The sequence below is a fragment of the Scomber japonicus genome, chromosome 9 (genome assembly GCF_027409825.1).
Source record: "Scomber japonicus isolate fScoJap1 chromosome 9, fScoJap1.pri, whole genome shotgun sequence".
In the NCBI taxonomy this organism is placed as follows: domain Eukaryota; kingdom Metazoa; phylum Chordata; class Actinopteri; order Scombriformes; family Scombridae; genus Scomber; species Scomber japonicus.
In genome coordinates this window covers 33,005,980-33,078,068 of record NC_070586.1, presented here as the reverse complement: position 1 = coordinate 33,078,068, position 72,089 = coordinate 33,005,980, and the positions used below count along the sequence as shown (strand labels likewise).

Sequence of the window (72,089 nt, the reverse complement as noted above, 5' to 3'; positions counted from 1 at the left end):
GTTTGTTGTTGTCATAAACCTTTGACTCTGTGCTGCCCCCTGGTGGACATATTGGTTAACATCCATGCCAACGTAAAGGACGCATGGAAGTATGTGAGCAGTGACAGTGACATTGTTTGAAAAGGATGTATACATTTTCGTACGTATGTTGAGCATAAATGTGCCTTAAGGCTGCATCAGACTGCAATCAGCCCTGTGTTAATAATGTGGTGAGGGTGTATTGTTGAAGTTAAAGGTGAGACAATGAAATACAATCCAGCAAGTCAACTTGGAGCTACAGATGAATGCATTTAAAGGTTAGATGGGGCTAGATGGCAAAATACCAAACAGTGGTTTGTAATAGCCTGACTCTGTCCAAAGTCACCTCACCCACTACACTTTGTTCCAACCTTTATGCTAAGCTGTAGCTTCATATTTAACAATATCTCATCTAACTCTTGGCAAGAAAGCAACTATTCTCAATATGTCAAACATTTCGTCTCTGAGATTCTTTTCATATTTTCAAATGCATGTTGATTTTTTTCCCCCATGCTGTGTATTCATTTCTTTAGAGTATAAAAATCAATTAACAGACCTTGAAAAAAAATAGCAGATTCAACTTGCTTGAGCTGTGTGATTCATCACAGTGCACTTCAAGGCTGCATTAATTCTATAATTTCATTATCATTGTGTAATGATTGATTTACCTCCTTATTATTACATAAATGAATGCAGACTTGATGTTTTACAGCTCAAGCCAGATGGATCTGCCAATATATTTTTCACACCATGGACAGAAAAAAATACATTAATATTTCAAATCAGCAGTGAAGTTTACAAACGTCTTAGTGTTTCAATATTTGAAATAATTTTGGCCATTTTAATCATCCAAGTAATTCATGTTTCATCAAGAATAATGTAATCAGTATAGAACAACTCTTACAACTGATTTCAAACCACCTTGGGACTATAAATGTCTTCACTGAAGCTCATTAAAGCATGATGAGGGACTGCAGTTTTACAGATGGACATGGAAATAATACCCAGTCACTGGCTGTGGTCAGTGAGTAGCTCCAACCAACCTGTAAAGGAGATGGGCCTCAGCCAATGTAAAATTTTTAATAAAAAGGTCATAATAATCATGTCTGCTGTCAGCCTTGAGGAAGCTCAGCCCTGCACTGCATCTGCTTCCTGTCATTTTCCAAACCAGCGGAGAGAGAAAACTTCAGAACTCTGACAGAGGACCCATAATCTCCAGGTTGCACCATCTGTGCTTCTTTTCATGTCTGTTGTCCACTTTATCCATATATTAAACACACAGAAGGTGGAGATTATGAAGAGAACAAGTTTGGAAACCATCCAGGTACACACTGCTTTATATCATAGTAAAGTAAAATGTGTGTGGTAGAACTGGGCAACAGGTAAGTAACATCTCAGTCAGTGACCAGTATTCTTTGAAACTGGAGTGTTTATTGGACCTTCTGACAAATAATTATAATAAAAATCATAGCATTTTTTAAACAAATAACATATTGAATACAACACCTTTTAAGCCCTTAGCATAAAGCTCATATCACCATCTATAAAATGTTTGTATTTTTGTATCGCTCAAGACACGTTTTTCTTCTTTTCTAACAATAACATGAAGAACATTTTTAAGCCCTTAAAAGGTCTTGCGTGAGCTCATATCAGCCACAACATAAAATTCAATAAAATGACAGTTGACAGATTAACAGATACATGACCTTCTATACCTGCTGTATCTAATCTGATACACAACAGGAATTTACCATAAAATACACTGAAAAATATTTAGTAACTCAACATTGCATCAATCCAATAACTATTCCTATTGAAGTATCAGTAACTATTTGAATGCTTTTCTTACTTTTTTCTAAATTGGCATAAATATCCAGGCTTCAATTGTGGGTCACTGATCGACCATGTCCATCTGGGATGTCTTAAATTAAAGGTCCCCTGGTGCATGTGTTTTGCCCCCTGGTGGTTTATCAGTGCACTGCATGTATCTGATTGTATACATCAAGTTTGTCAGGGGAAAAAAGATGACACTGATGATGTAGAGGCCTGTAAACTCATGTATCAAATATGATTCACTTGGTGTTGCAGGGGTTAATAAATATCATTAGAGTCAAAACTAACAACTAACATTTTCATATAGGCTCAAGCATGCAGAAATCAGTGGTCTCCACAACTATGAGCATTGAGTCCAGCATGTAAAGAAGGGGCTGTCATACAGAGATCACTAGTTCAGTTGCTAAGTCATCAACCTTCTTCTGCCTTGTCTTGACCACAACTTCCTGCAATCTAATCCCCAGAGTGTCTGTGCCTGCAGCAAAGAGAAACTGAATCAACAGTACATTTTCCCCATATCCACAGCATCAAACAGACCAGTGACAGTCAGGCATTTTCCATCACACTGTCAACATAGAATTTTTAGGAAATATGCATAAAATGATGCAGGAGACATGTAGAATATTTTCATTTGATGGAATGGTGCAGCCATAAAAAATGAATTCACTAGCAAGGACCACCCAACTGCATAATATGATTAAATATTGGATGTTGGGGATGGATAGACGTAAAGGGGGGCGAGTGGGTGGAAGAAAGATTTCATCAGTTAAGCTGGTCTTGGAGTGATGTAATGAAGGTCGGGCAGAGGGAGACTCAGTGTGGAGGTTCCATCTCAGGCCTGATTACAGGCCCCAGGGTCAGGAGGTAAAGCAGAGTTGAGGATCAGCGGTTTGATCCCAGGTTCCTCTTGTCAAAGTGGACAAGTTACTGAACCCCAATTTGTTCCTGATGGCTGCAGAGTGTGTGAGTGAGTGAGTGTGTGAGTGATTGTGATGAGCAGGCTGTGAATGGGTGAATGTTGACATGTAAAGAGCTTTGAGTGGTTGGAAGACTAGAATGGTACTATATAAATGCAGAACAATGACCATTTACACAGGAGAGGTATGCACCTGGTTGAATCAGAAGGAAGGCAGCGAGGATAAAGGGATGTGGGCAGGGATGAGGTAGGAGGATAAATGGAAGAAAGGAAGGGAAAGACGGGGTCGGTCAACAAATCTAAGACAAACAGACCAGGGTGGGAGGACCTGGTATAAGTAGGATTGACAGGTGTTTAGAGGTGTGTTTGAGGCGTGGAGCTGCTCCCGAACCTCAGTTAATTAATTCACTTCATATCTTGGGTTTGAATATTTCAGTCAGCTAGAACAAGAAGATACAGAATAATAGCTACAACCGCATATGATACTGTCACAACATGTAGAATGAGCTACTTAAGGGAGTGGTAGGGGTGGTACGGTGTGTTAAAGGATGGTGATATCTTCTCTGCTGATGATATTCTGATAAAGACAAAAAACCCAATTACTTTAAACCTTAAAGATCATAAATATATATATGGTTTGATTTTCTTAAATAGTTGGGCCATGTAGTCTTTTTCCATTAGTTACTCAAACCAGAGTTAAAGATGCATTTGTTTAGATACTACTTTTAGCTATGGATTGAAACTACAGACATTAAACTCTTAATCAGCATCTAGACAGTAATTAGATGTATGTGTCTGGCTTTATCTGGAGGACTGTTGAAGAAGACAGAATATAAAATAGAGAGAAGTGCAGCGAAACAAGATAAAAGCAGAAGAATAAACAGAGATCCAAACTATTAGTGACAAACATGAAATTGTAACAGATAAAGAAGATTGAAAAACCGGGAGGGTAGAGGACAAAAAAGAGGGCCAAATAGAGAATTGCCAAAAGAAGGGGAAGAAGGAAAAGGAATTGAGGGGAAATAGGAAAAGCTGGAAAGAGGAGTGATGTAGTTAGAAAAAGACACAATCAAGTGGGAAGTGGACATAAGGGACAAATAAAGTTTCCATCTTCTCTTATTACTATTCTTTATTTTGTGTGTTCTATGTTATTAATACTGTAGTACTTTGAGTTCCACTATGAATGAAAAGTGTGCTACAAATTAAAACCATTATTATACTTTATTATTAAATACTGTGGGGAGCTGGAGAGAAAAGAGCGGCAAAAGACAGAATGAGAGTGTAGAGAGTGAGAGAGGCAAGTAAAAAGAAGGAGAGAGAGAAAGGTGTTGGGAAAACAAGGGAGGAGGAAGGAGGGGAATAGGGAATGAGCCAGGGGAGCTTTCAGCGAGGCTGATTATCACATCTTTGGTGCTCCATCAGTCCCTGGGCACCTGCAGCTCTGCAGCTCATGATAATACATCCTGAGACTCCACAACCAGCCCTCCTCCAAATTTGGTGAAGTGTGTCAGAGTGGGGGTGGATTTGGCAGAAACAGCCAAAAAAAAAAAAACCCCGAAAAAACTGCTGTCTGATCACATGAAAAATGGATGAGTTTTGCCTTGAATCGCTCAAGTGTGTGTGTGTGGGAGAGATTTGCTGCACATCTATGAGGACCATAAGGATGGAAACACAAGGAAAGAAAAGCCATTTCAAAGGAAGAAAGGTAACCAGCCTCAAAACTGACAGTTATCTTTTACTTACCAATGCAAAGGTTTCCAAAATCACTCCCTCATTCAATCATTCATTAGATAAGATAAGAAACATATTAGTCCCACATTAGGGAAATGGACACTTTTACATGCTATGGACAATATTTTTTCTGTTTTATTGTCGGAATTTATGACAGCTATAGTCACAGTAAAGTTCACACAAAAACAGAATTCAGAAAGCAGAGAGTAAATAGAATGCACTACATGGTAAATAGGTAACGATTTCAGACACAATCAATGACTCCATAATGAGCTTGCTGAATGTCAGTTAGCAAGGCAGTTAGCAAACATATCTGCACCATCGACTCTTGTCTCATAATTGTTAATGAACCATTTCTAATGTGTGGAACAGTTTATTCTACAGATGAGGGACCAAGTTAAATGACTGTACCGTTCCTCTTTTATTTTACATTTACTTGCTTCCATTATGACAAATTAAAACAAACAGCTATTATAATTATGCAGATGGCACCTGAGTTTACCTTGCTCTATCACCATGTGGTTATAGTCCTCCAGATTCTCTCAGCAAGGGTTTCTTTTAAAGAGAAATCACTGTTTGGATTTGAAAGAACTTTCTTTTGTTAAATGCAAGCAAAACTGACATACTCTGTCTTCCATGCAAAATAAGCAGGGTGAAAATTAGCACTCATGTTGACTCTCTGTTTCTGAAAATCAAAAGCCAAGTTAGAAATGTTTGTGAAATCTTGGAAACTTGGAGGTTTTACAAATCTGCTTCGTAAATGTACAAAGACAAGAGGAAATAGAAAGAGAGACTGGAGGAAAAAAGCATAGAATTTAATCTGGAGTTTCTGGTGAGTTCTGAGTTTCCATTACTAGCTAGCTTACAACTAATGTACACTTGGTACATTGGCTGCTTGGGGGCAAACAAACCCGAACTGGTATGAATGCTTTGGGTCTTGTCTGAACACTACACACAAAAACTAGAGATAAGCTGTAACGTCTCAGTGGCTTAGGACCAAAAGGTACAAGACTCCTAACTGAGATTGCAAACTACATTAAAGAAGCCACATTCAGTTCATGTACTGTGCACCACAGATAGAAGATATTAGGCTTTTTCCAACTAAATCCACCTTATATTTGATGTTCTACTCTGCCTTTGACTGAAGCTTAAGTACTGTATTACACACATATCTATCCTGTTTAGATGTGTTTGTTCTTAACTTTTTAATTTTCCATTGGACAAATGTTTCTTTTCTTTTAATTAGCATGTTAATGTTGTCACTGCTTTTTTCCTTTTCTTTTTTTTCTTTTTAGATTTAATGTTTTTAATGTGTTATATGAAGAACTTTGAATTACCAAGGTATATTAAATGTACCACTAAAATAAACTTGGCTTGACTATGATAGCTTTGTTGATTCCAGACACTTATCTCTCAGCTCCCTTAAAGTTCAGCATTGTCAAGATGCTTGATATTGAGCAATGGCACAAATACATGTGTCAAATTTCACCAAAGTTGAACTCATGGTGAAAAACACAAGCAGATATTGTTATATCTTAAAGTTTTAAATTACTGTGCAAGGTTACATGAAAAATGGCACCTGTGAGATTATTAAGTGTGTCTGTGCATTAATGCTGTACTTGTACAGCATTAAGTGTAATAATATCCGTGAGGAAGTGAATGTGTCCTCTCTCTCCAGTAAAGAGTGTGTGTGATTGGAGTGTGTGTGTGTGAGAGCTGAGGCAGGTGGTGGAGAGCTCAGTGTCTGTCTTTGGTCCTGGGAGGCGTCTCTCCAGAGGCTAACTGAAGGACTATAATTCCGCTTCACTGTCAGCAGCATTGCTGCCTGGTACATAGAGGACATAATCACATACCATCCAGGAGCCCCGCCACCCCCCGCTTTCCTTTATACGCACACGCACATTGACACACACAATGGTTCCACTGCGGAGGCTCAGGCTGATATTGATATTTTTATTAGATATCAGTCATAAGCCAGTCAGTGCTGTCTACCTCTGACATGATGGGGTTTCCTCCCTTAACAGAGAGCAAACCTCTTCAGCCTGGTGTGGGAAGATTGCCATTTAAAACCTGAGAAAGCTACAGTGTAAACTGCTCAACTTTTAATTAAGTGTGGAGGCTGTAAAGTGCTAGTATTATTCTCATGGCTTCCTGTAAGTCTGCTTATCTAATAAGCACATGGTTTATCAGTGGAATTAATATATAAATATCAATTAAAAAGGGCAATGTTTAATTTCATCAGCTATTATTATTCCATGTTTGTTCAGAAGCACTGTAATTGATTTGTTGAATGTTATCTTTTAATTATTAGCATGTTTTCCTATTCATTGTGACCAGTGGGACTTATTATCAGGATTCTTTGTTTGAATTACCACTTAGCTCTGACTCATTAGACCATGTGTTACCAATCATCCAATCCTGAGTCAGATACATTCACTAAGACTTTGACTCATCTTCATGTTGCATTTGCTGAAGGCAAAATGAATCCAGTTGCTGAGGATGAATCTACAATCTTCAATGTCATTGAATAAAGAGTTGAATGAATAATAATAATATTAATCTGGTTTTAAGACTAGTCCATAAACATTGCAGGCTTGACAGTTTGGAAAAGGGCTTTAACTTTAATATATATATATATATATATATATATATATATATATATATATATTATAATATTACCTTGTAGTTAATATGCTGAATATTCAATGAAGTCTAACTAATGAAGACCCTAAATCATCTGATACTTTTCTGTCTGTTTTTCCCCCTGCAGCAAGACTGAAAAGCAGAATCATCCATTAACTGTCTATCACTAAACTGAGTGTGGCATAATGTGTATAACATTTATGAAAGTGATAAAGAATAAAACCCTGTGGGGTGTCTGTGGACAAACAGTTTCTCAGAGGTAATCATTAACATCATCAACATATCAAATTCTAATCACATTCCACTCTTATTATGTCCACATTTGAGACCTAACAACTTCTTGATATGCAAGAGTGTATAGCCATGCAGCTCTCTGAGGCTGGGCATTGAGCCTAATGCTAATGCAGGCAAAGTAATAATTTGCCTATTTGCAGTGGAGGGAATAGATGTGCAGGTATTGTCATAAACCAAAGTAATGGATGGTAAATACAAAATTTGACCTGATGGTGGGTGGAATATAAATCATGGGATCGCCAAAGGGATGTGAATTTCTGTATCAAATTATTGTCACTCAAAACCACAAATATTAACCCTTACATGCTGTTCATATTTGGGCATTTCACCATATAATTAGTCTCTTTCAGAATCACAAATCATTCATGAACATCTCATCAGTCATTAATTCATTGGTGATGAATCCTTAACGAGGCTTTCAGAGAGCAGAGAGAGTTTAATCTTTAGTTTTTAGGCTTTTTGTTGAATGATGGTTTCTGATTTTTTGAGTCCAGCACTCAACAAAAATATGAACCAGCTGTAATAAATTATTTTTAGAAAGTAAAAATATTTCCTTTTTTATATATTCTGGATCGCATGGGGATAAGTTATCAAATTTCTGGCCAAAAGAAAAGTTTTAAGGTGTTCTTTCCCCCTCTCAAATAACAAAAAATGGGGTCAAATTAGACCCTGAACAGTATGTAATGGTTAAGCTCATAGTGGAGCTAGTGGAAAAGTCAGAGGATGATCAAAGTCAGTAGATGTCATCCTCTGGGAACTGTGGATGTGTGTATAAAATGTCACAATGCATTTAAGAATTGATGATGGACAAGAGTTAGATTTTTGGCATGGTTAGTGGCTCACAATACTACAATACCCCTGAGCCTCAGCTGTCATCGCTATGAAGAAAAAACTAATCAGAGGCGTGTGTCAAGGCAATAGCACATTCAAAACATTTCATCCTTGCAGTTAAGCTGAAAATATGTCAACATGGTTTCTGAATTGCCCCCAAATTTTAAAGTGAATTGATTCAAACTACAGATTGTGTTTTCAGTTTTCTCTACATAGTAATCTTTAGTTCCAAACAGCATTCACAGCACTTGTACATCAAAATCTTTACGTAAAAAAAGTCTTGTACCTTCAACTTTTGATCAAAGAACCAGCATTTTACACATAGCTGTTCATCTTCTTCTTTAAATTGAGAGTTTCATCATGTAACATTGCCTGTGGGAAAACTGAATTGGATTTTTACTTACAGAACCAACGCTCGTCCCACATAGCGTCTCTACTACATAATGTCTCTACTACATAGCTTGTAGCTGTAGGATCTTGTACTCCTCCAAATCGGTATATAATATGTGGGTTGTGATGTGGGTTTTGGGTGTATGTTGTATGTCAGGAGTTTTTTAAAGTCTGACACTGTGATCAAGGGTTAACCCTAACCCTAACCCTAACTCTACTCGGTTAACCCTAATCCTAACCCTAACCGGTTAACCCTAACCCTAACCCTACCCGGTTAACCCTAATCCTAACCCTAACCGGTTAACCCTAACCCTACCCGGTTAACTCTAACCCTAACCTTTTACTATCTCTACTAACCAAATCACACACTTTTAGGCTATTCTATGTGATTTCCTTTTGATAACTAATATAATAACTTATGTTTTTCAATTCCATTCACTAAACCTCCCCTGAAGGTATTTGGAGCCTTCCCTTGGGACGCCCACGTCCTACTTCCTAAATCTCTGTTATAGGTTATAAAATGTAAGTTTTATCACTTTAGGAATCAATTCCAACTGAGTGTATTTCTTCAGCACAGCATTAACCTTGGTGGCAAATATTTCTGAGAGATAGAAATTGCCAGTAGATGAAGCCAATTTTTATCCAAGAGTAAAAAAATAGCAGTGCACTAAAGCATTAGCACAGTGCCTTCTCACATGTCACGGTGCTACCAATTTTTTACTTGAGTGACTATTTTTACTGCTATTTCAAGGCTCGCTTTTATTCGACTGGATGAAGATGTCAGGAACAGGAAGTGATGAATCAGAATTTACACCGCACACACCTTTCCTACTTTTCAACATGACATCTCACTACCACCTGGAGATATTGTGTGAGATTTCCTTGGTCTGTAATTTGGCCGTCATTGGGATGAGATTAGAGTCAGTGCAAAAAGAAACAACACACACACACACACACACACACACACACTCACACAGACACACACATACACACACACACACACAACAATCAGTGCACATCATCATTACTGTCAGTTAATTTGTGACACTCAGATCAGCCTTTGCATGAACATCGCTGCATTAGTCCTGACCTTCATCTGTCACAATAGAGGCTCCTCAATCAAAAGTAACAGCTGGGCAGCAGATCACACCCCCTCAAACACAAACACACACACACACACACACACACACACACACACACACACACACACTTCCTCCTCACTAATAAGATATATATAATATACCAAAGGCCCAGTGTCTTTTCACGCTGTGAAGGGCAAACAGCATACTGTCACTGTTAACTTTATAGGGAAATTTAAGGAAGACAATTTGCTGTTTGATAATGACAGAAAACTTTACTGGCAGAAGTTTAGGCATTGATTTTCGCTCAGTGTACAAAAGTAGTGACAAATAACAGAGGGAATTCCCCCGAGGGATGAAAGGGCTGAGAGAGAATAGAGCTAAATGTCAGGAAGACAAACCAGCATGCACTGAGTGAATCTGCTGAAGCATCTATATGATTAACATGGTGACATCGCAAATGTCATCCCTGTTGGGCAAAAAAAAACCAACAACAACTTTGTATTTTATTTACTTGACCAAAATAAATCACTACTACTGCCACTGCCTTAGGTTTTGCTTTGGTGTCAAAATCATGTTTCAAGCTATAGAATTGCATTTCATCGCTCAGTTCAAGGCAAAAAGGTTTCTCACAGCAACATGTAAGCAGGCTGTGGTTCCCTTGTTCATAATTCATCTTTTAGCCTGTATTTTCATGTCTCATCCTATTGTACTTCAAAATGATCAATTGTTTATTCCACTGGAAAACCATTAAATATCTAATTACAGAGAACATACTGTATACATTAAATCATCCATGATAAACGCTGTTAAAGGAATAACTGTAGGCAAAAGGCAGCTGTACCCTTCACACAATTATAAATTCATAAAAGTGCAGTGTCTGAAGCCAAGCTAATTATATTAATCAAAAGCTTTCAGTGGATTTATGAAAATGCATCATGCCTGCTGACAGTTAACACTATGACTAATGTAACAAACACTTAACTCTACAGAAACTGCCTGAGAGGAAGCCATTTCCTGCTGCTGTCAGTTGAAGCCTGCTGGTCTCATATTGTGGTTCTTTTGTTCATTTGCATTGTAATTGGAGGGATTACATGGTGCTTGATGGGAAGGGAAAAAACGCACAGGCCTGGGTTTATGAAGCCGTTGTAGATATTAGGTGCTCAGCAGGAGCACCTCTTAAAGAGTCAGGCTCTGTGTTCTTATTGGCGTGTTCACTTGTGTGTAATGCTTTTTACTATTCTGAGTGCTCAGGGGAATTTTGAAATGAGAGGAAGACTGCATGCTGCTCCAGTATGGTCAAATCTGGTGCATCATTTGGGAGAAGTAAATGAAAAAAAATCTCTGTGACTGTCTAATCGCCCACAAAATAAATTAAAGATTTTATTTGGACTGTCAGCAGAGGAAGAAGTACTTAGATCCTTTAGTGAGAGTACCAGAACATCCATGTAAAATTACTACTTTAAAAGCCCTTCATTCAAAATTCTATTTAAAGGTACCCTGTGGAGTTTTTAAACAGTAGTAGTGACATGGAGCATTAATGTTATTAGTGGATCCCCGTTGGGTTTATATCATGCAAATGCTCGAAGACACACACACACACACACACACACACGTGAGAGAGGACGTAGTTTCACTGATGGACAGCAGGTGTTGGGAAATCAAATTATTATAGCTTCAAATTCTTTTAAAGTATTTGTCACTTAAAACCCTTAACACCCCCCCCCCCCATCCCCCCAAATACACACACACACACACACAAGTACCCTGAAATTGTAGGTAAGAATAATACAACTTACTGCGCTGTTACTTTTCACTGCAGAAGATTTTCTCTAACAACAATGATTAACCGGAAATTAGCACTCAAGTACTTGACTTGAGTGAAGTACAGGTCAAGTACAGAATGGATGGTAAATGGACTGCATTCATATAGCGTTTCTCTACCTGCTAACAGATCATTCACTCACTCACACACACACACACATACACACACACACACACACACACACACACACACACACACACATACACACACACTCAAAGTCTGATGGCACTGGAGCCAACCCTGTGATTAGTGGACAACCTCCAATCCCGTTCTAACCTCAGACTTGATCCAGTCTTGCTGATAATGATTTTTAAATAATAAGGTTGTAAGGCTTTGTGGTTCATTTTCACTTGAAATAAGCAGGTTTGATTTTATACAACCTTTCCTCATTTTTTAACACATCACGCACATCAGCACACTGCATTGTCCATGCATAATGTTGAATCAATACACACAATATGCTGGTCTCAGCATGGTATACGTGAGAAATCCTTTTTACATTGGAGACTTTACATTCTTTGCACAGCACCTGTAGGCTACACTGAATTAATGTACAGAATGTGGAAAATAAAAGAAACCTTTTGACCTACAACCAGTTACATAAAGATACTGAAAATATACAGATCCACACAGGTCTGTGTTTAGCAAATAACAGCCTTTAGCTATTATTACTGCTGTGTTTGCTGTACATGCGTGTTAACTCCATTTAATGTTTATCTTTAGTTTTTTAATCCTAATGGCAACCCTTAGTTATTTATTTAATGGGTGGCATTTGCTAACATTCCATTTAATTGCATTGTTGTTTTGTATGATGGGGATAATAGGCTGAGCAAGAAAATATGTTATTCACCAATCTGAAAGCTGTAAATATTTCAAACTGATTTCACACTATGTCTAATATTTTTATCCTTTGTGCATCAATGTTTCTACATTTATCAAGTTCAAAGAAAGCAACAAACAACAGCCAGAGAACATGAAAAGTACGCTTTTACCTCAAACTTATAGAATAATTGTGGCTTCCATCTCATTTTGACATATGTATTATCTATATGACATATGTACTTTTAATTCATGATATATATGCTCAACAAGCATAAACTTGAAATATTTTTAACTGTTATGCTCACAGACACAGACATAGCATGGTTGTTAGGGTAAAACAAAGGTTCAGTATAAGTAGCTTATCTAACAGCAGGTCTTCTTCCTTCAACTAACCCTACCTGTCCAGCAGTAATCCACATTAGCAGTAAGGGCTAAGGTTGCTACTGCAAAGCTTTACTTTAATACTTTTTACATGCATCTACATATGTTGGATATTAATCAATAAGAATTAGTATTTTTTTATCAACACATCTTTTTCCCACAGCTGGTTAAGAGGGCATGAGCTATGTAAAGCACAAGAGGAGCTGAAACTCCCTCAGCACTCCTTCATGGTGATCAGAAAAGTGTAACTAATAACTAATAAATAAGTAATATCGGCATTGGTGATGCCTGATGATGCTTGACAGCCACCGCCAATGGACAATGGTGTCATTCAACAACAATTTTTTTTTAAAGTACCTATAAGAGTAACAGTATTAGTAAAGTCCTAACTCTCACAACTACACAGGGGGGAAATCACTGGCTGAGTTAGTCACAGTTGGTCTTTGAAGCAGCTGGTTGTCTTCCTTTTTTGAAATTCTGACCTGAAGGAGTCAGCTGTTGTTTGGCTCACCTGCTCACCTGCCAGCACAGCCGTCAAAAGCAACTTGGGTTAGTGCAACAACAAAGCAGTTGTCACAGTTACTACAACTTTTTTATTCTAACATAACTGACATTCTCATTGTGTGGCAGACACTACTTTCTGTGTGTATCTGGGTTGTCACCAGTCCTTTTTTTGCCAGTCATTCATAGCTCAATACAGCCAACTGTGATGGGCCATTCTCTCTGACAGCTGTGGCAGACAGCTGGACTGTGTCAGTATCACTGTGTCAGTATCACACTAATGAGAAAGAAGATTGATGCAGTGACTCAATATGACTCTTGGAAACCTGACAGTCAGTGACAAACAGAAAGGGGTGCTGACACCCTGATGTCCACTTTCGAAATGACAACCCTGACAAAAAAAATTGTTAAAACCTAACCATGAAGAAACTTCAGAGGTTCCAATCCAAGGTCTGTGGATGACTGTATGTAGGCAAACAAAAGTCTGAGTAGAGGACTGAGCAGCCCGAGTGGCACAAAGTGGGCAAAAGATCGAGCTGAAGATGGGTGTCAAGTGATCAACACATTGGAGTGCAGAGGAGGTGAAGGCCCTTATCTTGATCATAAGAGGCACCTTGGAAAGTAGCTCTGACTGTGATGTTTCAAACTGGCAGTATTTTCTCCTTATCAGTATGATTTTACACTGTGAGCAAGTCATCAGACAAAGAGCAGCTTCAGAGCTGCATTGCTACATTTCTGCAACCCAGGAGTAGATGATGCTTACTTCTAAATCTCTTTTTAAGAAAAGTTGGCCACAGCTTTTTCACTATAACCAAGACCACTATCACACAGTCAAAGGACTGTGTGATGTGAAAGGTGTCAAGCCCGCAGAGAATCATCAACCAGTCACAGTTCTTAGCTCTGTGGAGTGTTTTAGTCTCTTTCTTGTCATTGTTATGGTTTTACAGCATCAAACCTTAAAGTGTAGTCACAAATGTGCTTTTCTTCTTGTTCTTTCAGTTGGATGTTCAAGTTTCACTGTGCAGAATGATGTATGTGCAGAGTTAGAGTGACACTAAAAGGCTGTTTTCACATTCATCAGCTGAAGTGGGAAAGTTTCGTCTAATTACAAGCATGATTTGTGACACCACGACTCGTCTGGAAGCCAACCCTGGTCTAATAAGCAACTTTTCCAAGTGTGATGTCGGAAAAAAGACAAATATTTGCATTTTTGGTGTCTTGTCTTCTCTGCTTTGCCTCTCCAAAGCTGAACAGACTGGGTTGAGAGGAATAGGCCAAAATAAATATAGGCATCTCACAAATTTTGAGCCGTTTTTGTGAAACTAATACACTTTACGCTTTGTACAAATGTGGCTACGTTTTGATGTGAGAATGGGTTGCAACCCTTTACACAGTGGGTTTCATGAGTTACTTCTCTTCAGTAAATTAGAGCAAATTAGAGAAAATAACATTTTCTTTAAGGGTCCATGAATGAAAAAACTATAAATGATGCAATCCTTTCCTGGTTCACATTAGAAAGAAAATGCAGCTTCCGCCACTCCTTAAACTGTTATTACATACCCCGCCCCCTGCTGGGCCAATTTTGCATGACATTCCATTTATATGTGGTGTATTTCTCTCCACATGATTCAGACTGATTGTCGCAGGACATATAAAGAGGGGAGAAACCTGGATCATACTCTCTCTTCCACTTCCAGCAGCAGCTTATGTGCCATGATTTTTGAGTTTTTGCCTTTGTTAGTTTTTGTTTGTTTGATCGGACCGGCAGTCCTGTTTTCACGGCTTTTGGCCTGTTAGGTTTAGTTGTTATGTGTTTTTAGGTTAGAGGCCATATCCTACAGCCCTTTGTGGGCTGGTCTGGGTGTCATCTCTTGTTTTTGTTCATTTTGGCCGACCTATCAACTTTAGTTGGAGATTGTTGCTTTGTGTGTGGCCCTCTTGGAGGTGAGCCATTTCAGAGGATCATAACATAATTTGGGGGCTTGTCTGAGATGTAACACTGTCTAAACAGTCTTTTATATTCTTTCACCCACTGTATATGTAAGAATTATCACCTGTTAGGCCCTTTTTACTATGAGTCTCATTGCATTATGTGAGAGGGAGAGGAAGATATCAGCAGTGTAGACTTAAAACATGTCTGTGGTAGATGTTCATGGTTTCAAATCACTTCCATTGCTCTTATCATCCGATTTTCCTGCCACAGCTGCTTTCAGCAAAAAAAAAAGCTCTGTTAAGCCCACTCTGCTGAACATGGTCGAACATTTAGCAGCTAAGGAGTCAGGTAATGCCCTCAGGGGTTTGTCAAGACCAGAAGATAAAAGCAGCATAGTGAATATTGTACTTGAATTCCCATTAGATGACCATAAACACCATGCTAATGTTCCTCCATATCTGCTGAATGTGAAAATGGGCAATCAGTATGAATGTTTTAATTGGGCATAATTGTTAAGACACAGGTTTGTGTTTGGTACAAAACAATCAGGCTGGTTCATAAAGGTCTGAATTGTTTCACATTTTGAAGTTCAATGTTTGGAGCTTGTTTTACTCCTCTGCCTATGTGTGATGAAACCTTTTTTTTTGTCAGGCTCCACAGAAATTTGACACACGTCTTGACTGATTCTCTTGATGTTGATAATTATGGTCATTTACAGAAACCAAGTATGTCCAAAATAAAATATTGAGTTACCACAAGGTTTCCACCTGACACTGACGTTATCCAATTGGAGTAAAATAAAAGTTGTTTAGAGGACATGAGCTTCAGTGCTCAGTGGCCCCTGGGGGTACCAATCCAGTCTTGACAAGACCTACTTGCCAACCTGCAAATCTTGACTCCATTATGCACAAACCAAGGAGGGAGAAGTTGACTTCTGGCCACTTCTAGCTGAGGGGGGTGGCGGAGCTTGAAGGCAGTGAGAAGGGGGTGGAGCCTCGCCAAGGCTTCATCCTTCATTTCAAAGTGCGTTGCTCATAAAAACATTTCTCTCATTGTTTTTGAATTACACGGCCAAAACTGAAAATTTGCCAGCCAGGCTTTAATGTCACACAAACAGAATACTGTTAATCTCCTGTTATAAATATTGTTATGTTGGCCATTCAAGCAGTTAGCTGAAAATATTGAGAACTGGGAGTAATCCAACTGTAAATATCCAGGCCTACATCACTAAATATTTAAAAACCTCTTCTTTTCTGTTTTTCTTTTATATCTGGCAAGTGCTAAATATGTGAGATTTTCCACCAACTGTACAGAGGGAGAATGAGAATGAATCCGCTTAGCTTTAATAATAAAATACATACTCATTATCTCAAGAGTTTTTTAAAGCCTTTACACAAATAAAAACTCAAGAGCATAAGTACAAGAATGGATTCACCTGCTAGTATTAGCAGCTAAGTAGTGTGCTTCAGTACAATTACTTGTATTTTACTTGAGTATTTCCATGTGATGCTACTTTATATTTCCACTACACTATACATTTCAGAGGGAAATATTGTCCTTTCTTCTCGACACATTTGACAGCTTTAGTTACATTTCAGTTGATTTGTCACAGTGTCAAGTTTTTAAAATACAACGCATTGTTAAATATGAAATCAGTGGTTTCCTACCTAAATATCTGAATACTTCTTCCACCACTGCCATAAATTGCTACGGTTAACATGTCCAGCTAACTAGCATGTTACCCACACCATATCATCTCTTCCAAAGGCAAGGGGCCTGTCATTAATCAATATTATTTTGTGGGGTTACAAGTTCAAGCTGTAAGATACCTTTTCAGGACAGGAAGATCCACTCTGTGAAAACAAAAATGCTATAATATCAAAGTTTAGAGTAAACATTGCGGCTCTGTCCTCTTTATTTAGTTTGGGGAAGTTTACATTCCAGCAACTCAAGAGAAAGCCAGAAACATAAGCACTGTGTTGCTTGTCCATGTCCATTTCCATGGACTGTACTTTAATTAAAAACCACAGTCTTTTAGCATGATATCCAGTAGCGTGCGGTGGTGTTTCAGTCAGGGCCAGCACCAAAATCCAACTCCCCTCTGCCCCCGCCCCAAAAGAAAATACTGTATGCCGATACAGCCAACAGAGCAGCCACACACATATAGGCCTATGTCCTACAATACATACACATTGCGAATCCAATGTAAGGACACTATTATGCAACAGTACTTAATCGACACCAACATGACAGCTGATCAACATCCACAACGCATCAAGACACCACTGTGCAGCATCGCCATCAGATCATCTTCCCTTAGGTCACTGCCCACTTTACAATGCACATACCATGTGACACAACATCAAAAACATCTAAATCACTCCAAAAACGGTTCTAAACTTACTTCACAAAGAGAGAGAGAGGGAGAGAGAGAGATATATTAGCCCAACAGCAGCGCCAATCTGGTCCTGACTCACCGATTACTTGTAGATGAAATCCATCCTGCGATCCTTCATGATGAATCTGACTGCACACCATTGATGATATCATGTATGTAGACGCCACATCATATTTATGACCCTTTAACATGGTTTTCAGCTTGAAACGAGTCAAATAAAACATGAAATCAATGGCCAATTGTTTTTAAAAATGACCACAAATTTCAAAACCTACCACAATTATGACTTTAAATTGCACATGTAGTGCGCAAGGCATGCGTGGTGGGATGAAGCAGATGGTCATTTATGACTGAAAAATGAATAAATACTTGATATATTCTGTTATATCAGTGGCCATCTCCTTTATGTTCTCACAAAGTGAAAGAATTTAAGATGTGTTCATGCAGCCAAGCTGTGGCAGACGGTCTGTTTAAAGAGATGACAGCCTCGGTTACATGTCTACAAACTCCAGAGAGAAAGGGATGGGTGATCGGGGTGTAGAAGGTACAAAGCCATGTAGCCAACTTTTTAAAAAGGCACAACAGAGGTAGAGACAGGGAGACTGAAACCACATGGCTGCTGACTAATACTCAACATACATTCTCCTGTCATCTCCTTGTTCCCCCCACATCCCTCCATCCTCCTCCACAAGCTCAGATGAAAAAACAATGATGGCCTCTGCCTGCCTACAGACGCTTGCCCAACATGACAGATGCATTTGCTTGTTTTCATTATTTTCTTTCTTTCTTTGTCTATTCTCAGCAGTAGCTACTCTGGTATTCTGTGCTCAGTGTTTTCTCCTGAATCTATCTTTTCAGAATTCAAAGAGCATCTGTTGAAAAAACGGGTCTTTTCGCAGTCGAGTAAGTCGAGGCTCCACTGGAAGTCTTGTCAACAGGCTTTTCTATTGTTTTCCTTTATAGAAATTCCCTTTCTTGCCAATTTCCAGTTGTCACTGATTTCTTAACCACCAGCTGGTTCAAAATGTCAACATTTTCTACAAAGACATTATAAATCGACAACAAACAATGGATGAAGCACAAATGCCATATCTACCAACCAGTTCAAAATGATCAAACAAGAGCCTCAATTTTTAAAATAAAAATGAGCTTATATCATCCATTTACATCCACACATGAGCCTTTAGATATTGTAGTGAAGACATAGAGACAGATAGCCAAGTTGAATCTGTGTCATTATTGCTTACCAAACTAATGAAAGGATTTATTAGTCATGCATCATTTACACTACATTGATTATTCATATAGTCCCGACACGCAGGAGCAATCACAGGCTTATTTTTCAAATGAGTACAAAGGAGCGTGAAGAGCATGTGGTTGATAATAGTATTATCCAACAAGGTTGATTCAGTGAATAACAGAAAATCACAGTCTATGTTCCTGTGTGAATGGCCATTCAGCCCAACAATTTGTCTGTAGCACATAAGCAAAAGCGAGGCAGATATTGTAAATACAAAACAATTTGTGAGGAAATGATTGCTGTTTTCCAACACATTTGATTACAAGTGTACACCAATTGCTTTACTCTCCCTAGTTATCTCCTCGCCAACCTGACAGCTCATTATGATTTTGTATATTGAGCATTTTTGTGCCAATAAAAACACAATACAATACACAATATTTAGTGTTTCCGTCCGTGTTTTTGTTCATATCTCAAACCTTATTAAAACCCAACATAATAAATTACTTCTAAATGGGAAGATTAAAAAAAAGTTCAACTTTTAAAGTATTAAAACAGAACAGAAAGTACAATTCCCTAACTTTAACATACCTCCTTAGCCCACACAGGTGCATCACTTACTACAGGGAACTGCATGAGGTCACCAACTCATCATGCCAACAAGAATTAAATGTTAGTATTAGTATTAATATAGTATTACTAGAGGAGAAACGTACTTTTTAGTTTTTAAATGTGGATTTTATCTATATAACGCCTACCTATAAATGTGCTCCACATTACATTACATCAGAGATTATGTGCCCTAGCAAAGCAAAGCCATTCAAGCCTGTTGGTGTCCATATCAATGTGCAAAGTGCAACGTCGCTCTCATACACTGTTTATAATCACTCTGCTCAGTATTTACTTATGGTCCAGTCAACCCGTTTGACATCGTATCCTTTTCCAGGGTGGAGTCTAAGCCAATTTTCACATAAGAGGTAATGAGACGTCACTCAAGTGCAGACTGTTCATGTATTATTAAGCACCAAGTGAAGAAAAAAAGCAGTTCTCCAGTTGTAATTATGACTTGGATATTGACATGTACACTATTTATAAGTTGGAATCTGGTAGTAACAGTGATTCTGAAATGATAGGTGCACCCAAATAGAAGATGTCTAGTCAGGTAAACATGTTGAAAACACAAGGCAATTTAAAGCTTTACAGAAAACATAAACTGCATCAAGACAGGATATAAAGGCTCTAACCCACCATGGTGTCAGCAACCTACAGTAAAGTGAAAAGGGTCAGGGTCAAGACACTCTAGCTCTGTTATTTAGTGATGTGCTAAAGTATTTTGTGAATGTCTTTCAACCTGTCTGTTCTACTTTTAGCTGAGTAGTTGATTTCCTATATTTTTGTGGATTCAGCATGTAAATGACACCAAATTCAGTATCTTTGTTGTATTCATTTGGCTTAGGTGCTGTTAAAAAAACACACATTAAAGTTGATTCCAATTTTATGATCAAATTCCATGATTCCAGCCATGTTTTCTACATCCCAGAAATCATACATTTTTAGGTCCATATTTATATTTTGGGGTTCAACATATGTTCACCCCATGTTTGACCATGTTTAATATAGAAATCTGACACCATAACAGTATATTAATGATATAAAATCACAATTAATACAGGAACGTCCAAACTATTCCATAAAGGGCCATAATACGGCTGCAGGTTTTCATTCCAACCAAGCAGGAGCATGCTAGGCTTGACTCATTTAATTAACTGATCTCAGTCTTTTTTGTCTTAATTGTCTTAAGATCATGTGCACTGTCTTCTATCAGGTCTGTACTATCTTATGGTTGAGTGCAGAGTATGAGAGACATTGTGTCCTCTTCCTTTTATGTGTGCATGTTCAACTGCTTGTTTCCAGAATGTTAACTAAGGCGAAGCTGTGATTTGGCCTTTAACCTTCAAACTCAGCAGATAAAGATGCAGGTGCAGAAACCCCTGTAGATAGAGCTATAAATGGCCAAAGGACAACTGTTGGGGTGACGTATTGGGTTATGACGCATGTAACAAATAATCCTTCAGCCTTTAATTTTCACAACAGGAATGTCATTAGTTTTGCAGGTATTTGGTTACAGTGCAATGCAGCTGGATTTGCAACATCACAACATTACGTAAAAAATCCATCTTGTCAGGCTCAAGCTCCCAGGAACCAGGCTTTGACATAGGCACCATACTATGTAATTACAACATCAGGAGGTGCTATTGGGCCCAAATAGACTTTTTCCCATAGACTTAAATTGTGAAAAAGACTATAAATCAATGAATACATTTTTCTGAGGGACACAAACCCCACGATATGATTCATTTCACCATCAGAATTTGGTCCATTTGGTCTGATCTCACTTTGAAAGTCCAGTCTCGGGCGCTGTATCCAATTCTCTGCATACATCCATGGTCAGGCTTCAAATTATGCACTTGTGTCAGAAACACTAGTGGTTCAATAAGTGTCCTACGAGGATTCTTGTTCAAATCCAGCTGGCTCACAGGGTAAGACAATAAAAGAGAAATGGTTCATCCAGTCACGTGCCAAGTACTTGTTGACAATGCCTGTCCTCTTACAGTTCCCAAGGACAACTTTTCAGATGGTTCTGTGTAACAAACCATCTGGCATTTGATCATAAGCCAAAATATTGGACAAAGTCAGATTTTGACCTGATGATTGCTTTTTTCGCAAAAGGAAAGGAATGACCCAATGTTTTCCTGAGGGGGTAAGAATATCTAAACCAAATTTCATGGGAATCCATCCAATAGTAACACTGCAAAATTCAATCAGAATAAGTCATGTGTTACTCATTGCATAATTCTTTTAATAATTACATTGTCCTCAAGCTGCATTGCCAGCCGGGTGAGACATTAGTTGATTGCATTGTGAAATGATATTCTTTCCAGAGCTGTCTTAAATCAAGATGAGTTATCGAGATACTAATGTAGTGATCATGAACCCTCCCATTCAGTCTGCAGATATTTGTAGAATTAAATATGTTAAAACTGACAAATTGATTTTAGCATTCATGTCATTTCCATTATAAAGGAGTTCTCCCCTGTCACTGTCCTTTTTCATCAAAGTACAAGATGACTTTTTTAGCAGATGACAACATCCACTAATATTTAGTGTTATGTTTGAGTAAATGTATGGGTTCGAACAGCCCTCCTGCTGCTCACAGCCAACCTCTTTGTGTGTTGTAAATGAGAATCTGCTCTTCAACCTGCCAAATCAAATAAGAGCTAATGATGTCAGACTCACTGAAATGCCTTTTGTCTGTTTGCCCATTCAGCCACACATCAAGTACCGATTTGCTTCAATACACATGTATCATCTAATCAGAAAATGAGTTTGGGGGTTTGTGCCCCGCGTAAGCTGAACACGGCCAAACCCCGAGAACTACGAGAAATATGTGTGAAGGATTTGAGATGGATTAAATGAAAAGACTAGGATTAATTAAATTGATTTTGCATCATAGAAAGTGAGAGGTGATTTCCAAGATTGTAAATGTTAATTTTGCACAAATGAGATTTAAGGATAATAAATTATACCACCTTTATTGATCACTGGACTCTTATCAGACTCCTGTAATATGAGTCAGTCTGAGGTAAATGTGCTGCTCACATCTGCTCCACACCACTTCCCTCCCTTCATGGAAATCTATTCAAATGAGTGGAGAAAAGCATTTATTAGTATTTCAGTAGGTGTTCAGAGGCAATTTATTAAGACAACTGTTTTCAATGCAGGTATAGAGTGTGGGCGTCTCTCCGCCTTTAATCCTTACTTTCAACATTTCAAAACAATCCAATTAAATTATGTCAGTGAAAATCTGTTCCACAGTCATGAAAATATCCATTAAGCTAATTGAAAAGCAAACGTTTTAAATGTGCAGGAAGAGAGGCATCACCTATCTTCTGCAAATATTTCTGTATATCATTACATTAATGTGTGTGTATAAGATCAGCCGCTGCTATTCTGACTCCCTGTCACATTCATTTACGCCAGGCAAGCTGCAAACAAAGCCTGCTGTTATCTTTTTCTGAAAAGCAAGCATTTCATAGTAGTAATTTCAATTGATTAGCCAGTATCAGTTTAGTCATGTCATTGTGTGTTTATTTTCCAGAGACCAATCTGCTCTTCCCAGTGTGAGTCTGCTGGTGACTCACCACTTGTGGGTAAAATGCGTCTCTGCAAGAAGAAGAGAAGCTTGTTTTGTTGCTTCACTGATGGCTATGAATTTGTTTAAAAGTTCATTTTTAGACCCCAATAAATAAATCATTTACCTCACTACACACATGGAATTACTCATTAGGTAATTCAATACCATAGATGAGCAACCCAGTCTCCCAAGGGAATGCAATAATTAATATTTGCCGTTTTATTAACTGTAACCATGATCTTTAAAGGACAATTTAACAATTTTCCACATTGGTCTCAAAACAACAGGAGCCTAATGGACACTGGAAAATGTTCATTCCTCCTGTTCATAGTGATTATTAGAAGATCCCTTCATAATGCACTTAAAATGGAAGTGATTCGGGTCAAAATCTATAAGCCTCCTTTCGTGCAAAACAGTGGCAAATATAGAACGTGGTTTATGACTGACTCTGGAAAAATATGGAGTTTTTTAAAGCTCAGATATGTATGATTATGATTTGGGGGGAAAAATTGGTGGACCAGGTGTGAATGTCAGAATAACACAGGCACATCAATGCCAGTTAGATAAATGGCTACCTATACATAAAAGAGGAAATAATGCAATAATATCAAATCCAGCACTGCAAAACCTCTTTCACTGTTTATATGGACACACGTAAACTGTTATGAGGGCTTTTTCAAATGAATAGCTTGTTTCATTTGGTCCAAATCAGTGTATGAGTTGCTACTTTGTTGCCCTTTAGTTAATTTTGGTTTTACACAGCAAAACACAGGCATAAAAATGGACTTCAGGGCAATGTCTAGAGCAATGTGTTGCTTCATGTTGCACATAGAAGACATGTTGCCTTTAGCCAGCTGTAAAGGAGAAGGGAGCACATATTGAGCACATACCTGTACATTTTAAGTAATGACTAATGCACACAGAAGCGCAGTAGAATTTGTTTTAGTCTTTGGATTCAATCTACAGAGGAGTAGTCCCTGACCTTCACTTCTAACATTGAAATAGAGCTTTGAAGCTGCAACAGTGGCATTAGTCTGAGATCAGCAAGAACAAAAATACATAAACAATGATGAAATCAAAATTCCCACGCCAAGGTTGTGAAGAACAAACGTATAATGAAATGGAAATAAGAACGACTAACATTGAAAGGAGAGAAAAGATTGCCTATATAAAAACAGCAGTGTGTTAATGAAAAGAGATGAAACTGCAGTCAAGCTGCTCAGTGAACAGCAACTTCAAGTTTCAGTTTTAATGGCCATACAGTAATAACTACCATTTGCACTTTGTTTACAGTTACAATTATCGTTTGTCCTCATAATTGTGTGCTGACGTATCATTTTTGGAATGCCTTTCAGTGGCATAAGTCATTTCCTATAGCAGGTGCCACTTGACACTGTCACACTAGTACCACCCCCATATCGGTGACCTGATTTTGCGAGTTTAATATGTTTTATTTGTATTTTTATTGACAACCTTGTAGCACATCATTGTAATTCATCTGAAATTTAAAAAAATCTGAGGTATGTAGTTTCTGTTGTTGGATTATATGCTTTTGAAAAATGGTGATTATAAAATCATTTCCTATGTCCTTGACAACATGTGCGACTGTTTCAGAGGTGGTATGTCGGTAAGAAACAGTAAATGATTGATAGCAACAAGTTACTCAAGCATTCACGGTGAAAAATAAATAATATGCCTGACTGACATTCCAATGAAAACATATAAATGATTCATAAATTAAAATATTACATTGTCTGTTTAGTTTGGTGCCTATAGCATTCTTTTATCGATTAATCAGACTGGCTACGGTTGCTAGGCTAACCATAGCCATGCTAGCATAGGCTAGCTCTAAACCTTTGCTTAACCACTAAGGATATATGACATGACTTTACAATCACTGTTTCAAAAGCATAATAATCTAACAACAGAAAATACATGAGTAATGTCGCCTATCAGTCAGGAATTAGCCTGTTAATCAAAATGTGATGACAGATGAGGGGTTGTTTGCTCATGTTGCCAGGCAACTGTTTGATCTGATGAATAAATTATACTGAAGGATTTGTGTTCCAAACATTAACTTTGATGCTTATTTATTCATAAATATTTATTGGTATTGAAAAGCACTTATGATCTGAAAGCAAGTTTTTGGGGCTTCTATCATGTCTAAAATCTTCAGTCTACTGACTAAATTATGTCAAAAGTAGAGCATGCTTCTTCTTTTTATAACAGTAATACAGTTTTTCCCAGCAAGTTGCATCATGCTTCACTCTTTAAAGTTTTGACACATTCACAGCAGGAAGATGAAATGATCTAATCACATTTACTGTTGGCCACAGACCAACTGTACTGGATAAACTGAGGGTTAAGCACCCTGCTAAAGGCCACCTTACTAGCACTTGATGAAAAATGGAAGAGTGTTACTCATTCACTCTCTCCACCCACATTTTATAAGTCTGTCCAGCAGTTTTCCAGTTGTGCTTCATTTGCAGTATAAGAATAGTATTGACATGTAACAACATCAAAGACACACAAAAGAGCTGACTTCAAGAAGTAATTTGAACAATTCAATCATTTCACTTCATTATGTAAATTGCTTTAATGATGTGTTTGTCAAGTTTGAGTTAGTGTAGGTGTTGATGCAGTGATGCATGCAGGCACCACTGAAGACCCATGAAGGCCCCCACTAGATTTAAAAAACAGGGGGATGCGAAAAGTGAGATGAAACAATTTTGTTGTACAGATGAAATGGAGGACTGCACAAGAAAGGCTTTCATTAAGTCAAGCCAGCATGATCTGAGCTTTTCACACAGTTATTATCTTATTTTCTTTGTATTAGGCTTAAATTACTCTTGAGGTTGAGGACATTACATGGTAGGAAAGGAGGGAAAAGTGTGAGACTTGTCAGGCATGAATGTGCATTTGATTATGTTCTAAACACTAAACATTTAATGATTTGTGGAAGCGTTGCCACTAAAGCCTGCACCTAATTGTCTTTCAGAGGTCAGGAAGGACAGGAGAGGGTGCTGACGCGATTCTGAAATAATAAAAGTAAAGGTATATTTGATCAGATGATGTTGTATCCTGAGATCAGATGTCTGACTGTTAAACTAATAAGAAATATAAAAATCCTTCCATGTTCTCCCACAGAGTTAAGAAGCTTTGAACTAAATGCAACATCAGCATGACAATGTTATGATACTGATGTAATGCTGCCATGGTCACCATCCGTCTTAGCACGTTAATATTAGCTAAAAAAGAAATCAAGTCAATGAATAAAAATAAATAATACCTAATAGTTTCAATTCAGACCTAATACACCGAATCAACCTGTGTTTGGTTGGAAATATTATAATATATAAGAAAATGATCTGTACTCCAACTGTTATAAAAACATTTTCATTATTGAGATCCTTGCACTTTTATCCAGAGCTAATAGAGGAATGTTTGGGGCAAATGGAAAAGATGTCTCATTGATATATGGGCAGAGGACATGTTGCCAAGCTCATTTCCTGGCTATAGTGGCCAACAGCTGCACTTTTATGATGGAATTTAATGTAAATGTTACCACAGATCAGTATAACTGTAAACAGCTGTGAAGGCAAAGCTGCTAGGTGAGGGAGGAAGGGGACAATCGAAATCACATTCAAACTAGAGAAAAAAAATCTAATCCAGTGTGTAAACAGTCTTATTTGAATAGGATTTACTGTATTTCCTTAGATGTCGGGTGTGTTTAACATAGTATGAGCTGATGGTGATCAGCTCATATGTGCAGGGTTTTTCTCCCACCTTCCCAGTATTAACAGTGTTATTAAGAACATTTTGATCCTCCTATAATTCACAGTTAGTCCACCCCACTAAGATATGTGGTCACAGTTACACAAAAATAAACCCTTGAATCCAAACAGCAGGATGGAAGGGAGAAAATAGGAATTATGAAGGTGAAGTGAGGATGACGGTGGAAGAGGGACTTGGGTGGAGATGTGGTGTAGGAGTCTGGTTGGAGATCTGCTGGCAGACTAGTAGTTTGGTGTCATATTCTCATCTATTATGAACAACCTTTTCTAATTATAGTTGAAATACAGGAAGATGAGTTCAGGTACCAAAGACCACTACAAATATTTCCATCTCCTCCTGGATAATAATTCCTGTGGTTTCATGTTTCAGCGTTTCAGAAAAAACAGTCAAGTAAATGGACTGGTCTTTGCCAAATCATAGTTTCGTAGTTTTCTATGTCAGAATCTAGGGATCATTAGCATTTCTATCCTGACCTTTATTGGATGTAGAAGTTCACATTCCAGCAACCCCTATCAGAGATAGCAAGTTAAAAGAAGTTAAAAGTAAGAACAATAAAAGTATGTAAGCTAGGTGAGAACAATACAAGAACAATGCAATATTATGTGCTTCCCCATCCAATGTGTATCTAAGACTGCTTTAGCAAGGTATCTATTTAAAATAAATTAGCTGGAGACTTTAAAAAGTCAGTCAAAAACAGCTAATGCAGCCAAGCTAACGTTTACGGAAGCGTGTCTTTGTTCCCACAGCCCTATGTGCAACTGCAACTGCAACGCACTCCTCATCGGGATCCCTAGCAAGAGCATTCAAAAGCTCCAATACATCCAGAACAGCGCTGCTAGGATCCTGATGAGGGTGCGGAAATTCAATCACATCACTCCCATTCTAAAAACACTCCACTGGCTCCCTGTCTCACTCCGCATTGAGTATAAGGTCTCCCTCCTCACCCACCAGTGCCTCCATGGAACTGCCCCCACATACCTCAAGGACCTCCTCACTCCCCTCAGACATCCACACGTTCCCTCCGTTCTTCCTCCACCCATCTCCTTAAAACCCCAAGGACTAAGCTCCACACAATGGGAGATCGGGCTTTCTGCTCCGCCGCCCCCCCCCCCCCCCCATCTTTGGAACGCCCTCCCAGACCACCTGAGGGCACCACAGGCTACTGACACTTTTAAATGTGGCCTGAAAACCCACCTTTTTAAAAAAGCATATGATTGCTGATTTTATGTGTCGTTTTTACTCTGTAGCACTTTGAGATTGCTTTTATGAAAAGTGCATTACAAATAAAATTTATTATTATTATTATTATTATTATGTTCCCACAGTCCTATGTTTCCACAGTCCTATGTTCCCTCAGTCCTATGTTCCCACAGTCCTATGTTTCCACAGTCCTATGTTCCCTCAGCCCCTATGTTCCTTCAGTTTAATAATAAAATTAATTTCACCTGTCTTTCAAGCATTTTCATAGATGAAAAAACGGGTAAGGGGGGTGGAGGGTGTGGGGGGAGGGGGCAACAACACGGGGCAACACCAGTGTTGTGGGAACATAAGGCTGTGGGAAGATAGGAATGACCCCATGTTGACATGTAATCAATTATCTAACTAGCTACAGCTGGATGAAATATGCTAGCCACAGTTGACATTTTAAACAAATTCAACAAACACCAGTTTGAAATGAGAAGCTTGCATTTGAAATTAAGGACCGTTAAGTAGTAAATCTGCGAGTAAGCTTTAGTGTGTCAATGGAAGGCTTGATAGGTGTAGCATGACTATGAAGCGGCTGGTGTTAGCAAACAGTTAATAAAAGCTAGCGGAACACAAGCTAAGCTAAGTGGGAGAGGTGTTCTGCTCCCTATAGTGCATCTGTCTGATTCCTGTTCTTAGTTTAGCTAGTGCATTATGACCACAGAAGCCCTGAGTTTGTGTACATCCACTTTGTTACAACTAACAGAAAATGAAATTCAGAAGCTTTCCCTCAAAGCGTGCCAAGTCTCTGTGGGACAGGTCACACTCGCTTAAACTCAGCCTGAAACAGATCTGGAGGACAGAGCAGCCACTTTCCTCTTTATTTCTCATCAGTGCTGAATGGAATGTACCACGCTGTGACAAACCACATAACTATCACCTCCAGTGATATTATCATGGTGGGGTTTACTTTCCATGGCATTAACTGCACCACAGATCATCACTACAAGGGGCTGCTGGTTTTCCTATTACAAAGAGCACTGGACAGTGAACAACAACCACACGCACGCACAAACCACCCCCAACTGGAGATGTCACCAAAGCAGTGCCAGTCATTATCAGTCAGCTTGCTGAAAGTTAATTGCCACAGCTCTGCAGGCTCCTGCTTAATGAGAGGCTCACATGGAGCTTGAGGTCAGCTGACCAGGTGGAGGTAAGGCTTATTACATACTGATGGGGACAGCAGGGTGTAGGTTCATGCATTTTTTACAAACATACTGTAAATGTGTCAGAACATAACTGTGATATGTGTTGCATGTGTTTATGTGTAGGAGGGACATCCTATAGGACCTGCATAGATGGCAACAATCATTTGTTCAAATTATCCATGTGTATTCATTTTTAAAGGACAAGGACATATTTTCTATGTACTGGTGTGTGTTGATAGAGATTTATTTGTATGTGAGTGAGAATATGGCGAATATGGAGAATATGTAGAGCATATATGAATATATTTTCCATTACCAGGAGAGTTCCTCATGACGGACCTTTTCAGAGTCATTTATGCTTTTACTGTTTTTTAATGTGTATTGATTTTTATTCAAATAAACGTCTATGTAAACAAGATTTTCATGCAAAGTTTTTAATTTTGAGTGGTACACACATGCTACCTCCTGCATTGCCTCTGAATTTGGCTGGCAAAGTCTTGAAAATGTCACTTTTATAGCCAAATTTGGCAGAACTTGTAAAGCTCATCCATAAGCCCTTCCAAGTGTCTTTCTAAAAATTAATATGTCTTTTTTTGGCAGTGCACTTCTCATGAGAAGGTCATATAAGCCATGAAACGAGGTGACTGTTAATTACATCTGCTCTCACCCAAGGCAAGGAAATGTCAATGTAATTGACTTGAGGTCCAGAGGCTAACATGAGTTAAGTGATGGGGACTCAGAGCTTATCCATATCAAAACCCCACAGAAATGCAGCAGCACAAAGCTTAACAACACTTGTGTGACTGAGGATGGATTTGGATGCTGAGTCTGTGGGCTGACTTAATGCACTATCCATCCCTGCAAGTAATTTAATTCAGTTCAAAGGGAAACTGGAGTGAGTGTTTCAAATTGGGTGTGTGCTGTGCTCTTAAGCATACTGTTTGTTCCAAGAAAGTCTTTAAGCGCAAGTCAGGATAGTAATTAGGAAAAGTCTAGCTAAATGATAGCTAAATGATACATTTCCGAACAGAGTAAAATGTAAACATGTGACACTGAAAGGGAAAAACCTATTGTTCACTTTAGATAAAATCATTTGGAGGTCTGCACTTCACCCAGAAATCTACATTTTCTCAAAAAGTGAATGCTTTTTTTTAATGCAAAACCGATGAAATCAAATTGGTAGAGGAATTATCTCGCACATCAGCACACTTCATACAAAGCTAAAAAGAAAAACAAGTGAGCTGGACTGATGGCCTTGAGGACCACTTTATTGAACGCTCCATCTCTCAAACCGCAGTTCATTGGGAGGAGCAGCACAAGTCTGTACTGCAGTCAAGGACAGATTCAACACAGTTCAATTAAATTTCATGTATTGACCCTTTTCACTGCCACCATTTTCTCATAGAGCTAATAACATTAATTGTGACTCAGTTCATTTAGATGCACCACTAAGCCTATTAATGAGCCAACATGCACATAAACTGTGCCTGTGAAGTGGAGCACTTACAGTAACTGTGCTATATGAATAATGTTAATTATTAAATTATGATATCGAACAGGAAAGGAACCCATATTAATGTTATTAGTCACATCAATGTTTTTTAGTCAAATACCTGTGGAAAAAGGTGTGTTTCCATTGCCATAGTTGTATTGCAGAGGATAATGGTGCTTATCAGAGGTTTTTGCTGAAAATAGCTCTGTGCTACTGAAAAAGAAGTGGGAAAAAACTATGAGACAACATTGCTGTTGGCCAGAAAAAGAAAAGCTGACTATAATTGCAGAGTCAAGTAATCATTTTGTAAATTTGTTATTATGTGTTCAACCACTCTCATATCACACAGTTGTATGATTAATTGTCAATACAAAAACATTGATTGGTGCATCTTTCTTTTAACTGAAACATTTTCAGTGCAATTTTATCTATTACAGGAAAGTGTCAAGAAAAAATCACATCATTAAAAAGTGATTAGCATAAGAAGGTAAGTAAAATATCTCACCTCATTAGCAAAATTCTTTGACTAAGTTTGAGTCTTCACGTCAAACCAATCACAGTGCCAGCATTCCGATTTTGAAAGATTCACAGATAACATGTAATGACTTGCAAAAGTGAAAATAAAGAATGTTGCAGTGCAGTCCTCTTGATTGTCTTCCTGTCTTTTGATTGCGACATTATATCTAGGCTCGACTGTGAAGAACCGTGAGGCGATAATTGGAGTCCAATTAAAACTGAGACCCGGAGAAGAGTTTTGTAAGTATGAGCTGACAGCTAGCCGTAACATATATCATTATTAGTTTCGCCTGCATCTTCAGCCCAGCACTCGTCCATCTCATCAGAACAGAGATTGATCTCTTTGACATTCAGCTCCTTTGCAAATGTGGTCATTTTATTCTCCGATATAAACAAACACATACACATCAATAGATGATTGTGAGTTTGTAGTTTTAGGATTGAGGTAAGTTTATACAACTGAGACTGGAGAGAAGATATTCAGGATATATCTTAATGGAGAGTTAGCTAAATACAGGTTCAGAGACACCCTGTTCTAATCACATTAATTAAAGGACACCGATGATGAACAGATAAGGTTTCATCGCAAGTTTTCCAGATTTTTAATGACGTATCAATACCGGTCTGATAAGACTTCCAACTAATATCTTGGTCCACAATAATGTCAATGTAAATAATTTTGGTTAAATACATGAACACAAGCATTGCCACAATTATATGATGCTACATCATAAGAGACAAAAATGACTTCATTAATTTCATGGTGTGAGGCCAATATCTCGCCTATAACTCAGTCAGTGGACATGATGGGACTATATGCCAAGTCTTGGTGCCAAGAGTATTCCAGTAAAATATGAGGAGTCCCAGACAAAGGAAGCAACCCAGTGTCACAACAAATCACATGAGCATTGCCCATCCTCAACTGGGCATGAAAAGTACACACACGTATAAAGTGCCAGCAGGGGGAAACGGTTTTACTTCATTTCGAACTTTAGTTCATATTAATGCCTTTTCCTGTCTCCAAGCAGCATCCAGTGAATAAAGCACTCGCCCTCTCCTCACAATAAAGTGTTGGTCAAGACAGGCTGTGGTTGGGTCCCTCAGGTCTATGTCATTTGCACCTGTATAAATCCTATCAAAAACTGAGATCCTGAACCTCCTACGCACTCCATGCTATCTGGGAGATATTTCACCTAGGTGGTCACCACTCTGACCCTGTCTCGCCCTCTCCTAGTGCTAGGAGAGTGCTATCTCTCCACTCCCCCACAGGAAGAGTCTGTTGTTGCTGATGTGTGCAATTCTCTAACCACATGTATGATTGTTTTCAGTTGTCACTCATCAGCATTTATGGCCAAATCGGAAATGTTAGAGAAAGAGAAGAACATGCAACTCAACGTGCCAGTGAAAACCTCTACCTTTGTGGATTCAATAACCCACACGTTTGAACAGCAGATGGAGTCAGTTGCACTGTGAAACCTCATGTCTCATAGGGCATGATCTCTATGGCATGAGTCTCATCAAGACCCCAGCCCCTCCCGCTGCAACTCGTCTTGTCAAAGAAGCCACCCCAGCGCTTCGCATTCAAGGGGCAGAGCAGCTCAGGTTTCAGAGGTTTCAAGCTGCATTGCAACCTACCAGTGTGACAAGAGGATGGTCCAGACATCCATTTTTCCCAGATGTAAGAAACAGTGGAGCACAAAGCTCTGTCAAAAGAGTTTTTGTCAAACTGGATACTGGAGGCTATCACCTTGGCTTACTCCATCACAGGACAGGTACCCCAGAGGTCGTGAGGACATACTCTACTAGGAGTGTGGCCATTTCCTGGGTATTATTACAAGGTGTCACAGCGGAGGATGTGTGTGCTGCTGCTTCTGGGTCTACCCCACACACATTTATGAGGTTTTATAGCCTTAATATGGCAGAGTCTTTGGTAGCTCATTAAGTTTTGAATTCTGCCAGATGTGTCACAGACGACATTCTGGGTACTAAAGGACATTATACAGTCTCTGATATTATACATACTGCTAGGCAGGTGCAGTGATATGGGCCTAAGGAGCCCAATCACCGCCTTTCTAGTGCAGAGACCTAGTTGTGTGGAAAGGGCTATTGATTTATTCAGTGGATGATGCCTGGAGACAGCAAAAGGCATTAGTACAACCTCTCATACTCATTCATGAAACCAGGGTTGTAGCACAAAAAACAGTTTGTTAGTGTGGGGAAATGTATATTTTTACTTATATACTGATATACTATAATATATATAATATAATTACTTACTTCTTTATTCATCATCACAGTGTTATTATATTAAGTAGAAGTTTTTCCACCACAGTTAAGGTTAAGGAAAGATCATTGTTTGGGTTAAAATGATCACTTGGTGTGTGTCAAAGTTTAACAAGCTGTCCCAAATCCCAGTTGGAAGCAGGAAGCTTCCAATTTTTACAAATTAAGATTTATCCATCTACCCAAACCCCCCACATCCGAACTGCACTTGACATTAAATTCTGACTCTTTGAAATTAAATTCATGCTTAGGTGAGGCAAAGTGTGACTTAGCTGGTGGATCGTCAGTTTTATTACACGCTTTGGCTTGATACTGGGCTGAAAGAACACAAAAAAAGCATTGAAGCTAGATTTAGTGACAAGAAGAGAGGGAAAGGAATAATGATGTTGCTTTCGCAAGGCCTGCTTAAGTGTCAAAAGGGAGGGGTGCAATATTCTCCAATTAATGACTCAAGTGTAATATCTGCAGATATTGCACTTATCTCAGAGCACTGGAAAAAATGAAGGATACAAGCAGAAATGAGCAATTAATCACAAGGAAGATGAGATTAAAGAGGAAGGAAGGAAGAAAAACAGATCAACATACATATTTTACAGATATTTAACCAGTCGGACTGACCATGAGGACTTTTTATTTTTCATTAAAGCTTTGTTGCAGGCAGCGAGAGCAGATTATTAACACATATCTCACACTTGGGAGTCTTTCAGAGCAGTTCCACTGAAGCAACACCGTGGTCAGTGTCCTGTGTTGCAATTTTTAGTAGCAGCTTATGAAAGAAGAGGTCCTGTGGTCTGCTGTTAAGCCACTACTCTACTAGGAATTGATTTATAGTCTATGCACGAATTCTGGTGTTTTTTAACACTCCTCTATGACAGACAAAACAAATACTATACCACCTCACATGTATCTATGATAATATATGTGATTCACCACAGAGCAGTCTGATGTCTTTATGATTCCCTGCTTATATGTTGTCTCCTGATATCCTTATTTATGACTATGCAGACAAAGTGCTTGTGATGACTTATCTATCAAGTGTGACAGGTCCTTCTCTTCATTTATAATAGAAAACTGCCTTTCTGTGATGAAGTGCTGAGGGTCTAACTTCACACACCTGAATGCAAATAAGATGTGATAATAATTTTTCTGGAACTTTTGCCTTAATACAGAAAACTATATCAGTTATATCAGCATATTTGTATAATAAATACAAATACCATTGTTATCAGTTTTGTCTGCAGCTTTGACACAGACAGATATTTTTATGTGGTAAATAATACTAATGTGACATTTGAACGTGGATTATGGCCAGAGAGTCCCACCATGCAGTAGAGGGGGGTGCATCAAGATGATGTGATTAGAAGAGCGCCAATCAAACCTCAAACTGTAAAAAACGTGTATGTAAAAATGTAGAAAACATGATAGAAATATAATTTATATCTTTGCCTATCGTTATTATTCATCTCTTCAATGAAGTGGAAGACTGAGTGAAAATTTAAGTCACGTCCTTCATGTCAGTCATGATTTATTTTCTACTGTAAGTCTGTTTGCATTGCATGTTCTGCCTCAGCCAAAGTAAATTGATTTTTTTTTAATTTCCTGCATTTCCTGTTTTTTATGCATAAATTGAAGATGGGAATTAAAAAATAAAATAAAGCACACCTACAGTTTGTTCAAACTGTTTTTTTGTGCCGTTGACTTTCATAGCTGTTTGCAAACCTTTTCTTTTTTGTAGATTGGTTTATGCCTTGACAGAGGAAGTTAAATAAAAGTGGATGAAGCAACATGACATACAAGGGGAGCAATGTCAAGACAGCTTGTTATTGGTCAGCAGTGACAATTTTCAGGCCAGAATTCACTTAAAATAAACCCACTGGTAGCAGGAATATTTGAGTGTGTGATTTGGGTGAAATGACCATGTATGTTCACTGCATACCTGATTTTTTCAGACTTTGTGCATTGGCTTTAACCTTGATTCTGCATATTTGCTCTAAATCTTTAGGTGTATGTGAGCTGACGAGCTGACTGTTAAAATCACCCTCCTTCAGTCTATCGTATTCACTGAATAATATGATTACGCTCTAATATTGAAATATAAAGAAGATCAAGCACTTACACATTCACTCAATTCAGTATGTAATCAGTCCACATTCTTGATACTTGGTACTTCCACTGCCTTCTCCAAACTTGTTGGCACAACAGTGTGAAGGCTGGTTTGACAGGCACATGATAATACCTTATTTTTAAAACATGTCATCACTGTATGCCAAATGTACCAATGAGTCCCATGAGATTGACAGGACATCTACAATAAGGCAGGGTTCAGACTAACCTGATGCAGCCCTCATTCATTTCAAGGCGGGCAGTGCATTGATGCAGCTGGGATGTGCGCAGCAAAAAGTTGAGCCAGGCTAACTTTTCATTGTAATGTGATGTCATCCACTATGTTGGCCAGTCACATACATGGAAGAACACAGTCCTTGTGGATTATTTTGTAAGGTGAACACTGTATTCCAATTTCTTGTATTTATTTGACTGTATCAAATAATGTCATGAATCTAAAATTATGATTTTATCACAGCGCAGGTAGTGTGTATGAGCCCCGATGACATAACTGTCAACAGGAACAGAAAATATGTGAGAGAACAACTTCACTGTGAATTTTTATGAATTAAACCACAGTAACAGTGATTATAAAGAGCAGAATTTAAATATTAGACAGCTACGTGTTGACATAGCCTGACTTTCATGCTGGGGAAAGACAGGTCAGCGCTTCAGCTTCTGGAATCAAACATCAGCAGAAAATGTTCCTGCAGCCATCACTGGAGAGATAAGTGAACACACCAATGTAGACGTGTGGATAAGGATCCAGCTGCAAGGCGGAAGAGAAGGTGAATATTTCAGCGAGAACGGCACGGTCCAACAACTGTCTTCGTCTATCCCTGAGCCTCGTAATCAACAGGGAATGAATGATTGACACAAATTGCTCCCTGAGTCAAGCAGAGAGCACCAGAGATGCATAATATTTCTTCCCTCCCAACATGAAACCCCCAAATGCTTCAATTAATCCTGCATGCAGTGCAGCATTAATCATCAACATTTCACCAATTTAAACAGAGAGCACATTCATAGTATGATATGTGATCAGCTGCTTTTTTATAAAAGGAAATAAGAAAATCATTCATCACATTAACGAGAACACACTGCTTTTCCCATGATAAAGAAGCACTGTGGACAATTAAACCAAGCAGAATAACACATTATACAACCACACACTTAGCACTGATCAATGATTTTAATTCAAACTAACACAGTTGTCTTGATTAGAACTGTTCAGATTCAACTGTGGATAACATCACAGATGAGCCTGATTTTGAGATCTATACAAAAGCTGTTTCATTTGAAAATTTGAATTGTAAAAGCCAGATCTGTCTGGAGAATGAACATGATGAACATACTGAGCCAGAAAGAGATGTCCCAACAATGCAACAAGCAGACAGAGGGAAAGAACATCATTGTCCACACTGAAGGCCTTCAGCACTCAATTATGATTCTATTCTCAGATCTTTTTTATATCCCGTTTGAAAACTACTTACACGCATGATTTAGCAGTATTATCATCACATGTGACTTTCATTCCCTGTGCAAACCCAATTTGTATCGAACAATGCTTTACTATGTGCTAATCAATACTGTCTCAATACTGTTGTCTTTCCACTTGAGTGGTTCTACATTGACCAGGTCAAACAGACAAGGTTATGATGATGTGATCCATTTTAAAGACAGTTTTGCAAAGAAACTATGATGTGAATGCTATGGATTCAATTTCAGTCACAGAGATATTTGAAAACACTCTGCTTTGAATATTAATGTATGTTCTGATTAGTTTTCTCCTGCAGGAAGGTGACATTACCTCATTAAAAATTCTTCAAATGACATCTACTCCCTAATTGAAAAATCCAGAGAATATGAATATCCAAATTTGTTTCCTTTCAAGAGTTTAACCGCTGGACACAAGATGTGTGACCTTGTGATGTCTCATAGCATAGTCTAGTATAGTCCAAATACTGACTGCCTTTCAGTATTTAATGCAATCTCTGCCAAGAAAGCACATACACATGTACACACACATTTGCACACATAAACTGGTAATATATAGCACACTTATTTTTTTATGATAATCATATTTCAAGCATTTTGCACAAAGGGTGGGTTTACTTTGCATGGCCTTTATTTATCCTCTTGGAAGCTGTGCATTTGTTGAAGTACAAATACCAGATACTGGTATGAATGAAAATGTACTGCCTTTTTTAAACCAGCTGAGGCCCTGTGTAGTTTTATTTTCACTCATGTGAATGCAAACATTACTTTTTCCCTTGAGGAAGCCAAGCATGACTAACAGGAGTACAGCTCAAGTTTTTTTTTTCTTCTGTGCCGTCATAAAGGCAGACGGTGGCCACAGAGCACCAGCCACAAACACTCCTTGGACATATTGCCCTGTCATGCTGATAACAAGTGCATGGTAAGCGAGCACGGCTCCTGATTGGCATCTTCGCTCCGCTGATTAATCTTACTAAATTTATTTCCGCCTTTCTCTCAAAGGTGCTGTCGTTCCCCCTTCTGTCTCCTTCTTGTGTTTGCTTTCGCCCTCCCCACAGTCCTGTCTGCCCCCTTAAAAGTCAAACCACCACTCAGCCTGCTCCCTACAGAGGCCGGAAGTCTAGCACATCCTGGTAAGCAGGAACATGCTGGGAGATGCAGTCACACCTGGACCATTTAACACATGCTTGTCTTAATCAGCAGATGGACTTTTTGTATCTGTGTGTGTGTTTGTGCATGTGTGTGTGTGTGTGTGCGTGTGTGTGTGTGTGTGTGTGTGTGTGTGTGTGTGTGTGTGTGTGTGTGTGTGTAGGTGTGTGTGTGTGTGTGTGTGTGTGTGTGTGTGTGTGTGTGTGTGTGTGTTTGATATGCTAAATCTCATCTTTTAATTACAGGGACTACACCGCAGGGTTACTTCACTCCTAAGGGACAAATCATGTAGTAGAAGATGAATAGTATAAGGTCCTGAACAGGCTTTTAACAGCTTCCTGTGGTGAGAGGCTGCACACAAACCTGTTGTACAGCTCTACCTCTATCTCTTTCTGCATCATTAATTCATGACATTGGTTACAGGGCTCCTCTTTATTTCCCCTCTTCCCCCTTTGATGTGAAATTGTGGGTGCTCTATCACCGGCCTATCCAACACACTCATGGATATTCATCTGGCTGGGTTGCCTGGGAACTGGAAATCCCCTCTGTTAGTCTCTGCGTCAAGGGAAGACCTACATAAAAAATGTAATACACTTTTATTTGTATTTTATTTTACGCCTGAGAAATGTATCCAAATCATTTCAATGCGACTATAAATAACTGCAACTTTAGGCCAGGCCCCATTCTCTGGATAAGAGCAGGTACATTTCCGAAAGCACAAGGCAGGGTGGTGGAGGTGCTGACGTGTCGCTGCATGGTATTTTCTGTCAAATATCTCTGAGGAAATGACAAATGACATCATCAATAAGTCACAGGCGGCATCGTCTGGATTTAAAGAGCTTTATGATGCACACAGAAGCTCCATTGATTCTAGCTGCACGGCATGTCATAAAAATTGACTGGCCTGACAGTCAGAGGCTCTATGTGATCAGCCGCCGGCGAGTCCACAAAGCAGAATCCTGGAATGGACAGTAAATAAGCTCACGTCAGTCTTGCTAATCACAGTTTTTTACCTGCAATCAGTGGATCGAGAAATCAAATCATTATTTGGAGTCCTGCCACCTGCTTTCCTGATATGAGCCATCAGTATTCATGGAATCACTTCGTGGTTATTCAGATGTAGGTGATGGAACTCTATGGGACCATTACAGAATGTGCTCGATTTAAATGTGACTTCCTCTCAGTATACAGGAAAATATTTGAGAGGATGTTATGTGTTTGGTAAGAGTCATTTAAATTTTATGGATTAAGGCTGCTTCTGAAGTAAACAGTGTATAAATACTAATGTGGAAATATATTGCATATACCGTGTGTGCACATATGTCTGCGAGTATTTGCTCATTTAAGTCTTTGTGTGTTTGTGTGTGTGTGCATGTGAGTGTCTGTATGTGTGTGTGTGTGTGTGTGTGTGTGTGTGTGTGTGTGTGTGTGTGTGTGTGAGTGTTTGAGAGTGAAAAAGAGAGAGACAGACAGAAAGAGGCACCAACATGCTGTCACAAAAGATGAATTTTCATTCTTGCACATCTCTCCAGGTCAACCAGCCTTCCTCATGTGGTTATTTGACAATCCCAGGCCTCAGCTGCTTCACATGAAAAAGTGCAGATGAAGACTTTGAGTCAAGGTGAACAGAGGAAGTACAGCATTCACAAGTAACCTAGAAAGAATGTACACAACGTGCATTTGCGGATGGTTCAGCTTCTTCCTGCTTTTTTCGCTCTCTGCATTGGCCTTGGACTTCTATTCATCAAGCGGCCAGAAACATGACTCCAAATCAATGAAAATGTTGCTGCATGTCTGTTGGATGTGTAATTGGCTACTGTTTTCTCACAGTAAGCCATAATCAACTATATAAGGTGATAATATGTCAGTTTGGTATTTACACTTGTTCTGCTGCCCCCAAGTGGCCAGAAATATAAATGACTACAGCCTGACATATTTGAAGTCACTGTAGTTTGTGGTCAGACACCAGGTTGAACTTTTAAAAGCGGAACAAGCTGTAATTTCCAAAAAGTTGCGACCTCTAAAGCTACTGCCAGGGAGGTTAGTTCCATCAGTGAAATAACAATATATCCTGCATTTCCATTTGAATTTTATTATCTTATTGTCTACAACACGCTGGCTTTCTGACCCAGACCCATCTGACATCGCCTGCATGTTAAAACAAACGGCCAACACTTTGTTCTCTGACTCTGGTCGAGTGCTTCAGTCTGCCCTTGTTTTAACAACCCTGCCTACACATTCGCAGCACTCCTTTGCTTAGCAATTTCATTAAAAGCGTTGGACCAGTACAGTACATATATCTTCCTAATTGACTTGGACCTTAGCCCATCCTCGCCTCCGCTGGGCAGACAAAGTTAACGACACAATCTAATAGACCCTCCTTGCACAGCGTATTGTTTGAATATGCTAAAAGTTAAGTGTCCCATTAACCCTGAACTAACATGATTGCGTAAATTCAGTGCCCAAATCCAAAGTGTGTGCTTGTTTATAAAAGGGGTTAAACGAAGATGGTCAAAACCTGACTGAGGTTCATTGTGAAATATAATAATGCTAGAAATGTTCAGTGTAAATGAGTATAGAATAAAAAAACTACAGAAACACAGGGAGAGGGAACAGAAAAACTGTTCACATAGGAAGAATCTATCCAATGGCATTGGTTGGTTAAAACATGTTGAGGCTTCAGCTGGGGAGATTAATGCTTTTCATTTGTTAGGCACTGCTGAATATATGTGAGCGGGTCTGCTTATATTTATGTGCATGTGGTTTAAATATAGTGCATACACATAATACACACACTCTGTTCATTTCAGTTGTAATGCCATAGCTATATATCACACTGAAGTGCTTCTCTTCGGAGGCATTAGCACAGCACGTGCATACACTCACACATTTGCCTCTGTTCTTGCCCCTCAGGATGTATACACAGCATAGCTTACACAAGTGCCACAGGACAAATTATGTTTTGGTTTCTTCACCGTCATGCTCATACACAAGTCCAGTTTCAAGAGCCTTGGAGCTGGAGTAGTAAAGAGCTCACATGAATATTTTATCCCGTCAGGCTGTGCTTTGTGTAAAATCAGATTACATTTTTAAAAAGGCATGTTGGCTGTAGTGGGTGCAGGGTATTTACTGGAGATTCAGGCCACAGGACTAAAACTGGAGACAGTATTTCAGTAACTTTAGACAAGGTTACCTGCATAAATGACAGACAGATTTGTACATCATTATGGATCGCTGTATTGGCTTGGACACTGGAAGCAAGAGGTGGACACAACGCTGACATGACCACACCTCAGAGACAGTGATGAGCGATACAGCCCGAAGGCTAAATCTAACATAGAATGCAAACTCAGCATTGTGCTGGGGACTGAGTTTTTAATTTAGTTAAAATGGGGAAAATGCAACAGTGTTCAACCAAATGCAAAACCAGTGCTTTAGCATTTACAAGAACCTGCAATCAGTCATTGGAACCTTATTTTTTACTGCCATCTAGTGAGCAGCTATTGTTTTTTCATTGTTGTCAACTTCTCCTTTCTACTCAATCTTCAACTCATATGTCAGCTGCATGTGAAATGTATTTGTCAGTAGAAACATAACATTTAACGAATGGGGAACCCTTGGTCCACAGACCACCATTTGGTGATACTTTATCCCTAATTTGCAAATTAGGGCTTCATGCATCATTTCAGTTTGTGATTATTGAGACTTTGTTAACAAATTCATATATTTTTTAACACTTTGCATACTACTTTCACAGCCCTGAAAGAGATCAACAGATTTCCACTCTCCACTTAATGAAATGTGAATCTGAATGTCAATCTGTCTGTGCATCCACACACAATAAGCTGAATGCTGTTTACGGTAGGCTAAATGAAAGGGAACAATGTTGCTGTAACATATCATTTCTGAATTACACTGATGGTCCATGAGGCACTCCAATTTTTATTTATTCATCTGTTCTGACTTGACTTGGAGGAAATTTTGATGAAACAAGGGGGAATGATGCATGTGAGTTTATTCTACCGTGATATTACTACAAAATTTGGTTTGTTTTACTGACTCACAACCAGTCCTGCTAAAATCTCCCAGTTGAATACCAGGAACACTAGAACAGTGTTTCATTATAAGAAAACCCCCATTGTCACCCATCATAGCCAATATTTGTGCTGGTGAAGGAACATATTGATCATGAAACAGATGTGCTATGGCAATGCAATATGTGATTTTGTTACCAATAGTGCGATGATGGCTGCTTTAAATCGAAAAATTTTAGAGCATGAGTCATACAATAGAATCATACAAAATCACAAATGAATAACATGATCAAATACAGATAATTAAAATGATTTTTTTTTTAAAAGTTATTAACTAATGAAAATACACTTCCTTAACACAAATGTCTTTTCAACCGTAAAAATACATCATAAAAAAGGGGGTTATTGGGCTCAAATTAGACCCTGAACAGCATGTTAGGGTTAACTGATTATGTATCGATTTAGTAACCGTACAGTTTATTTCCCTCTTGTTTGAGTCATTTAGGGGAAAAAACACACTGGGCGTGGTTTAACGTCATGACGTCTCATTGTATTACGTAAACCGTCCGGCGCAAAAATTCAAACGCTGGACAGGAAGAAAAAGTTCAGCTGGCTTTCTACTTCTCTGTTTCATTATAAAGTACAACGAGCTGCACTGAAGCCACGTCGGATTTTAAACATTTTCAGGTACGCTGAGTGGAACAAGAAGGTTTTGTTGTAGAATGTATGTGTGCATGTGTAGCAGTAAACCACCTAGCTAAGAATAGTTGGGACAATACCATCATGTTAGCAATGCTAGCCGAAACTAGCGTTGTTATGCTAAATTGATAGCAGATCATTGAGCTGGAAAACGAGTTAGTGTTTTCCTTTTATTGTTAGAACAACATCTTGTGGCAAACATAGCTACCTTGTCAAGTATGTTGTGATTAAATGGCTTTCTTAAATGTGTTATTAACGTTTAGACAGCGTTCACGTTACAATTGAGCTGAAGTCCTTTTGTTTATATGTGAGACTTTGCCTATGTTATTGCACACTTACACTGTACAACTGATATTCGCTGTAACTTACAGGGAGAAAGCGAGTGTGTGTTTGTTTTTTAGCTTTTATCAGTTATGAATGTTTCTGTATCTCTCTTTGAAAACTCAGCTGGACAATATGAACTGATGCATCTGTTTTAATTTTTCTTGGTGTTCTCTCTGTTATAAATCATGTGTATTCAAAATACTGTATGTTGCTCTTTAACTATGCTTTTTTTCCTGTCCCATGCCACTTCTTAATATTTGCAGTATACTAAGAATATTGCCCAGTGAAGAATGTTGGTCGCACAAATGCAAAGTATGCATTTTTCATCTTATGAAACATTTATAAAATGCATGTAATTCTAATTAAGTGTAACTTACTTTTCTAAACACTGATACACAATCCCAGCTATTTTTCCTGAAGGGGAGACGTGAATCACTATCCCTACATTTAACCTTTGTGATGGTATTTTTCCCTGTCTCCAGCTAAGATGAGTGCAGCCTCCACACCGGTCTCCCGGGTACGACAAGGATGGACGTCATCCTCCTTGAAGAACAAGGGTCTGTCCCCTGCAGCCTGCAGCACCCCGCTGCTAGCAGCCTTCCCCGGCAACGATGATGAGCAGGAGAGACGTCAGCGTCGTAGGTCAAGAGTAATTGACCTTCAAGCTGCTACGGACTCCTCCTTTAATGACTCTACATCTCATAGGTATGCAGTAGAAATGAAAGAACTGCTCAGCAAACCATGTTTTTAACAGTTGGTGACAGCCCATCATGTAAAGCTTGTAGAAAGATGGAAGATCATGCAAACATGTTTTTTTCTAAGAACATGTGAAATGACATCTTAAAGAGCCAATATCTGTCTGCCCTGCCACTGTGTATCTTGAGAGCTTAAATATAATCCCATGTTTGTATGCAGTGCTGTGGGGACTCCTGCTGCTGTGCCCAAGTTGTCAAATGCACAGATCTCAGAGCATTACTCCACCTGCATCAAGCTCTCCACAGAGAATGTAAGTATACATGCATTTTGTCCATGCATACAAGGAGTCTGGATCACAGAAATCATCCTCAGTGTACTAATGCCTTCTTTTTCTTTTTTGGTAGAAAATAACCACAAAAAATGCCTTTGGTCTGCACCTGATTGATTACATGGCTGATATTCTCAAACAGAAGGATTCTGAGCTCACAAACTTCAAGGTATGTAGGGTTTTTTATCCTCTTCGTCAATCTTTGATTTGCCAAAAATCCCAGTCATTGATCTTTTCATTCATATGGTGAATATGAATCAGATGGTTCATACTCTTTCCTCTTTGATTGTTTTCTTGTTTAAACTTGTGAACCCAGAAACAAAAGACAATTTAAAACTGTAGTCAAGAACAGTCTTCCATTAAATAAGTGTGTGTGTGTGTGTGTGTGTGTGTGTGTGTGTGTGTGTGTGTGTGTGTGTGTGTGTGAGAGAGAATGTATCTTTGTATATGTTTCCTTAAAAGAAAGCTGTCATCTAAATAATTGTCTGTGTTAGATGTGGTGCCTAGCTTTTTGATGAAGTAGCCCCATTATTCAAATAAGGTCTGCAGCATCCTGAGTTAACCAAACGAAATTTGCACACTCTATTACAGAAGTCTGAAGGGATGTCGGCGGCTATTCAACAAAATAAATGTCATTTAAGGGGACTGCTATATTGAATGGGTCAGCCATGGTCAGAAATGTTCCATTTCTTGCAGAGTGAATGATGGTTCACCTGTCCTTTGTGTGTATGTGTACATGTTTTCTCCTAAAGGTAGCAGCTGGCACTTTGGATGCCAGTACAAAGATCTATGCTGTCAGGGTGGATGCTGTTCATGCTGATGCCTACAGGGTGCTGGGCGGCCTGGGAGCTGAGACCAAACCCGGAGAGGGTGAGCACTTTGATTTTATTGTTGCATAATGTCATAGTGGTATTTCTTTAATATATACTGGAGCCTAGATGCAGGTTTCCAGGCTTCTTCTTTGATAATGCACAACTTTAGCTTCCTACTTTTTTCTTTTATTTGAAATGAACCCTTACTCATCCATATGAGTTCTTTTTGAAATCCAAAAATCTCATAAATTCTTAAGTTTTCAGCTCCATTTTTTTGTTTGTTTGTTTTTGTGCAGACCATGGTTCAAACCAGCAGGAGGGAGATGATGAAGGAGGCGAGGTGACTGCCAAGCAGCCGAAGAAAAAGAGGCCGCCTAAGAGGACGGTGGAGCAGAACCTGAGTAACATCAACAGTGCTGACTCTGAGAGGAAGTGTGAGGTATGCTCAGTGACACTGATTCAAATGGCTCCCACCCTCATTCCAAAATTGGATAATGGTTGTGGGAATGAAAGTAAGAAATTGAAGTTGATGATATTACTGTTTGTCTTTTTTGTGTGTTGATGGAAAGATGCTCCATCCCTGAATTCTGTTTGATAGTGAAAAAAAATGACTATAAAACATGAGGCTGTAACTACACATCACTTCTAACCTATCAATAGATGCAAACAGGCTTCTTCAAATGTAAATGATATTGTTCTAAAATGACTAAGACAGGTTATCAGACCTGATGATGGTGAAGTGTCAGCATTTGTCGTTTCTTCAACTTTCTTGTAAATGTTGTATTTTATAAGTTTTGCATGCCCTTGTGTCACAAATGTCACTTTACTTAACTCTGAGCCAATGAATTCATGTTGTAATAAAAATGTAATTGAACATCATAATCAGCTTATATCCACAGAAGATCAGACTGATGACTGATAAGTTCATGATCATGATAGAGATCAATTATTGGACACAGGTCACTAAGCTGTCATCTTAGATTGAGCTTTTATCTTTAGGCTCTATAATGACTGCGTCACCATGTCATATCAAACAGATTATCATGCTCAGTGCAGCGTGTACGGGGTTATTGACCTTTTATTTATATCACGTGACTGTGCCATCCAGGTGGACCCCATGTTTCAGCGGATGGCCGCGTCCTTCGATGAGAGCAGCACAGCAGGCGTTTTCCTCTCAGTCCTCTTCAGTGAGAACAATCGCTGTGAGCTGCTGTTTCCCTCCTACATGACCCTGCTGCAGTCCACCCCCTCCTACTCTCCTCCACCTCCACAGGGAGTCCCCGCGTCCCCGTTCATGGGTAACAACCAAACCACTCTTCCATTTACCGTTCCAGAAAATGTGATTTTTTTTTTTTTGCATTTATATTTTAATTAATTCATGTAAATTTAATGGAGAGTGAGGTTTCTTTTTTAACTCATTTGGAATCTAACCAAACATTCAGAAGTTGATAGATGGTACCAAATTTACTGAAATAGAAATGTAGCATATTTGGCATGAATGTAGCAGCAAACGATTCCAATAAGGGTTACATGCTTTAGAAGAGAAAACTACGAGATTACTATTGTCTGAATATCGTATGTATTACTTGGAATTGTGTGTACCTTTTTGGGGGCTTTATCAATTTAACAAAATATTTCCACATCATTTTTCTGCTGAATGATTAATCGACTAATTATAACAGTCCCAGTGCCATGTATCTGTGTGTCTCAGTTTTAATCTGAGTCTGAACTCTATATTTCTGTGCTGTGTTCCTGCCAGCCGGACTGGAGCGTTCCCAGGAGAAAAGCTGCATCTGCCCCTCACTGGAGGACTTCTCCTTCACTAGCTGGAACCCCGAGCAGGTCAGAGAAACCATATCAGCATGAACCTCATCACCACTGTGATTGTTTCACTGGATATTTAGATTTATGATGTAGTAGTATGATAGAGGTAGGGGTAATCAGTTCTGCTTCCTGAGATCAAATGTCCCCTCTGGCTGTTCTTATTCTCTAACCGCTTGGCTCAGATACATGCAGGCCATGATATGTTTAATAAGATCTTGTCTCAAGGACACTGTAAGGACCCTGATATATGAGGCTGGCCTCAAAGAGCTAGCTCAACAAAGACTCACTGATACACTACCTAACATCTTCTGTTGAAATTTGCACTGAAAGGAGTGGGTTGACATTTTGGGAAATACATTTATTCAGTTTCTCGCTGACAGATTAAATCTTCAATACTGTCCAGGTCTGAAATATGTAGCTACAACCAAAAGGTTAGCTTAGCATAAAGACTGGAAACTGGGGGGAAATAGCATGCTTGGCTCTGTCCAATTTATTTGTATTTATTTGTACAGAAAACTGTAGTTATGTGCGGGATTATTTCTTAATTGGGAGCAGTGACCTTTTTTTATTCTTGTCGTCACTGTGAGGTTTCCAGGCAACCATCAGAGACGCCAACCAAATAATTAGTTAACATTAACAGTACTAGTAGGTATTTGGCTTTTTTTTGCCCACTTCAGACAGAGCCAGGCTAGCTGTTTCCACTCTTTGTCCTTTCACCTAATGGCTGTAACTTTATATTTATTGTACAGACAAGGCAAGAATCACCACATTATTGAACTGTCAAGCACTGAAGAGTCTTTGTGACAGGAACTTGTCAGTGGTCTGTTTTTCAAGGAGCATTGCATAGAAACAAAATAAACAAACTGGCCAACCACTTTCATGACACTGCTTCACAAGAAGCACATGAGCGACCCGCAGCTGTCTGGCAAACCTTTGTAAAGGATTTATGGATTCAATTAGAGTCATGTGCATCTCTTGAATTATAAAACTAAATACTAAAATTATATTATATTGCAGAAACTTTTGCAACACAGTCGGTTTATGATCCTTTCCACAATGTTCAATCAACTGCACAAGTCTTACCGTAGAGACAGTGTGATCCCAACTGCCTAGCGTTTTATTTCAGACCATGAATCAACTCGTGGAGAAGATGAAGCACGGCGAGCACGTGTTTGACGTCAACGCAGAGCCTGAGCCCGAACCCGAAGAAGACGACTGCCCCGACTTTGACGGCGACTACGAGGACGGAGGGGGCGACTGTGAGGAGGGAAACAAAGAGTACAAGGACGGCTGTGAGGCCTCCGGCTCTGGAAAAGGAAGGTGAGAACATTGATTACAGTGGAGCAATAGTAATGATGTATGGCAATGACACTTGAAGAACTTGTACTTAGGAGCAGCAGAAAAGCTGATTAAGAACTTTTATAACAGAACTTCTGATTAATAGATTTTTCAGTTTTTGTTGAATTCTTTCACACTTTCGAAATCATTGGGTAGAAGTTTCTGGAAGTTCTATTTTGTTTTTACTTTTCTGCACTTCTCCCTCCTACTGCTCTTTAATCCTGTTTGAACCTCATGTTAGGATGAAAGAATGGACTCTATTATGTTCCCAGACTTCCTATACATTCATTTATTTGTGGCGGCCCACCCCAATAAAACTTGGCCCGCCACAAATTGATTTTCTATTTATGGAGTTAAACACCACACTCTCACACCTTCTCTCTCTCTGATATACACGCAAACAGACGAGAGAGCACCTGCACCGACTTGTTCACCCCCCACTGCACACAAACCGGCTCCTCTGAGCTTTTACCCTGCAGTCATGTCACACCACCTACACTTATCTACACTTAAAAACATAAACCAAAATCGATTGTGCGTCTACATCGATTTGTAAAGCGTTGACCACACACTGCAAGAGACTTCATGATACATTCAGGTGCACCTTGAAAACTTAGGAATCTATAGGCAAATAGCAACAAAGGTTGTTTAAAAATAAGGAAGGTTCTATTTTTTCTTTTTCCTGAACACTAGGTATTTAATTGTATGTGTTCTGTGTCAAAATCCAACATCTTCAGCCTCTATTAATAAAACTGCACATTTGTCTGTGTGACTGTGTTTTAGGGACGTCATTCCCATCGGAGAGGGAGACATCGCCACTATGTGCCTTCAGTTGTCCTCTCAGCCCAGGGAATATTCCTACTTCAGCCCCAGGACCATGGCAACATGGGCTGGACCCGGCTACTGGCAGTTCAAGCCAAAGCACAAGTGTAAGTGAGATTCACGGTTTAACACACATTTGATGACACTAGTGATTAAAAACATACTAATACTATTCATCCCATAAATATCTCATTTTTTTCATTTCTAGTTTTGTTTCTTAACTGTAGTTGCTGTTGGTGGCCTGATGGGTTCATACAGCCTGTTATACATCCACCACAGCATCCAATTAAAATGACCGCTGTAGGAGAAAGTCACATGTTCTTTCAGCTTTGTCAATCCTTCATGTACATATATTATAAAAGTAGTCAGATATTTGCTAAAATGTTCCAATAATACACTGTATCGCTGTTTTTACAATAGTGATGACAATTCATGTCATAATAATAATAATAATAATAATAATAATAATAATAATAATAATAAATACACTTTATCTTTATCATCGCCATGCTTTGAGGGATATATGGGGACAAATGACACATTCACATTTTCTCTAACAATGAGATGAGTCAAATGCACTTCTGAGTGTGTGAAAAGTAACCATTATCTATCTCATCTGCCTGTTTTCTTGTATTTAAATCTCTTCCAGTGGACCATTTGCCTGACAAGGAGACACGAAAGAGGAAGCCAAAGAAGACATTTGAAATAGACTTCAACGATGACGTCAACTTTGACACCTACTTCCGCACCACACGGGTAAAAAAACCCTTTTCCTGCTTTTTCTAATCTATACCAAACACAATTTATTCTGTCTGTGGGAGAGTGTCAGAAGGTATAAATGCTACCTGATGTTTATTGCTGAGTCATTAAATTTCTAATTAATATAAAGTATGCGGCTAAAAAACATCATAGAATAATGATCATACTAATAGCTATTGCTAATTATCATGAGTCACATACCTTTGTTATATTTTAGACTGAAGGTCTTGTTCATCAGTTACAGTATATAGACAGGCTTTATGTGCTGTGACACCCACAGTGACAAAGCCAGAGGTGGGCTGTCTCAACATGTTTCATCTGTCAAAATGTGAAGGGCATTAAGGCTATAACATGGCATTTTTTGGTGCAGTAGCCATAGCAACACAGCATTCAGTACTTGGGGAAATGTTTTTGATGGAGCTGGTGTCACAGCTACCAGCTCCAGGAGGCTTTTATACCTCAGCCGCGACATGCAGGATATCTGGTTTCAGGTTTGAGTTGCTAGTGGATCAGAATGAATACAAAAACAACTTCAGACCAATTGGAGCTGAATTTGTAATGATTGATGCACTTTTTTATGTGTCTACATGCATGATAAAATGACACCCACTCTTTAAATAAAATCATATATCACCTGTAGATTCTTAACCTATCCGAACTGAATCTGACATTCCTGCTCTCTTTCTTCACAGGCTGCCACCACCATCACCAAGTCTGCTCTCAGCACCAGCACTAAGAAGACCACTCTTCCAGCAGACTTCCAGTTCCCCCCAGAGACGCTCTCACAGCTTGGCCTTAAACCCTCCAGCTCGGTGAGGCCTCACTGCTCGTGTCAGACTTACTTACACCTGGCAACAGAGTACCATTGTAGTCCGTTACCTTTGCTGTTCATTAGGGAATTAGAGTTGTTTGTAGAGGTCTAGTATTGCCCTGTGAGTTTGAGCTCAGATTCTTATATCCTAGCTCTTATCCAGCAGTGACTTCCAGTTGTCAAATGTCAAATGTTGGCTGATGGCTCGTTTTAGTAACCCCATAACTAGAGGATACAGCTGTCATCGCTATTGCAACATAATTCTCACAGTCACATTATCAGTAACAAAATATGGATCATTTATTTTGTGTATATTAAGGGTGTCTTTGGTTTTGTGTACTCCAGTTATGTAAAGAGGGTCAGAAGAGGCTGTCCGGAGAGCTCGGAGAAGGCATCGGAGACTACGACTACAACAACGCCAACGACACAGCCAACTTCTGTCCAGGTCTTGAGGTCTGAAACCCAAATATTATATTGATGTTGCCTTTTTTTTATCTGGAGATATTAGGAATCAGTGAGCAGCTCTATAAACATTGTAGTAAAAATTGTAGTACTGTTTTACATTTATTTCTTAGTGTTGACCAAAAATGAAAGATCATGCTGATATTTTAGTATTAACATAAAACATTTAGAGTAAAGTATAAAATGTATTACAAACCCCATCTTTCAGTGTCTTTGTCTATCTTCCTCTTCAGGGAGACAGTGACGATGATGTTGAAGGGTTTGCTGGTTCAGACGACACACAGCCTTCAGGTGACAGTATACCTCCGCCCTCGCAAGATTCGGAGGGGGTCTCCACCTATGGGGAGGAAGATCTGGTACCTGAACCACACAAGGTGAGTGGCACAAGTCATGAGTAGATATAAGACTGTAGGCGTCTGACTTTTTAGAGCTAGTATCTCTATGATCAAAGCAACAGTGATAATATTTTCAAGCCACACGAGGCAGCTTTATATTCTAGTGGCTGTAAAAAGCTGCTTTATGATATCTGAGAGCATAAAAAGTTATTCCTAACAATGAAATTCTGGTGCCTGGCATCAATTGTAGAATAACTCATGGAAATGCATCATTTTTGCTCTACAGTTTTACACACTTGTACTTACATTTTTACTCATCCATCAGGTCAACAAGATTGAGATCAACTATGCTAAGACAGCTAAGAAAATGGACATGAAGAGACTGAAGAGCAGCATGTGGACTCTTCTGACTGAAAGCCCAGAAAAACCCACCAAGGTAAATCACACCAACATCATGTACCAGCTTTTTATCTGCAGGGTTTAGAAGATGCTACATTGAAAGGTTTAAGGTCTTTATTCATTACACATGACACACTGTCATATATGTAGCTGTGTATATATCTGTGTTTGAGTCTACTTTACTAGACATGCCTTCATGTTCCCTGCAGGAGGTAGAAACTGTGGAGACACCCGAGGTGTGTGGGGAGAAGGTCTTCAGTCAGACCACAAAGACACTGCTTCAAAGGTATCAACAGACCACCTACCCACAGCACATCACAGCACTAATGAGGAATATTAATGACTAAATAGCACTCACCAAAAGTGCACTACATTCAAATCTACTGTATGCTTCTCTACATGTTATGTTCTACCAAAATATGTTGAACTTGAAACCCTTGTGTGGGTGGATGTGTTTTAGCCTGGCAGGTACACATCATTTGAAGCCTGCTGTGAACCTGCTAGCATGACTCAAAACTACAACTTGCTCAAAGGCACTAAACTTAACAGCAGAATGGATGAAATGTAATGTTTGTTGTCTTTCTTTCTCGTTTGTGATGATTCAGACTGCCCAACACGATGGCTCAGAACCTGTCAGTACCTTTGGCATTTGTCGCTTTGCTTCATCTTGCCAATGAAAAGGTGAGTGATGTTTTTCAGCATTGTGGCCAGCAGATTACACAACTAGTTTTTACTATACACATAATTGATGGACTAGCATTGCAGTGTTCTAAAACTGTAGATACATATAAGGTTTTTCAATTATCATGTACATTTACCTGGTTAGCCCTTTATGGGCAATTTCAAACATAGTGTAAGAAAGTCATGCAAAGAAGGAGCATTTAGCAGCCAAAGAGACAGATATTTCTCTCAGAGGGCGATTTAATGCAAAGCTTCCATGTCTGTTGGATTTTTAATAAGCAACTGTTTGCTAACATGTTCACTTTCATAAGGTGACAATAAGTCAATGTTGGTTCTTTAGCTTGTTCTGCTGCCTCCAGGTGGCCAAAATGTAGTTATTGCAACTATTGTTGTGAAGCACCTGTTGAACTGAATACATACCCTGGATGGATGACAAAATGAAAAGAGCCACCATGTTTTGTTTGTTTTTTTCTGGTAATTGGCCATGCAGTGAATCATGGACATGATTATTTTATTACTGGAATATATTCTGACCCGCATTGTAGCACTCTTTCCCTCTTACTGATCCATGTTTTTACAACACACACCATTACCTAACACTAATCATAACACATGAAGCTACATCTTCCCTGGTTGTGGACTGTACATAAAACACAAAACCAAGATGTAGAGAGCTATAAGCATTTTGGAAGTAATGTAAACAGAACCTTTATTCATCTTAAAGCCTGAATTAGTGTTGTTACTTACAAACACTGAAGTGACATGTAGCAGCCTATTTAAAAATGTTCAGTTACCTTGTCTATGTGTTGTATTGTGCACTATATAATATCTGCTTGTTTTTTAACAGAATTTGGAGCTGGTGAATGTTGATGACATGTCAGACATCATCATCAAACAAAGCCATTGAGGAGAAACTAATGATGAGATCTTATATGGAGAATTGGAGCCATGCTTTTATTCTATTCTGTACTATTTCCTCTCCTTCTGTGTATAATGTCTCATGTTTCTCTGTGACACCTTTTTTTATAATGTTTTTTATCTATTTTCTGGCAAATATCTAATAAGGGACTTTTCAAAAGTCAACTCTGCCTACATCCATGAAATAGTGTTTTAAACCTTTTGTCTTTCCTTTTATTCTGTCTGTTTGTCCTGTGTGTAGATAACTTCACCACTCAACCACCGCATAAAAAATGTATATTGTGAAAAGAAATAAAAGCCTTTTTTCTAAAATGTTTGATGGTGAATCATAAAATTTTCCAACAAGTCATATTTCCTATATTGCAATAGACCTTTATATTCAGCACAAATGCTTGTCAGGCCAATTGTTTTCCAAAATGGACATAATGGCTTTGGTTATTTTTAGCTGCTTGTGATTCAGCCTGCAGCAGGTGTCTGACAGAACAGTATGTAATGAACAGTATTTAAGCCTCGCCTTCATAGAGGAGAAACCGGTTGGTCCAGGTTGCTGCTGCTAGCAGGGTGGGACTGTGTATGACATCATTACTTTAAGGAGCTGCAGGACAAGCAGTCACAGCTGTGAAAGAAATACACAGTCCTACTGCTAAGGACAAAGTAAAGTTCACTATGTCACTGATTTAAGAAAATAAGAATGATAGTATCAAAGTTTCTCACCAGCAGTTCTCTGTGGATCATTTTCTAAGACATCTTATGAGATCTGTGACGTGGGACACAGTTACTATCTGTAGATCAGGAACAGAGTGTGATCTAAACTTCATATTGCACAGCTGTTATCAGCAATACAATGTTTTGTCTTTTATGGGGAACCATGTGGGAAAATAACACTGTTAATTGAGACTTAACAGATACAATTACAGCACACATTGGTTGTAGATGACTCCAGATAATTCACAAATGATATAATTTGTCATTGCTATATGGCAAAGAAAGGAATTCATTCATAAAATCAGGAAATATAATGCAACACTGCTTTTTACTCCTATAATTCTTTATGTTGTAATGGCACAGTGGAGACTTGGAAGTTGCTGCTCACTGAGGTTTTCCAAGGACCTCCAGGGACCTTAAGAGATTGCCTTGGGGACAACAGAACAATGGGAGATATTTTAATTTCACTATTATTCAATTGAGTAGAACTTAGCTCGGTGAGAGAATGGAAAAGAATGACTGTTCTGTTCACAGGTTTCACAGTCTGCAGTATAGACAGTTAGGGAATAACTAGCTGATCAGATGAGATTCCTGATATTGCATCTCATCAAACTAAGATCAGTGGTCTGATGTGGATCAGTTTGATGGTCTCTGACACCAAAAAGCTTGAGAACCATTGCCTGCACAGACTGAGTCTATTCTATGAAGGGATGGTGTACTGTACCTGAGCCAGCACAGGAAACTGCTTTTATGAATTGCTGTACTATTGAAGTGCAATCAATTCTAAACCTAACTGTGAAAAAAACAAAGCAGTCAATTTCTGTGCCAGTGTTGAGTAAAAACAGAACTCCTTCCTGTTACCAGTTGAATTACTGCATAACTTTTCCTGCTCAGCTTTACTCAGCTTCATTAAACACACAAATGTGACATAACACCTCTCACACCACAAAGACTTTCTGCCAAGAAGAAAACAAAATACTATTGAATAGTGTTATCTCCATGATTCAGCACACAGGCAACATGTGATGGGAACACCTTGTTATGACGCCATCCTGAGGAAAAGAGAGGGACAACACATCAAGCTGCTGTTTTTACACTAACAAAGGAAACGAGGGAAAGTTTCTTCACAATAAAAGTATTTGTCACAGTGCATAGAGCAGGGGTGTCAAACTCATTTTAATTAAGGGGCCAGGTAATGCCCAATCTGATCTCAAGTGGGCCAGATCAGTTAAACCATTGCATAATAACCTACAAATGATATATATAATAGCTAGTTACTGTGAAAAATGAGTGCCGTTTCAACAATGTTTCAGTTTTTTTCAGATTATTTTGCACAGAAGCTGCTGATTGACAACATTTTGCACAATGGTCAATATTTGAACGTTTTGAATATGACCACAATATGTATTCATTGTTTTCTCAGAGAAGTGTATTCATGGTCAAAGTGGAGAAAAAAATAGATAGATATTGCCTGCCTGGCAATATGTGCTACCCATGGTTTAAGCACAATCTACCCAGGGTTTTAGCACAATATAATAAGTAGTTGGTCATTCTGATGGATATTTCCAGCGTGACAGTATGTGCTACCATACTTGACGGGATGAGCTACCATGATTTCTTTAGGGTAGGTTATCCTGAGCGGGTAAGTCAGTTTATCAGACTTGCCTGACAGCCTGGTAGGTCATACTGAGGAGTTAGGTCAACTTTTCAGAACAGTGGCTCTGGAGCATGATGGGCCGTATGTTTGACACCCCTTATATAGCGTATAATTACAAAACAATCATGTGAAATGTATGGAATAAAATATACTTCTGAACTTTTCATGAATTAACTGCAGACCCAGTGCATTTTGTTACAATTCAAATTTGAAATGTAGGACCCACATTGAGAAACAGTATGACACAAACACAAAAGTCCTTAAAGCAGAGGTTCAACCTTTCTCCAGGAACCCCTAAATTGACAGACAGACTAGACCACAGACCCCCATCTGATAAGAGAATGTTTTTTTTTTGGAAAGTGTATGAATCCTAAAATAGACACACATTCTGTCACTGTGTTAATAAGAATAAGAATAATTGCATTTTACTTGTAACACACTTTACATTTTAAGCAAATTTCAAAGTGCTACAAGGTAAAAACATCAACATAAAAGACCACCAAAATAATATTAACATAAAACATTATAAAATGAGAGCATGAACACAGCAACCAGCAAGGTTTAATTAAAAGTCAAAGGTTCTGCTTAAAAGAAATGATTTAAGTCCTATTTTTAAAGTATTCTGTGGTGCCCTCAGCTGGCCCCAGTAGACGAGTGACAGCAGAACAGAAGGCTACCTATAGATTAAATTATAATGAACATTATTACCCCTCATACTGAGTTTATGAGAACTTTTATTTTGTAAGGTACATCCGCTCGGTGCCGCTGCGTCGCGCTAACCTGACGCCTGAAGCGCAGGAATCCCATTTGAAAAAAAACAACCAGGAAGTTAAACAGAGAAGGAATCGTATTTGCATTCGTGGAACATTGAACTTTGTGTAAAGTGTGTATAAAACTGTTTTCATAGTGTTTGAAATAAGTGCGTTAGCTTCACATCCAGTGGATTCACCGGGTTCAGATACTTGTTTCCGACACGATGGACGTTGATCCGGTAGGTGATAAAACTTCTCCTCCGTCACTCACACGACGCGCAACAGGTGTAGCTCCATACTCAACAAGTTACTCTGGACTTAAAACTTTGTACCTTCGTCTGAAAATAGCTTTGAGAAGTCAGCACATTAGTTTTTTATTGAGAGAGGAGTTCCCGTAGTTTAACAAAATGGCCTAATTACAGCCGCAGCTGAAAGTGAACAGGGTGTTCATCCCTGTGGAGGCGCTGAGCCACAATTTAGTCGTTTTCATTTAAGGTAACACAAAGTCACACATTTAAAACTGCTTTAAACATTTCTCAACAAGTCTTATTTCAGCTTACCAACTGTTAAAATGGTACTGAACCACATTTCTTTAGACAGTAGAAAGTAGGACTCTGACTGGTTGGAGGGTAAACATGACAGTCATGCCTGAGGGAAAAACACCAAACTCCATTAAAAAAACTGACAATTTAACTACAGCGTATTCCTTATTAACATAAACCCACATAGAACCCCTGCAGGCCTTGATTTGTAAGTCATTTGGAGCCTGGCTTATCAATTTGAAAGAAATGATCCACCTTGCATCACTTTTCATTAAAACATACATTTTTACTGCAGGATGTAATTGTTTTCTAATTGTTTTTTATAAAGATCAAAGTGGTATTACACCCAGGTAAAATAGCCATGGTATTGAATGAAGTCTGGTTTTGCCCATATATTATTATAAAATGCTTTATACCATAATATAAATCCTTTAACATATCAAAAGTCGTTTGAATTGCCAACCTTGACCAACTTGGCTGATGTGTTGTGATATAACTGCACAAGTTGGTGTTTAAGGTCCCCGAAAGGTTCACAGAAGCAAAATGAATGGTCATAAAAACAAACTATCGCAAGAAAGTATGTATTTATTTCCTCTTTCCTTCCGTGTTCTCGCCCCGATTTCTATCAGCTGATATCTCTCACTTATCTTCCCAGACACACTCAAAGTCTTGACCAGTGAAGTTCAATGAGGATGTTGTTGGAGGCTCCTCGCTTAAAAATGTTGCTTTGTGTCCTAAACAGTTTCAAACTGTGACCTTTGTGGTCTTCAATCATTGCCGTCCTTCTTTTTGGAGGGCCGAGGAAACCTTTGAACTGTAGCTGCAGTGACTGAACTCGCTGAGGGGAAGAGCTAAACCAACAAACTTGTGTTTTCCTGTAGCCTGCAACATTTATTAGTGGGGCTTTATTAGTGTGCTGTGCAAAGAGGAAACCTGGTGTCACCACAAAACATCTCACTGCCCTACTAGTGTCTGTATGTAGTCTGTTCAAACCTTTCCGTGTATGCTGACAGATCATTTTTCCATTTGACTAGATAAAGAAGTGAGCCGTGATGATTTCATGTGGCCGAGGAATGCAAATGAAATCCATCCTTTTGCATAACATTTCTAGCTGCGGTCAAACATTGTAACAGGAAAGATTTGATTTTAGACAGCGCTTCCTCGTGCGTCTTCATTTTACTCTGTAGGTATCGGCTGAAGGCGTCTTATCTGTCTGGAGTTTGTTTGGTCACTTGTCAAGTTTAACAGGAAGCTTGAGATGACTCTCTTTGCCTGGGCGTTCAGCTGAATTCCCCTAGAAGTCTGACGGCAACAGTTCAAATGCTTGACTAGTGTGCTTAATGTAGCTGTCTAGTTTCTTTCCCCCTCTCTCTGTAAAAGCTGATACTTGATAGGTGTCAGCCATTCAATAGGCCTCAGTGATCCACCTGGCAGCAGTACAGACAGGAGGAGGAGGAGGAGGAGGAGGAGGAGGAGGAATGAACTTGGTTATGACAGTTAAATAAAGGTAGAGTTACAGCACGGCATCAGATGAGAATGCACAAACGTCCCATATAATGAGGAGATGGAGGGTGGGTAATAAATTAATTGTAAAAGTAACAACACTATAAAAAATATACGACAAGTTTTGTTTTTTAAATGATGCTGCTTTCATTAAAAAACAAATTGGAAGAAAGGGAGTGAAGGAAAGAAGGGAGGAAGGGATAAAAATAGGAGGGGAGGGAGCAGATGACGCAGCAAAACCTGCTCTGTTACCTAGAAACTGTTTTGTTGACAGTCCTGTGGTGGCTTATGGGATTTCCAAGTCACTGTATGGACACACACAGAGACACACACACTCACTCACTCTCTCTCTCTCTCTACTGCATATTTATAACACATAACACATAAAATAATCACACCTACAACTGTGTGGCGATCACAGCTTATCTTCCTGTTGAATGCAGTGAAAGCCAATGGTTTACCAGCACACAGGCCACGCTGTCACATGCAGCAGCTCAAGGGACTGACACGACTCTCAACGCCACCAACAGTTGTCATGCATATTGTTGTCAGAAAATACAAGCCTGATAGTGAATCACGCATTGTTGTTTTTTTCCCCCTTCTGGTGACACATAGTCTCACAGATTGATGAATCCAGTCAATGGGTTAACAGATAGGATGAGTTCAACACATTTTAAAGACCTTATGGGTGATGATACTCGTTCAGTTCAACTAGAACAACATTAGAGAGTCAAAACAGCAAAACCATAGTGACTCTATGAATAAAAAGTTCAAGTTTTCAGAGGTCAGACAATGTTACAACCAACTTTAAAACAAACAGGAAAGCAAACACAGTCGCTTAAACAAGACTTATATGGTCGTGTCTCTTAGTTTCCTACCACTTCCTCAACAAACTGATCCTGAACCTGAGATTAGAGGAGATGAGAAGAGTGAATTAATCACTTTTAATAGTAGAACTGATGGAATTTTGCAACATGTCTTTAGTGGGAAAAGCTTTTTAGTGTGTTGAATTAGAGGGGATAAGAGCTGTCTGGATACAACTGCAAACATGAACAGACTATTTACTTGGATTGCAGTTGTAAGAGGGTTAGGGTTATTACTACGGTATGATTGTGACATAGAGATCATGCATACTGAGAAAACAAATCCAGTGTTTGAGCCTTGATGTGCACCACATGTCAGAGAGCAGACGAACTAATCCACAGCTAGTACGTTAGACTGTTATACACTGCCTGTACTTGTCAGTGAGGATGCTGTAGCTGTAGTCTACACAGTATCAGAAGCTATACTAACAACCAGAAAATCCAACAACATGCCATTGTTAGGTTACACCCTGACAGAAAGTAGAATATAGCTTTACCAAACTATCATTACTATCCAGAAGCACATCCAAAGAAACAGCAGTTTATCAGTCTGTTTTTAATTCAGTGTGAAGATGAAGTTTGGACATGGAATAAAGCTTTCATTTAACGCTCTCTGTCCCATCATAGGAGCGGGGAGGAGTGGCAGAAGTGCCGGAGCCAAAGGACAAGGTGCAGACCTTGAAGGATCAGGTCGATGGAGTCAAAAACATCATGACGCAGAACGTGGACCGAATCCTGGCCCGAGGGGAGAGGCTGGATGACCTCATGGGCAAATCAGAGGACCTGCAAGCAGGGGTCAGTCTATTCACAGGACTTTATCCTTTTTATTTTTTTATGTGAAAGGAGGTTAAGGCTGTCAAGCTGTGACCTCAGTGATTATTATCAGATGAACCAGTATAACAAGTCAGTATTCAAGACAGTGCTAGAACACTGAGCGTTGCCTTTTTCTCTCTCTCACCTGAACTTTGAATGAAGTGCTTTTAGTGAGGCATTGTTCCAGCTGCACCTCTTTTAGGTGATTAAGCTCATTAACCTCATAACCTTTTGTCTGAGGTCCAAATGCCTCACTGCACCATGTGTATAAAACTGCTTCATAGTAACAAGGTAGTTAGCCAGACATGCAAATGATTGCAGTGTATGCTGGAGCAGATAAACACAGAATTGTGTTAAGTTGCTGTCGATGCAAACACAACATTTTCTGCTCTACTGCTTCATATTAGAACCTTTAAATGACTATATTAACGAGAGGCTTTTACTATGAAGACTTTACAGGAAATGAAACGTCTTCCTCAGTGAATTAGTAGAGCTTCGTTAGCTATACTAACAACTAGTCAAAACAACAACATATGGGGATATTTGGATCTCTTTAGAATGAATTCAGGGAGGAATAGTATAAGGAGAAACAGTGATGAAGAGCTGCAGATAACCAGCACCGCTCCAACAAGTACATTTCTGTTCTGTGTAATGGAGAACATTCACAGCATGCCAGCTCAACTCCAGCCATATCTCAGCATGACTACCCCCAGAACAATGGAAAAAATGCCATGATGTTAATGGAGCGGAGCAGTGAACTGGTGCACTGTGCATTGAGCAGATAACCATTTAAAGAAATCTGTCACAATCTGATGTCAGTTTGGGCTGAAAGTAGAAAAACAAACTTTAAAAACTGAGCGTTCAGAGCAATCTGAAGCCAGTGCTTTTTGCTCACAGGGATGACCTCTACATACCTCTTTATTTTAACACTTTTGTCTCGTGTCTCTCCCTACTTAGGCTCAGCACTTTAAGCAGACGTCTCAGAAGGTGGCTCGCTCTTACTGGTGGAAGAACGTCAAGCTGATCGTGTTGATCGTTGTGATCGTCCTCATCATTGTCCTCGTCATCGTCCTGCTGGCTACCGGAGTCATCCCCACCAGTTCCCCCCTGCCTCCTATAGTCACTCCCACCTCCAAGCCTAACCCATAAACAAACACACTTAATGTACATAAAGACATATTTAAATCATTAACAAAGGCATTCCAATTGCACATTATACGAAACTTTTGCAAATCACTGCTGTCTGGTGAAACCTTTATCGCTTCTGAGTTAGTGTCCACTGATAACTGTCATGCTTCTATTGGAATTTAAGTATTTCCTGCTTTGGTTTAAGGAACTTTAATGACATGGGAGCTTATGAAACATTTTCAAAACACAATTCCAGCAGCCATTTTTGAGTAAATAAGAAATCAACTTTGCTTTGTAAGTAAAAGTCTACAGAAAGTCTGAGGTCTTCACCTGACAGCAGCAGCAAAATTTCTGTTCTCAAAGGACGACTCACACCACCGCTGTCAGCTCTTTGCTTAACCACCAGTGGTTATTTCATCCTGGCAAAGAGGAAGTCAGCAAGTCCACTTTAAAGTGTGTGGATGGAAATAATGAATGTAGATTCCTCTAGTCTGTTACCAGACATTAAGTTTGTCTTAAACCACATCACTATCATGCACCTTTTACAAAAGACGGTTAAAAAGAAATAAGTAGGACTCTAAAAACTTTTTTCAGACAATCAAGAAGAAGTAATCATTCAATAGAAGTCCTTTTCATATTTGTCATATAGTTTATTATTATTATTATTTACACATAGCATTTCCTTAGCTATTTCTAAAATGTTGTAATTAGCTCCTTAATTTGTGTTGAGGGCTTGTGATTGGAGAGAGGTTGTATTGGATCAATAGTACACCCTCAAAGTAAACTGTTAAAGTGAAAGTAGGAGACCAGGAGCGTATCTTTAACATCTAACTGATAAATTACGTTGCTTTTTTTTCGACTCAACAGAAAAGTGTAGTATTTAGAGAGGAAGATAAGATTTGTACATTTGCACCGTGCAGTATAATTGGTCTGTTTAGCTGATCGTGTTACTTCTCTTCCTCTTACTTTAGAAACATAGTGGTTTGTGAGCTCCTCCGCTCAGCTCGGACACAGTGTTCTTGTTTCACTCTTTGTCTTTACACTGAAGTGAAAGCAGCAGAGGTCAGGCACAGCTTTTTGGAGGTGCAAGAGCTCCACACTTTTAACACAGGGCTTTGAGTTAATACACATACTTGGGAACAGCTGTTAAAGGTCAATTCCCACAAGTCTGGTGTTGGAGGATCAGGCTCCCTCCAGTCTACTAGCTGAGAGAGATCACTTACGACCCCTCCACGGCTCCCCCTGCTGGGCCTGTGTCAACAAATAGGGAGCAAAGATCTTGTGTGTTTGTAACTGTATCACCATCACTTTCCACCTCCCTCTGCTGTTATAGTAACCAGTTTAGCTTCAAAGAGGTCATTCCCATTATGAACTGTATATAGTGACATATTCACATCTATATGTATATTAGCACCAACCTAGATGCTATTGATGTTATTTAATATTATTGGTGTGCTTCCTTTTTTTAAAAATTAAAAACTGATAATTAAAAATGATTCATCTTAAGTTCAATTACTATGTTATCAATCAGTTTACACCAACAGGTGTGAAAAGTGGAAACATATTCTCCATGGTGTTTGGGTTTTTTACATGTTTCTGGGGTGCTGTAGTGCTGATTTTGTTACCTTTTCACACGCTCATACTAACCTGATCCATGCTGTGTGTGAGGCCACAATCACATTTCTGTTCATCAGAAGCTACAGCAGGTCTGTTACTGTGTTAGAGGTTTTTTTTTTCCACTGCCTTTAACTCGTCTCATGTTGAATCCACACGCTCAAAAACCAATGAATCCTGGTCAGCTGGCCTGTGATGTAGCTGTAATGTTTGTTTAGTGGCCTTAACAAGGGTCTAATTCTTATGACTTGTGTAACATTTTTAATTGTCTGATATCAAATAAATAGTATTTACTGCTCAGTTGTGATGGTGTGACCTTCTTTGCAGTTTGTTGAGTTTTCCACTAGATGGAGATAGAGAGTATCTGATCTGAGACTTGAGAAAGTAGATGGTGAAGATTGTTGAAGTGATTTGAACCTCTTAAGCCACATACAGACCAGATCAAATCCTGTCTACCATTACTAGCTAACAGTTTTAATACCTTATTAATTAACCTGCTGATTATTTTCTCAATTTATCACAATTTCCCAAATGAATCTTCAGTCTTCAAATATTTTTTGTCTAAACAGTCAAAATCCAATTATTCATTTAAAATGTATTTGCATATTCGGTTTATTATTGTAAAAGATGAATAAATCCAGCAGATTGTCACATTTATGGGGCTGTAAGCAATGTATTATTTGTATTTTTGTGTAGCAAATGGTTAGTTATTATCCTATGATTATCAAGATAGTTGCAAATTAATCGACTAGTCATTTCACCTGTCAGAATCCCCTAAAACAACAAGACTTGTAACTTTAAAGAAACTAAATTAGTATTACAAATACTACAACAAAATAAGTTCATTCAGTTGATGGACATTCTTAAAGGGATACTCTAGAGATTAAGTAACACTTAGATGAAGTTAAAAGGAGCTGCAAGAGACACATTTGATAAAGACTGGGTCAAAATGGAAGCTGCTGAGATTTTCTGACTTTAATTCCGTTAATTTGAGTCACTGTCCAAAAACACATTACAAATCCTACTCTTCCCATCCCATTATGCACCTTGACAGGATCTCTGAATGCCAATTTCTTTTTTCAACCTTATCAACATGTCCACAAGTCAGCAAGTCTAAGTCATAGATGGCATTGGTCAGGACAGTCACATGCTCACCTTTGGTAATTGTAATCTAACTGGCACATAGTTGTTTTGTACATAATTTGTCATAAACCAAAGTGTTGGAAAAGAGAGGAGATATCTTAGTCAAAACCATTAATGTCAAGCTCATGGTGGCACTAGTGTAGAGGTGTCTAAAATTTAATCAACTGATCTCAGTCTTTAGACAGTTGATTGGTTGAATGGTATGCCATTTATGGAATAGTTTGGACATGCCTGCACTTGAGGAAACGTCCGGGATCACATGAGTCATTAGGACTCATTCTCTGGGGATCATGAATGTCAAAAACAGGTGTTACAGATATTTCAGTCTGGTGAGCTGACCATTAGAACCATCAGAAGCTTTTCTTGCTAAAAAGCTGCAAAATGTTGAACATCTAAACATCAGAACTATTAGTCACACATTGCAGTTGAGTTTGATGACATGGATTTGAAACCGGTCAGGGAGGCGTTGTTCATTTCAACAATTATAGAGAAAGGCAAAGATGATTTTATGGGAGTTACTGGTTGGACTTTTTTGTTTCTCTGGCTGATGCAGGATAACATCACCACTGGAGATGCCCTGTTTTTCAGGAAGTATAACAGCCCATGACATGGAATGTTTAAAAGCACTGAGGATGTGACAGCCTGAGCAGATAGACAGCATGAGACAAGGCGAAGAGACAGAGATGGTAAGTGCCATAAGTTCATTTTATAGGCTAATTTGCTTTACTATACATGTTAACATAACTTCAAGAAAGACAGAAATAGAAAGGGAATTTTATTTTGGCAGATTCTCTTTTAATATACTATGATCCTCCATAATCTGTGGGCAGTGTTATAAGATAATATTGATCAATGGGACACTGTAGCTGTTGTGAGCTGCAACATTTTCTACTTAATTTACAAATATGTATTCTGGGGAACAAAAACACAACAAAAATTAAAAACTGTAAATGTACTTAACTAGAAATTTGACATTTAAGAGTGATGACCACATCAATATTTCGTTGGTGAAAAGTCGTTAAAACACAAAAAACGCCTCTTCCTACTGTAGTAATGCTGCAATCTATTGTACTCAGAAAAAAATGACCACCAACCTGGAAAAGTCTAATGAAATGGTCATTCAAGTGGGAATTCCAAGGCGTAAACTTGGGAAAGATCAGTCATTAACAATACATGCCCCCTGCCATGGCTCAGAGGGCAAAAGTCAAGAAGAATCCTCTTGGGATATTAACAATTATGTGGTCACCCATGATCACTTACTGCCCAGTTTCTTGGGTGCAGCTTCTTCCTCAAAGTAGTCATAGAGTTACTGTAAACAGTCAGTAGGAAAACCTGCCTGACTTGATTTTGTTTGTTTCCTTTGTCATGACTTGTCTCTTTTGTTACTTAAGCTCCATCTCAGACTTGTATGGTGATTTGATATCTTACCCACATTCTGGTGGCATGTTAATTCATCTTGTTATTAGACAAAGAAGACATTGCTTTTAGTGTAAATATCTATCCAAAATGAATATCTTCTCAAGCCTAGGCTCATTTTAAGGTTGGATTTAAAGAGGATTTTTCCTCAGAATAAGTATGTGAAAATTGTGACTTCAAAGTAGGGGTTGCATTATAACAAGGGTGAAGAAAATGAAGGTGTGCACATATTTATAGGGAATGACATATATTTCAGGCTTGGATGGGACTCCTACATTCTTTGAAGTGTGTTGAATTGGAAGGAAAGGAACAGGCTAGATACAACTTTAAACATGCACAGGCCAATCACTGAAATTTGCTCCAATGCTCCATGGCATATCTTAATGTGAAAGGCTTCTGTGAGCCAGGCTCACTGAACAGCCCAGCAGCAGTACAGATATTCTCAAGCTCTTGAGCAAGCCTTCTGAGCAATCAGATAAGGCCAAAGTCAAGGAAGTTTATGACTCAGTTCAAGCTATGGCTAGCTTGATTTCCAGAATGTGCACATTGTAGCTTTGAGTAAAAGTAGCAATACTATACTATATAATTATTCACTTATACTTTTCACACATTATTTATATATTTTACAAACATAAAAGTTCTGTATTGTAAAGTGCAGCTGTACCATCAGAAAAGTATCAAAAGTAAATGTACTCATTATTTAAATGATCTCTTATTATAGTCAATGAAATATATGTCACAGGGTGTATAAAATGATAAAAATGCTGTAAGATACACTACACAAGATATAAATCTGACATATTAAACTATTTAACTATATCTGGCACTTGAACTTCAACTGAGATTTCAACAGTTTTCAGTGCCCACTCTTCAACTGACAGTTCACCTGTTTTGACCTCTTACTCTTCAATGGTCAGTTTAACTACAGTACTTTCAGCATTTACATACAAGCTGACCAATAAAATTGTTGCTTTCAGCTGTTGCACTTACGACAGAGATTTCAAACCATTTCAGAGCTTCATCGTCTACTTACACTTCAACTGCTTTGAACACTTCAACTTAAACTCATACACCTCACATGCATACATTTAACATAATGAAGACATTTGAAGTTATTTACTTATCTGCACCTGCAGTTTTCAGTGGTGAGGGTACTGTTTTTTTTTTTAAATGTATTGCAGTTTTAACTAAATACAACCTGTTGGCATCTGTAACAAATGCACTATAATTTATAAAGTCAATATTTGTCCATGAAATATAAGAAGTCAAATGGAAAAACTAAAGGTAAGTATGATATGATTAAATTCTTGCATTTCATGACACTTTCTACTGCTTGTGTCCCTCACCAGGAGCAGGGAGGAGTGGCTCCAGAGCCAGTGCCGCAAACCAAGATGCAAGCCATAAATGTTCAGATAGATGAAGTAAAAGGCCAGATGATAAGAAATGTGGACAAAATGGTGAACGGATTGGAAAAGCTGGATGAGCTTGTCATGAAGACAGGGGAAATGGAAAAATCGGTCAGTCTCACTGCCAGGATTGAACCCTTTTAATTTGGTCAAATGAAGATGTTGTTAATCTATGACTATGGTTATATTGGTATATTGGTTTATTATAATCATAAACCAGTATTGTAAGAGGCCATCCCACATTCAAGATGCTACAGAGCACACATGAATATCAAAGTGTGGCCTTTCTCCTGCTCTTACCTAAACTTTAAATTAAGCTTTTTAACCTAACATCTTTTTGTCTGTGGTTCTGTGCCTCACTGCACAGATAGTATTGCTCATCATGCTTTCTCTAAAGTACATAACCTGTTGTTCTAGTTTCCTCATTTCAGGAAATGTTGTGTTAGCCATGCCAGGCACCTGTTAGGAACTTAGAACATCCTGCTGTCTCATCAAACAACGTCATTCTCAAGATGACGGTTTGATTTGTCAGAGCAGAAAAGGCACAACATTATAAATGTGTTGCATACTAGTTTCCTGGTTTAGAGTCTTACCCTGGTTTTGATCATATTTGTAATTTGGCCTTTACATAGAGCATCAAAACCAGGTTTCTATGGGAGTGACATACTTTAGGTAGCATATCCAGGTTCCTTCAAAATCAGGATAAATTGTTTATATCCACAAAGCATAACCAGGATACTCCAAAAAACCCAACCATAACCAGCATACTAGTGTGCATGCACCAGAAAAATTAATTAAGCTCTTTTAGTATATGCTTGTAGGTTTAGTTTTGACCGCCTTGATGACTCTCCAACTTCAGTGGATTGTCTCGTGTCTCTCCCTGCTCAGGCTCAGCTATTTGAGAGGACCGGTAAGAAAGTGGCTAGCTTCTACTGGTGGAAGAACGTCAAGCTGATGGTGTTGGTCGTTGTGGTTGTCCTCATCATCATCCTAGTCGTCGTCCTGCTGGCCACTGGAGTTATCCCCACCAGTCCCCGAGTGCCTCCTATAGTCACTCCCACCTCCAAGCCATAAACAAACATGCTTAATGTACATAAAGACATATTTACATGGTAAACAAAGGCATTCTTATTATACAAAGTATTGTGCCCATCATCGCGCAAATCCATTTTTTCTCACATTGTCCTTAATCATGATGGAGTCTGTGAGTTCCTCAGCTCGGGCACAGTGCTCTTGTTCCAATCTTTCTTGTGAAGCAGCAGAGATCACTGAAGAACTGAATGACAGAAAACAGGCCCAGCTTTTAAAGACGGGGTTTAGTACTTTCGATTTTATATAAACAGACCAGCAGGGACAGCTGTTAAAGGTCAGTTTTCAGGCCCGAGTCTGTTCCCACATGTCTAGTGTTGGTGGATCAGTCTCTGCCCTCCAGCTGGGAGATATCATTTACAGCCTCTGCATAGCTCCCCTGCTGGGCCCAATAATAAACAGAATCTAACAAAAAATACCAAAGTATATATTTCAAAACATTTTCATAATAGTGTTGAGCAAAAATCTTGTGTTTGTAATTGTATAACCGTCATCTCCCACGTCTTTCTGCTGTTACACTAACCAGTTTAGCTTCATAGCAGTCAAAATAAGTCCCATCATGAATTGTGCTTCGTCAAAAAAAATCATATTTATCATATATATTTTAAAGTTCTGCTACTGGTCTACAAATCACTGAATGGTTTAGGCCCAGAATACATGAATGACATGTTAGTAGAATATAAACCCAGTAGAGCTCTGAGATCTACTGACTCAGGTCAGATAGTTGAGCCCAGAGCTCTGAGATCTACTGACTCAGGTCAGATAGTTGAGTCCAGAGTTCAAACTAAACATGGTGAAGCAGCTTTTAGTTGTTATGCTGCACACAACTGGAACAAACTACCAGCAGAACTGAAATCAGCCCCAACTGTGAACACTTTTAAATCCAGGTTAAAAACATTTCTCTTCTCCTGTGCTTATGATTGAGCTCTTTTAAAACATTTTAATCTTTCATTTACACTCTATGTCCTTTTAATGATTTTAAAGCTAATTTCTTTCATTTGCACTCTATGTCCTTTTAATGATTTTAAAGCTAATTTATTATTTTATGCTGCAATCATTTTATTTATGTCTTTCTATTTTTCTGTACTTTGTTTTTATTATGGGGGGGTGGGGGTGAGGGTTAATTGTATGTTTTAAGTTTATCAAATTACATGTTTTTCTGTTTTATGTAAAGCACATTGAGTTGCCATTGTGTATGAAATGCGCTATATAAATAAAACTGCCTTGCCTTGCCTTGCCTATTTATTTGTATATTTGCAAAAGTATTTAATCTGTTAATGAAAGTGTTTGTTCTTTAGATGCTATTTAGTTATGTTTTTTTCATATACTTTTTTCTAAATCATAAATTAACCTGTAAAATCTGTATGTGATCTCCAGTGTTTTTTTTTTTTTTTACATGTTTAGGTATTCCTGGTCTGGTCCATGCTGAGTGAGGTCAACATCATTTTCTTTTCATGTTGTTGATGTCTTTAAAGCATTTTTCTCGATTAATGAATTGTTTGATAAGCAGAATTCATATGGTGGTCTCTATATATCAAATACTCTTTTCCCTAATCTTTTGCTTTTTGTTAAATTTCCACAAGATGGAGACAGAGAGTTTGGTCAATCTGGGATTTGAGGAAGTGAATCAGTGGGAATCCCCCCTTGCCACCTCTCTGTTAATCCATAAAGGGCAAATTGGGCAGCATGAAACATTTTCTCACTTTTAGTTTCTGGTCAATCTTTGGAATTACAAACATACCGAAATGACATTTTGTGCATACAAAAGACTGTCTCTCAGAAAGTGGGTCATAGTGGAGTGCTGGAAGAATGCAGTAAGAAAAAGAATGGGTATACTATAAATCAGGCCCAGCTGCTGAAGTTAGTTGCCAGCATGCTTAAACGGTACAAACATCTGTTTTCAAGTGAGGATAGATAAGTGGAATTTAAAGGTTTATTATACTGATTTATTTATATATTCATTTAACAAAATCATAATTGATGCTACTGATTCTTATTTTAATTTATGATTTTAATGCGGTCCTGAATTCATTACCCTCGATGAAAGCCAAAAGACATTTCCAAATCTGGAGATCTGCTCATTAAATGTGGTACAATAAGAGTACCAAGCAAGCCAGAACAGAGGCAGACTGTTAAACAGGTCATGAAAAGGCTCATCTCTCCTGTTGACTCAACAACAGTGAACCTCTGCAGCCCATCGATGTGAATGTGCTGTTTTGTCAACATGCTGTGACTAAAATATTAAGGTTTTATCCCTGTGACAAAAATCCTGATGAGTTTTTGGAACAACAGTCTCAGAGACAAACACAAACAGAACTGAAAGCCCTTTGTTAATGATGGGAAATCAGCTCGGACTCAGACTGTTGTAGTCATGCGGATGTGAGTCTACCATCCATTGACGACTATTATACAATGATGTAGAGGGAGGGTGATCAGAATGCTGAATATGGCCTTTGTATTTGTCCAGCTTTTCCCAGAAGAAGCCTTTTGTTAGTCGGGTCTTTGACCCTGTCAGCTCTGACCTGACAAAATCTCATTAGCTGTATCAATTAGAAAAATGTTCAATACACTGTGTTATGTATTACAGTCATTATATGGTCATTTTATTCAGGCCCAGGTTCATCAAGGTCGATGATATTCCTACACTACTGCTATACAATCCTAAAGCAGACTGCCTATATAATACAATGGACCATACTATGTGACCATACTTTATACTAGACAATACTCTACTATACCACTATGGTATACTATACTGTCTATAATAGTAACAGATTATGCTAGACTAGACTATACTGTTATTTACCTTTCTTCAATTAAACACTATACTATTGGGTAATAAGCTTTAGTATAGAATCATGCTACACAACAATACTATACTATACTATAGTATACTATAACTTAATTAACTTAATTGTCATTGCACAACGAAATTTGCTGTGCCGTGCCTGAATATAAAAAAAATAGAAAATAGACAGTAATAAATACACAAACACAGACATGTACACAATCATTCCAGATCAAAAAATACATAACCAAAGCATTTAATAGCAGCCCGAAAGCAGTATGCACATTTGAGTTTGGTTGGAATAAAATTACTCTCAATACAGTTCATGACACAATGGTAGGGCAGTGTCTGATTTAGTACAGTTCAGTGACGGCTCTTGGATAAAGGCTGTGCTTCAGTCTGGAGGTGCAAGCTTTGAGTGTTCCATACTATACTATACTATACTATACTATACTATACTATACTATACTATACTATACTATACTATACTACTGTTCCAGGTAATACAACTTGTATAAAGCAGTTACAGGAGCAGGCTGCCTCTTGTTTCCCTTCTGATAACAGTATTTTACTGGTACTGGTTGTGTTTATTCTTGGTTATGATTAAGTCTTTATTGACTGAAAGCGGTGCCCTGGTTGCTTGATTAACATAAACCAGCTCTTTCTCTTTACTGTGTACTTGCAAAGGGTTAGGGTTAGGCGTATCACTGATACTTCCCAGGACTGCAAACAATGCTTTGTCATAATGTAAATTATAAAAGGAACAGTTCAAACCCTTCACTGAGGAATATGGCTATTAAATGATATACTATATGTAGTGTGGTGTAAACATAAAGTACACTACTACACAACACTACACTACTACTGCTTCAAAACAACAATTACAAACAAATATGTAAAGTCTACTGGAAAAAGCCAATACGTATAACAATCACGTTCTTTCCCCTTTCCCTTTTTTTCCCCATAATCTGGTCTAGTTATGTATTTACTTTCATATCTCCACTGGGCTCTGGTTTCATGCTATTTGCCGCTCAGCATCTCAGTGCTTTCAGGTTTGCCCTTTAAACAATGTGTGACAAATCATCTTATAAAATAGGACATGGGCTTAATAAAATCATACTAAACCTTTTATAGCTGATCGTGAGCTTTGTAGTTGATAATAGGTTGAGG

General features: G+C 38.7%; 3 protein-coding genes across 3 annotated transcripts; all 3 read left to right on the top strand.

Moving 5' to 3' along the window:
- Positions 1 to 42,889: 42,889 nt before the first annotated feature.
- ncaph (non-SMC condensin I complex, subunit H) lies at positions 42,890 to 53,756 on the top strand. The gene is made up of 18 exons (XM_053326226.1): positions 42,890 to 42,979; positions 43,798 to 44,020; positions 44,231 to 44,321; positions 44,416 to 44,508; positions 45,092 to 45,209; positions 45,448 to 45,590; positions 46,260 to 46,449; positions 46,911 to 46,993; positions 48,102 to 48,295; positions 49,097 to 49,242; positions 49,785 to 49,891; positions 50,587 to 50,706; positions 51,051 to 51,158; positions 51,401 to 51,541; positions 51,828 to 51,938; positions 52,111 to 52,187; positions 52,507 to 52,582; positions 53,430 to 53,756. Exons 2-18 carry the CDS (start codon positions 43,803 to 43,805, stop codon positions 53,487 to 53,489), a joined length of 2,076 nt encoding a protein of 691 aa, XP_053182201.1. The 5' UTR covers positions 42,890 to 42,979; positions 43,798 to 43,802; the 3' UTR covers positions 53,490 to 53,756.
- A 2,893-nt stretch (positions 53,757 to 56,649) lies between these two features.
- On the top strand, positions 56,650 to 63,375 carry vamp8 (vesicle-associated membrane protein 8 (endobrevin)). The gene is made up of 3 exons (XM_053326242.1): positions 56,650 to 56,853; positions 60,150 to 60,317; positions 61,293 to 63,375. The coding sequence occupies exons 1-3, from the start codon at positions 56,839 to 56,841 to the stop codon at positions 61,482 to 61,484; spliced, it is 375 nt and encodes a 124-aa protein (XP_053182217.1). The 5' UTR covers positions 56,650 to 56,838; the 3' UTR covers positions 61,485 to 63,375.
- A 1,504-nt stretch (positions 63,376 to 64,879) lies between these two features.
- On the top strand, positions 64,880 to 68,116 carry LOC128364975 (vesicle-associated membrane protein 8-like). The gene is made up of 3 exons (XM_053325593.1): positions 64,880 to 64,906; positions 66,986 to 67,153; positions 67,931 to 68,116. Exons 1-3 carry the CDS (start codon positions 64,880 to 64,882, stop codon positions 68,114 to 68,116), a joined length of 381 nt encoding a protein of 126 aa, XP_053181568.1.
- Positions 68,117 to 72,089: the final 3,973 nt, after the last annotated feature.

Bases quoted from the DNA above. Each gene is read 5' to 3' on its own strand.
- vamp8 (XM_053326242.1), top strand. The intron at 60,318-61,292 runs GTCAGTCTATTC...CTCCCTACTTAG, and splicing joins CAGAGGACCTGCAAGCAGGG to GCTCAGCACTTTAAGCAGAC.
- LOC128364975 (XM_053325593.1), top strand. From the start codon at position 64,880: ATGAGACAAGGCGAAGAGACAGAGATG. The intron at 64,907-66,985 runs GTAAGTGCCATA...GTCCCTCACCAG, and splicing joins AAGGCGAAGAGACAGAGATG to GAGCAGGGAGGAGTGGCTCC. The intron at 67,154-67,930 runs GTCAGTCTCACT...CTCCCTGCTCAG, and splicing joins CAGGGGAAATGGAAAAATCG to GCTCAGCTATTTGAGAGGAC.
- ncaph (XM_053326226.1), top strand. From the start codon at position 43,803: ATGAGTGCAGCCTCCACACCGGTCTCCCGGGTACGACAAGGATGGACG. The intron at 44,509-45,091 runs GTATGTAGGGTT...TTTCTCCTAAAG, and splicing joins CTGAGCTCACAAACTTCAAG to GTAGCAGCTGGCACTTTGGA. The intron at 52,188-52,506 runs GTATCAACAGAC...GTGATGATTCAG, and splicing joins ACAAAGACACTGCTTCAAAG to ACTGCCCAACACGATGGCTC.